This window comes from Papio anubis, chromosome 15 (genome assembly GCF_008728515.1).
Source record: "Papio anubis isolate 15944 chromosome 15, Panubis1.0, whole genome shotgun sequence".
NCBI classification, from domain to species: Eukaryota; Metazoa; Chordata; class Mammalia; order Primates; family Cercopithecidae; genus Papio; species Papio anubis.
In genome coordinates this window covers 63,344,247-63,416,335 of record NC_044990.1, presented here as the reverse complement: position 1 = coordinate 63,416,335, position 72,089 = coordinate 63,344,247, and the positions used below count along the sequence as shown (strand labels likewise).

At 34.8% G+C, this 72,089-nt stretch overlaps 2 long non-coding RNA genes across 2 annotated transcripts; both read left to right on the top strand.

Moving 5' to 3' along the window:
- The first annotated feature begins 1,629 nt into the window (after positions 1 to 1,629).
- LOC110741658 lies at positions 1,630 to 4,319 on the top strand. Its single transcript, XR_002518222.2, has 2 exons — positions 1,630 to 2,746; positions 3,829 to 4,319. It is a non-coding gene; the product is annotated as an uncharacterized LOC110741658 (long non-coding RNA).
- A 21,861-nt stretch (positions 4,320 to 26,180) lies between these two features.
- On the top strand, positions 26,181 to 41,715 carry LOC103879367. Its single transcript, XR_002518451.2, has 3 exons — positions 26,181 to 28,417; positions 38,195 to 38,330; positions 41,683 to 41,715. It is a non-coding gene; the product is annotated as an uncharacterized LOC103879367 (long non-coding RNA).
- Positions 41,716 to 72,089: the final 30,374 nt, after the last annotated feature.

Here is a 72,089-nt window from a genome sequence, read left to right as displayed (position 1 = left end):
TATTTTACTCAAGACCACGTCTATGATAGCTTTTACAATGTACATCTACTGAATTATTAGCAACCAACCCCTTTATATGGTAATTTCTCAGTTTCAAGACTTGCATCACAAGAAAAAAGAAGAAAAAAGATATGTAACTATGGGAAATAATGGATATGTTAATTCACTCGACCTATAGTAATCACTTCACTATATATGTATACCAAAAAATCTTGCAGTACAACTTAAACATATAGAGTTTTTAAAAAGACTCCATCTTCATGCATGCTTAAGGACATAAATTTTCTGGTGAACTTTTTTTCCCACATGGAATACAAGCGAAGATAGGCAAATTTCCTTTCTGTAACCTACTTTTCAATTGTGAATTTCTTGTAATTTTCATCCTCAGTTACATGTTTCCAAGTCATGAATTGGCCTAAGGCTTTATCTCCTGCCCTGCTCCCTATTCCCAGTATACACGTGTTATGTCACATGTATAAAACACAAACATCTTAGTTGTGAACATGCTCAAATTCCTCTAGGCATCCATGTCATGAAATTATATATACATTAGAAGCTTAGGCTTTTCTTTTGTTTTATTTTCAGAATTCCCATTATTCTCTTGCAAGATGACCTATATATTTTTGACTATATTAAGTTATTTTAATGCCAATTTTTTTTTCTAGCAAGAGGAATTTCAGATGAGCCACTTTGTTATATTGTTTTTTAAAAAAGCAAATCTGAACATGTATAGACTTTTGTCATTGTTCCCTAAATAATACAGTGCAACCACTGTGTATATAGCATTTACATTTTATTAGGTATTATCAGTAATCTAGAAATGATTTAAAGTATGTGGAAGGATGTGCATAGGTTATACACAAATACTACACCATTCTATATCAGGGACCTGAGCATCTGTGGATTTGGGTGTCTGTAAGAGGTCCTGAAAAACCAGTCTCCCATAAATACTGAGTGATGACTGCGCGCGCGCACACACACACACACACACACACAGATACTTCTCATTCATTTTTTTAAAATAAAAACACTAAGTAAAACTATTTTTGTTCCACATATTATAGGAAATGTTTGCCAAGATAAAATACAATTGCCCCTTGAACAGGGTAAGATACAGTTGACCCTTGAACAGGATAAGATATAGTTGTCCCTTGAACAGGGTAAAATACAGTCACTCCTTGAACAGGTAAAATACAGTTGAACCTTGAACAGGGTAAAATTCAGTTGACTCTTGAACAGGGTAAAATACAGTTGACCCTTGAACAGGATAAAATACAGTTGACCCTTGAACAGGGTAAGATACAGTTGACCCTTGAACAGGATAAAATACAGTTGACCCTTGAACAGGATAAAATACAGTTGTCCCTTGAACAAGGTAAAATGCAGTTGACCCTTGAACAGGATAAGATACAGTTGTCCCTTGAACAGAGTAAAATACAGTTGTCCCTTGAACAGAGTAAAATACAGTTGACCCTTGAACAACATGGGAGTTAGATGCACCAATTCCCTACACAGTCAAAAATTTGTTTACAACTTGAGTCCCCCGACACCTAACTACTAATAGCCTATTGTTGATGAGAAGCCTTATCAATAACATAAACAGTAGATTTACACATATTTTGTGTGTTATATGTATTATATACTATATTATTACAATAAACAAGCTAGAGAAAAGACAATGTTATTAAATAATTATAAAGAGGAGAGACTACATTTACTATTCATTACAGAGAAGTGGGTCATCATAAAGGTGTTCATCCTTGTCATTTTCACGTTGATTAGACTGAGAAGGAGAAAAAGAAAAAGTTGGTCTTGCTGTTTCAGGGATGGCAGGGGCAGAAGAAATCATGCAGTTTAAACCCGTGTTGTTCAAGGGTCAACTGTAAAGCAACTCCAAAATCACAACATAACACAACTAAGGGTTCACACTACTTGATGTACAAAGATTGGTAAGAGCCTCTTTTCATGGTAGTCAATTCAAGACCTAAGTTGATTGGACACTGTTTCAACATGTGCTTCCAAGTACATCACAGCTGGAGGAAGGAAGCGTGGTGAACTGCACATTACCAGTTAGAGCTTCTGCCTGGACACGGGACATTTCACATCTATTCACATTTCATTGACTAAAAGAAATCTCAACTACAGGCCTCTCTGAAAGAAGCCAGAAGGCCAGATTATTAGCATAGCTAGAATCACTATTACAGTCTTCTGTTCTGGAAAGGAAATATTAGTTTAATTTGCTTTTCACATAAGTTACATTATCCTGTTCCCAAGTGAGACAAAATCCCCATTTTGTCATGACATTGAGCTCAGAGTTCAGGATCTCTGGTATATGCAGACACAAGGAGGCCTTCACTCTTTCACTCTTTCGTGTGTGTGTGTGTGTGAGATGGAGTCTCGCTCTGTCGCCCATGCTGGAGTGCAGTGGTGCGATCTCGGCTCACTGCAAGCTCTGCCTCCCAGGTTCATGCCATTCTCCTGCCTCAGCCTCCCAAATAGCCAGGACTACGGGTGTCCGCCACTGCATCTGGTTAATTTTTTGTATTTTTAGTAGAGACGGACGGGTTTTCACTGTGTTAGCCAGGATGGTCTCGATCTCCTGACCTCGTGATCCGCCCACCTCAGCCTCTGAAAGTGCTGGGATTACAGGCATGAGCCACCGCACCTGGCCAAGGCCTTCGCTGTTGTCCCCGAAAGAAGCTCCAATGTACATTATTCTCCAGAATCACTGTTTCCACCTGTTGGGGTAATCTTCATTTACATTTTTTTTTTTTTTTTGGCTTTAGCAACTTGGGTGAAAAAATACGCACATTCCATTTCCTGTTAATAGATGTGGAGGGCTTAGAGGGAGCTTTACATCTTTAAAGTTCTTAGCCTCTTTATTAACTCAGGCCTATATACTCTCCTTCATTTTAATTGGCTTTTATTTTTCTTTGATTGGAGAGAGCACTATGAGAAACTAATCATGTTCATGGTAAGATTTGTATTTATATACATCTTTGCTTTCTCATCTCTATGCCTTCTTTATTGATCTATCACAGATATATTGGGTTCACAATGCTAGCATGGCACAAATGATTAGCTTCTTTTTCCTAAGGAATTTTTGTACAATGGAAAGAAAAGATTAGCTGAAAACCATATTATTCTTTAATCTGAGACTCTTATTTTACACAGAGGTTTAAATAATAAGTGTGGTTTTGTTTGAAATCGCACTCGATATTGATGAAATGTTAACGATATTTCATTAATATAAGAATGGTTAATTTTTTAGAACTCAAGGAATTTCTTTGTTTTAATATTTTAGAAATTGGGTATGGGAAGCAAATGCTTGTTTAAATTGTCATGGTTTTGGACTCCCATTTTATAACAAGCTTAAAATTAATATATCATCTTTTCCTTTTTGCATCCAGTAGTAAGCAGCACAGACTACTAATATTTTGTTTTATAACTTCTTATGCAAGAACTATAAAGTCATTATGCCCATGACCTTTCTTCCGTGTAATCAGAAGAAACCATTTTACCAGTTTCTTTTTTCGTCTATTGCCGAATCGTCATTTTTCCAGACTCCTTTTTGGAGAGAAGCCCTTGTTTCTCCTTATGTAAACTCCAAGAGTGTAAAAAGAAAAGCTCCTCTCAGATCTTAAACTACTTGTCTTTGTATTGTGTTACATGATTTTTTTGGACTAAAATAATTATTACAACAGTGGCTACTCTTGATTGTTTAAGATAAGAAAGGGTGTAGTTTAGACAGAGAAATGTCTTTGTAACAAAGTGCAGTGTAAAAGCATTACATGGCTTAATCTCATGACAGCTCTTTTTTTTTTGCAGACCAGGATTCAGTGGGGACTTTGCTCAGAGCCCAGAGATCCAGTTAAAAGATAGAGGCTAAATTTAAAACCACCTATCTAAATAAAATTGGTCTTCTTATACAATCCTGTGGTAGATACAATTTTATGTTTGATTGGGCATCTATTTGTAATCTCCCTCTCACACACCAGACTCTCTCTCTCTCTCTCTCTCTCCCCCTCTCTCTCTCTCTTCTCTATTTCTCTCTCCTCTATCTCTCTGTACTTTGAAGTGTGAATTTTGCTATCTGATTTTCACCTAACAGTTGCTACTTAAGTAAGCAAATTTAGGGCTATTCAGCTTACAACTGCCTGGAGTAATGAGACAGATGATCAAGAAATTGAAAGTCTAAACTAGGAGAAAAAGAAAAGGGTCTTGTAAATCTATAAGATTTACTTCCACCTGCATATCTAATATATCTATATATTTATTTATGTATTTAATATATCGTGTATATGTTTCACTACAAAAAATATTAAAAAGAGCTCTAATTCATTGGCTTAAAGAAAAAAAAAGAAGTGCTTAAATCAAATGCTGTATCAGAAAAATAGAGACTTTAAGTCCAAATCCATTTTCAAGTTTACCTGGCTTAAATTATTCTTCAATAAGTAAGCTGGTTGGTAAAATAAAATTAGAAATCCCTTCAGAATTGTCAGTATACATTATTGTTTAGATTTATTGGTCAAATAGTTTTAAATTTATCTCTGCTGGATATTATAAGCTGTCAAAATTTGGCATGAGGGTTATAAAGCTATAAATGCATCCCAAAAGAGAGTTATCTCTATTTGTGTAATTTTTTATAAATAAGGCACTTAATATTGTTTGTTCAATACAGCTAAATCTTGAGTTATTGATAAAAAAAATTACTTAACCTTATTACTCTTAAGTAAACACCTGAAATTCACAGGATATACAAATGGGTAACAGGAAAATTAGGTTAAATAATGACTATCACATTTTTCATAAGCAATCTAAGGTAAACTATTAAAAATAATCAGCTAAATGTAATGGAATAAATGCTTATAAATAAATTTGTCATATTATTTAAAATCTAAAATTATATTAAATTAAATAAAAGATGGTCATTAAATGTCTGGGTCATTTCCAAAGTTTTAAAAATTATAGGAAATCATTTTTTTAAAATGTGTTCTTATTTAAAGGAAAATAATTTTTGCCTAATTCAAAAGTTATTTAGAGATTATTTATGAAAGAAGGTAAAAGGAACCAGTAAATAAGAGAGATGCAAAGAAAGTTATAAATACAAAGAGGCATTTCAGCTAGTAAAGGTTAAAAGGAAAATAATTGTGTATGGGAAATTATCTTATAAGGTAAATTTTTTGTCCTAAAGTAAAATAATTGGTTATTTAGGAGACAGGGATGTTTAGGATAAAACAGAAGATCTGAGTATAATGCAAATGGTTTGTATAAGTCATGATCAGAATTGTACAAAGAGAATTTGTGAGAAGGAAAACTTTATATGATCATATTAGCTATCATGAAAAGGAAATTATTTATAAAAGTGTTTCTAAAGATTGGGCTTCAATATTAAAAATACCCTAACACACTAAAGAATTGGTTAGAACACCAAAATTTTCTTTTTTTTTTTTTTTTTTTTTTTTTTGAGACGGAGTCTCGCTCTGTCTCCCAGGCTGGAGTGCAGTGGCCGGATCTCAGCTCACTGCAAGCTCCACCTCCCGGGTTCACGCCATTCTCCTGCCTCAGCCTCCCGAGTAGCTGGGACTACAGGCGTCCGCCACATCGCCCGGCTAGTTTTTTGTATTTTTTTTTTTAGTAGAGACGGGGTTTCACCGTGTTAGCCAGGATAGTCTCGATCTCCTGACCTCGTGATCCACCCGTCTCGGCCTCCCAAAGTGCTGGGATTACAGGCTTGAGCCACCGCGCCCGGCCCAAAATTTTCTTAAACTATTTATTTGCTCTTAATAAAATTACAAGAGATTTTAATTTATTTTAACCCCAAATTTCAACTTTTATTGCATCTCATTGTTTTCAGTTTTCTCCCCCATTTGAGAAAACCTGAAATAATAACTCCTTCAATTTTTTTCCCTCCGGTTCTAACTGCTATTGTGGCCTGATGCTAAAAATGTTTTATCTTAAAGTTCTAAAGGAAATATCTTCTTTCAATATAACATTCTGTGCCTTTGGCTTTAATGAAACCAAAAAGCTTCACTTATAACCCAGGACACACTCTTCCTATGTTTGACTAATTCAAATATCATTTTTATTAGTTTTGAGTTCCAGGTTATCTAAATGAACTCCCCATAGGGAAAGAAAGGCAATCACACTGCAGGAGGTCTTTTTTTCTTTTTTCTTTTTTTTGTCTTTTTGTAACAGATCTAACAAACAGATTTTATGTTTTGTTGAAATAATTTCTATGTCATTTTTACTAAGGTTTAATTTCCCTAGGAAAACTTAAATTAAAACAAATTGTAATGTAAAAACAAATAATTAAAAACTTTAAAAAATTAAGCTTTTTATATCCATGCAACCTTCTGTATTGCTTTTAGAGTCCTGTGCTATCATATTACAGTACTTTGTCTTCTGGGTCTAAAAAGGACACCAAGTACTGCAAAATCTTAAGCACTCACAGCAGTTAAAGCCTTCATCAGAAGCGAGAGATGATGACAATCAAAGTAAACTGCCTTTGTGAGACACAGAGCTAGAAATTAAAACTATTGAACCCCTGTAGACCCAGATACTATTGCAGAAGAGGTAGTCACATGAGACTGTAAGAGCCTATTTTGAGAGATAAAAATAATTCAGAGTTTCTCTATAAATTTAACATTAATATCAAATGAACACTGATGCCTGACCAGCATATAGGCCCCTGAGTCAGATTAACAAGCCTTTCTTGGAGCATTAACCAAATCTTTAAAAAAAAAAAGTGTACAATTTTATAAAAAGATTTATGGAAATTATATCTTAGGGTCAAGATAATTAAAACTAAATAGATTTGTTTATAACATTTGAAAGACAGATTTAACTGGTCTCACACTGTTTTTATTAGGGCTTATTGCTTGGGAGATTAACTCTCCTCTCTCAAAGAAGAAAGATTTTTGCTTTTTAGAGGAAAATCTTTGAGTTTTTATTGGGTAAATGAATGACTTATTTTACAGTGACCTGTGATCCTATTCTGTGATGTCAAGTGTTTTAAACTTTTATGTTTGATGAGCTTTCTAAAATCATATGCTAAATTCAGTTCTATTGACCACATTAATTTTTTGATAGTAGGTCCTTTGAAGTCCAAAAATAAATATTTGGCTTATTTGATGTAATAAAATCATATAGGAAGCATTGTCAAATATAAAATAATGTTTAACCATCTTTGGATTATATTCATACAAATGTGTTAGCAGTATTTATTGCAAGATTATATGAGATTCCTGTGACTGTAATATGTCTTAGTATATGTTATCAATAGTAATTACAATTATTATCTAAAATAGTTGTATGACACAGAGTAATTAAATTTCCTTGTCAATTGTATCTTTAACTATAGATGTTCTAAGACATTTTACTTTAATCCTTTAATAAGGCAGTTTACAATCAGCTATAGAACTCTAAGGAGCACTGCTAAATATAGGTTTCCGATAATTTTAGAGATTGTAACATTAGAATAGACAGAAAATTTTCCAGGGCTCTCATGGAGGGCTGATGTATTCATGAGGATTTTTGATCCAATATTGAGCAGAACAGGAGTTAATTGCAGACACTGAACTAACAGAAGAGTAAAATAATGTTGAGGAAACCAGCCCCACACTACTCAGCGGGTGCCCTGAGTCTGGCGGAGACAAAGGAGTTAGAAAGAGACAGAATAAACATTTAAAAGATGGGTCCAGGAAACCAGAGCATCAGAGTCTTGCTGATGGCCCAGAGCTCTCGGGATCCCCCCAGTTTATTGGTTTACAAGCTCTTTGTTCTTAGGGCAGATAGGAGGAGGAAGGGATGAGAAAAAGGATTAATCAGTGAAGGAGAACTCATGAGTCATTCAATAAGATGTATAGCAGTGGCAGGTTCTGTGAATTTCCTTGAGCAAAGGCGTGTGTCTAATTTACTTAAGATCTTAAGCTTAGCGGTACTGAAATGGGTAGGAGTGGGTTTCAGGAGGAACCAAGATGTTTGATTATACTCCACTGCTTCAAGGGAGTGTTATCTCCCTGAGCAACCTGTGGAATGCCGCTGAGCAGTTATGCTCTCGGGGCATAAAGACATGAAGGCAATAAGGAGATTTTGCTCCTCAGAGGCCACCCATGGCTTCCCATGGGTGTCTCACACAGGGGAGACCAACTCAACTGGCACCCAAGAAACGCTCTTTCTCACATGTCCACCTTTTTTGTCTTTATTAATATTTTTTGATTCATAACCGCCATTGCTCTCATGGCTCGTTCACGGTGTCTGGCTTCTCTCCCAAGGCGCCGTCCGCATCTGTAGACTAAAAACAAACAGCATAAACAAACACAAATCGAGAATGGCGGGAACCTGGGAGGCGGAGCTTGCAGTGAGCTGAGATCCGGCCACAGCACTCCAGCCTGGGCGACACAGCGAGACTCCGTCTCAAAAAAAAAAAAAAAAAAACACAAATCAAAATAAAATTTGCAATTGTTGATCCACCTATCGTTTTAATCCACTTTAAAGGATTGGTATTAGAAAGGCCATCAGCGGCTCCAGCAAGAATATCAGCTCCAGGCAATGGGTGAGATGTCTCAAAGACTTGTTTTTTTCAGTTTTGCAATATCTAATGTTAAATTATCTTCTTTTCCTTGTAGGTAATGTCTAATCATCTCCCAATGGTGGTCCGTGGCATTATAGGAGCTAGGAGTAACACAAAAATCAGAAGTATCCAATCACCTTGCATTTGAATTCTATGCTCCAAGCTCATAATCCAATCTCCCATCCAAATTACTGTTTGACAGAGATTTTTAGATTTGCCAATTTTTGATCTATTTTGCTTTGGGAATTCCAAAGCTTAGAAGAATTTTTCTGCCAAATATCCACAAAGCCCGCAGTTTGAATAGAAGAGTGCAAAGCAACACCAGCAGCAGCAGCAGTAGCTGTAACAGCTATAAGGCCCATGATCACAGCTATGAAAGTAAATATGAATCTCTTTGATCCATTAAGTATTCTTTTTAGTACTTCAGTGATAATATGTATGGAAGGAGAGGCCTCCCAAGGTCTATTGAGGGAAATAGGTATCCAAATTCCTTCTTGGGCCTTAACCAGTAAAATGCTATTATCTTTATTAAAGGTAGAATTAATGCAGGTAAAAAGATGACAGTTGAGGCATGATATGGTTTGAGAGTCAGGTAGGATATTAATTTTTCCCACTGCCAACATAAAAGGAGGTTTAACACAACTCTGCAATGGGACCATCCAGTTAGAGGTCATGGCTACAACAGATCAAAGTTTTTTACTATGGGTCTCTGTTTTATATTCTCCTTTCCAAATCCGAATTGGGGTTTGAGCCATCATTAATTTCCACAGTTCTGGATGTTCTGGACTTATAATTGAATCAATCATTTTTGGGCTTGGAGGAGCCATACCGTTCTCCTCCCACTTAATAGGGTAATTTGTTTCAATTCTTCCATATAATTTTGGTGCATTATCTGGGTAGTCGTTTGCAAAGGGAATCTCTCTACAATCTTCACGCCATCCAGTACAATTTACTGCAAATCATCCCCTAGCGGCCCAATCAATGATGATTCCATAGGAATTATTTTGCAGTACATCAGCGCTGTTTGCAATACAATCTTCCCAGGTTAGCCCCTCTAGCTTTCCAGGCAATTTAGTGGCCTGCCTAGAGCAGGGCTTTTTATTAGGTTTAAATTTATTAATCTGGTGATGTCTCATAACATAGCTGTGCTCAAGGTATTTAATAGTGTCCACAGATTGAAATGTTCTTCCACTGATTGCATGAATAGAGGCTTTTGACCCATTACATGCAGGGACGTAAACCATCCAACTTTATTATAATTTAAACATTCTGCTGCCAGCCCCAGGCAGATGGGAGGAAAGCGATAACCAATGGAAACATTCATTAATATTCCTTCCTCCTCTGGATGAGTCGGACCTCGTTTATCTGTTGGTCCAAGCATCCAGACACTATCATTAACATAAACCTCCACCAGGGGTTCTAACCATGTAACAGGTCTAATCAGTTGTGGGAATGGAATGTAGGCCCAATAAGTGTAATTTTGATCTGCCTCATCTACAGGGAGACTCACTGCCAGGGAGATTACCGCCATCATAGCTACCATTAGATTACTGGTGGTCAGTGGCTTGTTCTTAGACTCTTGTTCAATGTGAGCTAGTCTCTTCATTTGCCCCCAGGTCAGTGAAGTTGTTTGGCAAGTTTTACAGTTTCCATCTGCTCAACAGAGATGTTCATCTGAGCCATCTGATGAACTTGGGGTACAGGGACATTCTGAGGTCTTTTCCTCATCCTTGGATTCTGGCTCATGGCATAGCTTAAGATGTCTTGTGGGTACCCAGACAAGAAGCTGATTATCTCCTGATGAGATACAAGCAAACCCTCGACCCCTTGTAATGATTTTGCCCTTTTCCCAGGTTTTGGTTCTGATGTCTTTCCACCACACATGTTTTCCCTCATGAGGATTTATTTTTTGCCCTGTCAAATGCTGCTCTGCTACCATTGTAACCTGATCCCTAGACAGATTCAAAAAATTTAAAGTGATAAGAGCCAATTGTAGCTGTATATGGGGAGTAGAGTATTCTCTGGTTCCACCTCTTTCTTTTGTTTCTGTAATTGAGATTTTAAGGTTCGATTAGCCCTTTCAACAATGGCTTGGCCTTGAGAATTATAGGGTCTTCCAGTACTATGCTCAATGTGCCATTGTTGAAGGAACACTTGTAAAGATTTACTACAGTAGCCTGTGCCATTGTCTGTTTTAATCTTTTATGTGATGCCCATGGCAGCAAAACAGGAAATTAAATGTCTTTTAATACGAACAGCTGCCTCACCTGTTTGGCAAGTTGCCCATACAAAATGAGAAAAGGTATCTATAGTAACATGGACGTATGAAAGTTTCCCGAATGAAGGTACATGGTTTATGTCCATTTCCCACAACATATTGGGGGTTAATCCCCATGGGTTTACACCAGTCTCTTCATGTGGCAGTTGTAGTACCTGGCACTGAGGGCAATGTTGCACAATGTCCTTTGCCTGTCTCCAAGTAATCTGATATTTTTATTTAAGTGCTGCTGCATTCACATGTGTTGGGGAGTGAAAATCTTGGGCATTAGTAAGCATAGTGGAAAACAGTAAATCAGCTTGATCATTATCCCTTACAAGGGGCCCAGGAAGATTAGTGTGTGCTTGAATGTGCGTAATACAGAAAGGAAAACAATGATCATGCACTGCTTTTTGTAAATAAGAAAACAGCTGATAGAGTTGTTCATCCACAAGATACTTAATGAGTGCAGTATATAGTGCAATATATAGAATATTGAATGACTTGAACAACATAAGCTGAATCAGACAATATTTACAGGTTGCTCAAAGTCTTCTAACACCACTGTAACTGCCTGTAATTCAGCACTCTGTGCCGATTGAAAGTCAATTTGAATAATACTGTTTTTAGGTCCTACATGAGCTGCTTTTCCATTGCTAGAGCCATCTGTAAACACAGTTATTGCTCCTTCCAATGGAGCACTACAGGTAATTTTTGGACGGACTCGTGTTGTTAGCTTTAAAAACTGAAAAATTTTGTTTTTTGGATAATGATTGTCAAGAACTCCAATGAATTCAGCTAAATGTATTTGCCAATTGACCGAATTAACAAAGGCTTGCAGAATCTGATTTTTATTCATTGGAACTATAATCTTATCTGGATCTGAACCACAAAGTTTAACAACTCTAAGGTGAACTTGCCCAATCAAGATTGTCATCTGATCCAAGTATACTGTGAGTGTTCTAACAATATTGTGAGACAGAAAAGACCATTCAACTAAGTCCTCACTCTGAACTATAACCCCTGTAGCAGAACTGAGAGTACGGAACACAATGAACTGTAATGGTAAACTTGAGTCTATTCTATTAACCTGGGCCTGTTGTATTTTTCCTTCAATCATTTGTAGTTCTTTGGCAGCCTCAGGAGTCAGTTCTTGTTTACTAATGAAAGCAGGGTCTCCTCTTAAAATAGAGAACAAATTAGATATAGCAAAGGTAGGGATTCCCAAAGTAAGTCAAATCCAATTGATATCCCCTAATAATTTTTGAAAATCATTTAAAGTTTTCAGAAAGTCTTTTCTAATTTGAACCTTTTGGGGTTTAATTGCCATTTCCTGAATCTACATTCCCCAATATTGGAAAGGAGTGGCCGTTTGAATTTTATCTGGTGCTATGAGCAATCCAGCACTGGCTACCACTTCCTGTAAATATGAATAACACTGGATAAGTCAGTCTCGATTTTCGGCCGCACACAATATGTCATCCATATAAGGAATGATATATGAATTGGGAAACTGATCTCTCACAGGTTGAATAGGCTTCCCCACAAAAGTTTGAGAAATAGTAAGACTATTCAACATACCCTGTGGCATGACTTTCCAATGATATCTGGCTGCTGGTTCCTTGTTGTTCATAGCACTAATAGTGAAAGCAAATTTCTCAAAATCAGACTCTGCTTGAGGAATATTCTAAAAGCAGCCCTTCACATCTATAATTATTAATGGCCAGTCTCTAAGAATCATGGCGGGGGGTGCAAGCCCCGGCTGCAGGGCCCCCATCAGCTGGATGACTGCACTGACCGCTCGTAAGTTGGTTAGCATGTGCCATCTGCCAGATTTTTTCTTTATTACAAACACTGGCTAATTCCATGGAGAAAATGTGGGCTCAGTGTTTCCTTTGTTTAATTGCTCTTTGACTAATTCCTGTAAGACCCCCAAATTTTCCTGAGAAAGCAGTCACTGCTCAACCCAAACAGGATTTTGGGTCTAACATTTTAAGGGAATAGGACTTGGAGGCTCAACAGTGACCACCCCTAAAAATGGTAACCTAATCCTTTTCAGTCATTTTTTACAGTAACATGTATGGGTTCAATAATGCCCATCTCCTGTTTTCCTAGGCCTTTTCCAGGAACATGGCCCATATTTGACATTATTTTTTGACTAGCTTGACTGTACCAGGGAGAAGGGATTGAAATTTCTGTGCCCCATTGCTGAAGCAGATCTCTCCTCCATAAGTTAATAGGAATGGGCATAATTAGAGGTTGTATTGTGTCTTCCTGTCTTCTGGACCAAGACATGGTAAGATAAAAGTACTTTGGAAAACTTCTGAAGCAGTTCCAACACCCAGGAGACCCACTGGGGCCTTTTGTTTGGGCCAGATTTTTGGCCATTGATAAAGAGCTATGATTGACACATCTCCTCTTGTGTCGACCAGACCCTCAAATTGTTTTCCTTGAATGGTGAGCATACAAATAAGTCTATTGTCAGAGACTTGATTTACCCAATAGGCAGCCTTGCCTGCTGAATTTGTGCTTTCAAATCCTCCTGTTCTTTTTTCTGAGCTTTCTCCTAACTTAACATACAATAAAAGCAACAGCTGAGCTATTCTGTCACCTGGATTAGCCCTCCAGGGAACAGTGGAGGACATAACAATTTGAATTTCTCCCTGTCAGTCAGAGTCCACTACTCCAGTATGTACTTGAATTCCCTTTAAGTTTAAGCTGGACCTTCCCAGTATAAGTCCCACAGTGCTGTTTGGCAATGGGCCATAAACTCCTATTGGTACCTTCCTAGGAGGCTCCCCAGGAAGGAGGGAAATGACTTTGGTAGAGCATAAATCTACTGCCCCGCATTTAGCTGTGGAGGAGGACAATTACTGTGCATTTGTACAGGGATAGACTCTACCAGGAACACTCCATTTGGAGTCAAGGATGTCTCGTCCTGAATTGGGAATGCCCTGTTTTGAATCGGGGCCCCAGGCTGGCCCCTCTGTCTCTTTCCCGGCAAGACCTGTCCGCTGTTATCAAACTTTGAATGACATTGATTAGCCCAGTGTTTTCCTTTTTTACATCTAGGAGAGGTACCTGGTTCTCTGCTTTTTCCTCCTGAATTTTGCTTTTTTTGGCTCTTTCTACACTCTCTTTTTATATGTCCTATCTCGCCACAATTATAGCAAGTTCCAGGGAATACTTGTGTGTTTTGTGTTACCCTTAGTCCCCCTCCTTGCCTGAGCAAGGAAGCTGGCCTTATACAAGTGCCCCCCAATGCCATCACAGGCTTTACTGAATTCACTTAATGTTTTTCCTCATTTAGATCTGCCTTTCCGTTAATAGGTCTAATTGTTGCCTGACATTCTGTATTAGCATTTTCATAAGCAAGCAGCTGAATGATCACTTTCCTGGCATGAGAATCCGAAATAGCCTTTTGAACTGCATGTTGCAAATGAGTGATAAACTCTAGATAAGGCTCCCTTGGACCCTGTCAAACTGAGTTAAAAGAAGGATAAGTAGTACCAGGATGGTGAATTTTTCCCAGGCTCTTAGGCATATAGTTCTGAGCTGATCAACAGCCTCATCATCCATTACCATCTGTTGATTTAGAGTAACCCATGCCTGTCTGATTCCAAGCAATTTATCAGATGTGATATTAATGGAAGGTTGGCTTGAGCATTTCTGCATGCCTGATTTGTTGCTTCATCCATCCACCAGGTTTTAAATTGAATAAATTGAGAGGGGGACAGGGTGGATCAGGCTAATGACTCCAATCAGTAGGTATTAAATGCTGGTTATAAGCCCTAGATTGTAACAAGGAATGAACATAAGGAGAATTTGGCCCATATAGTCTAATTGCTTGCTTTAAGTCTTTTAGTATATTAAAAGCAAATGGCTACCAGAGTGCTTGAGCATGTTCTCCGGGCTCCTCACCTGGTGAAATAATTACCGGAAACTGCCAAGCATCCATATCACCCATTTCTCATTCCTGGTGAATGGATGCCTGTATTGTCCCTGCATCATAATTTGTATTTGGGTTGGCTCACAGCATTCCTCTACCATAATTAACAGGTGGACAAGCCTGGACCATTCACTCACTGTAATTGGCTGTTGGGCAAGCCTGAAGCCTCCCTTCGTCATAGTTAATGGTGGAGCGTGGAACAATGGGAGTGGTAAGCCGCGTCTCAGGCACCTGTTCCAAAAATTCATAAGGCTGAGGAGGGGGTGGCCATTCCAGTCCTTCCCCTAAAGGCACTGTTTCTGCAGTAGGTGGAACTGTTTCTTTCATAAGTTTTTGGAGGTTAGCATATATAGGTTCCTGTCTCCCCCCCATTTTTAAACTAGACTGTGATGGTTCACTTTGCTGATCATCAAACTCCAGATTCTTAAACTTTTCTATGTCATCCTGAAACTCCTCCTCCTCCTCCTCAGTGTGGAAGGGCTCCAGTGCTGTTTTAATTGCAGACCACACAGACCAAGTGGAGAAGGGAATATCGTGGCCCTCTTGTTGTGCTCATTTTAAGTCTGTTCTGACCTTGTCCCAGTCTTTTACATTCATGATTCCATATTCTGGGAACCAAGGAGAATACTTTTCTATAAGATGGAACAAAGATGTGAGATTTTGGGTACTCACAATTACCACCCCCCGTGGTACAATAATTGCTGCACCAGCAGTTATTAGCAAACTTACTTTCAGCCTGACACATATTTTCCTGAGGTTACCCTGGAATTCCCTGAGGGCCCTACTTACCCATAGAGCATGAAGTGAAAATGTACTCGGGCATCCTTTGTCAGTTGCCCTCCACTTTCCACACTCGTGTTTCTTCACCAGAATATTTGTAGAGATTATGGGGAGCCCCATGTTGGGTGCCAGGTGTTGGGGAAACCAGCCCCACACCACCCAGCAGGTACCCTGAGTCCGGTGGAGACAAAAGAGTTAGAAAGAGACAGAATAACCGTTTAAAAGGTGGGTCCAGGGGACCGGAGAGCCGGTGACTTGCTCACAGCCCAGAGCTCTCAGGCTCTGCCCAATCTTTGGTTTACAAGCTCTTTGTTCTTAGGGCAGATGGGAGGGAGAGGAAGGGATGAGGAAAAGGATTAATCAGTGTCTTGAAGTCCACAAATAAATATTTGACTTATTTGATGTAATAAAATAATATAGGAAGCATTGTCAAATATAAAATGATGTTTAACCATCTTTGGATTATAGTTATATAAATGTGTTAATAGTATTTATTGCAACATTATATGAGATTCCTGTGACTCTAATATGTCTTAGTATATGTTATCAATAGTAATTATTATTATGTAAAATAGTTGTATGACACAGAAGTAACTAAATTTCCTTGTCAATTGTATCTTTAACTATAGGTGTTCTAAGACATTTTACTTTAATCCCTTAATAAGGCAGTTTACAGTCAGCTATAGAAGTCTAAGGAGAACTGTTAAATATAAGTTTCTGGTAATTTTAGAGATTGTAACATTGGAATGGACAGAAAATTTTCCAGGGCTCTCATGGAGAGCTGATGTATTCATGAGGATTTTTGATCCAATATCGAGCAGAACAGGAGTCAATTGCAGACACTGAACTAACAGAAGAGTAAAATAACTTTTATGACTTTTTGTTTAAAACATTTACTGATTCCTTTTGTTTTGTTTTTCAATAAAGAAAATACTTTTTTCTTTTAAACTATTTATAGCTTTATACAATTTAGTAAAGTATACTCTAGTGAGCAAAATTTAGAGCATAATTCTTTTCTCTTTACCTAATATCTCCCAAATTTGGAAACTATATGTGATTATTATTAGTTTATGGCAATATAGTTATTTGCATAAGTTCAATAAGAATCTGTTTTCTTTTATAATAGGGCATAATTGGAGTCACTCATTATTTTACCAAGGCTTTGACTAGAATTACATATTTTCAGATTACCTTGAGAAAATGAGGCTTACCTATAGGGCCAATAAAGGTCCCTTGGAAATATTGTCCCCATAGCTTGTCATTTACAGGGTCCTGACCTGTGGTAAGTAAAGAATGTCACTTTCTGATAGGGCCAGGGATTTCAAATTTTCTTGGGACTTTGAAAAGGGAAGAATACATTCAATTCATACAGGTGTCTGCAGGCACAGATAAGTGCTTAGCTGGGCTTGAGGTTTTTAAAAATGTGTATTCTTAGATTTCTTATTGGAAATGTTTCCAGCAAAGCCAATTAAAAGAGAGAAAGAGAGAGAGAAAGCCTATTAGCAAATGATTATTTTTGCCACACTTTACACAAATAATCAAGCCAAGAATAATAAGACTAAAACTTACTTTAAAAATAAATTAGCCCTATTGTGATTTTATCTTTAATAAAATTGGGGAATTTAAGATAAAAAATGTTTCTAAATGAACTATAGTGCACTCATTATTGGATTCTAGCCTCGTGCAGTGATTTTCTATTATTATTATTATTTTACATTTTGGACTGAATTCTAAAAGTTATCCTTGCCAAAATCTCCACAATAATATTTTAATTATTTCTCCTCATTTTCCATTTTTTCCATTTTCCTGATTTGAAACACTAAAGGTAGACAACTTAAACATCAGAAGAAAATAACTGTAACCTTTTTGTATACATAAGTAATTTTGATACCTATTGATGTATGAACTTCAGAGTAATATGACTTATATCAGTTTTCCAGGATTTTTCCCTTTTTTGTTGTTTGTTGTTTTCTTCTTTTTCTCTTCTGTTTATTTCTCTCTTTCTCCCTCTAATTTTTCTTTGTAGGATGTGAGACTTTACAATCTGCTAAAAACAAGCTTTCCCAACCATGTAGGACCTGTTTGTCTAGGAAAAAACTGTCCTACAAATGAGAGATGAGAAAAAACCCAAGACCAGAGACTAATTTTCTTCTAAAATGCTTTCTCTGGAAGATTTCAAAAACAAGAGGAAGGTGAAATATAAAATGAAAATAGAAATGTGGGGCCCCAATTCAAGATGCCAAAAGGAAAAAATAAGCTGAAACTGAGTCATGCAAGAAGCTGCCTTTCTTTTGGTTCCTAAGCAGATAGGTACAGATAAAAGGTTAAATATCTTCACAGGTAGCTACTCTGTGTTCACTTTATCTCATGTAAAGTGCTGACTCACTGAGCATGAGAGGAATACTTAATGTACTATTCCCCTATGTGCTCCTTTTCTCTTACAACACGTGGATTTTGTAATGTGACTACCCTCCCTCTTTCCCCTCCAGCCTGCTTTTCCTCTTTAAATATTGAAGTCCTCAAAAATTATCTTTGGAGAAAGGCACAGATGTGTTTTTTAAGCATGTCCTTAACCTTTGGAAAATACACTTCAAAATTGATAGACACCTGTCTCAGATACATTTTGTTTTACTGACTGATTCTCATTTCATCTTTGCTATGCTTCTAAAACCACTAAGATGGGGAAAAATAAAACACACGCACAGAATAAATAGTACAGTAATTCTTAATGCTACTGCACAGAAATGTCTCTTGCCACTTAAACTATGATGCCTTTGGCCAAAACAACACACAGATTCATTCTTAACTTCAGGTGGACACAGGAACATCATACTATCATTTCCTTCAATAAAAATATGGCTGGGAAATTTTTCTTATTAGTATGAATGTCTCTATCAGTGTCTGTATACAAACAACACAAGGAAAAATACAATTTATACATGTTCAATAAAGGGAAGAATGAAACTTTTCCAGCATTTGTGTATTTTTTGATAATACAAGTTATATTTTGTTGCAAATTTTTGAAATGTAGAACTATTTTTAGAATTTAGTTTTTTTGTGTATGTATTTAATCAAGAGTTGAAGATAAAAGTTATAAATTTAAGAGGTTTATTTTTGTTCAGAAGTCATAAAACTCAGAACACATCATTAGAAATTTATAAAATAATAAACAATTACAAATTTTTATTTGAGATATAGAGTTAATTCTAGTTCATTGTAGTTATTTATTTATTTACTTATTTTAGGTTACCTTGAAAATACTAATCAAGATTTTTTGAAATGATTAAAATCATTCCATTTTCACTTGCATAATTCTTAAGTTATAAAATACATCTTGTTAATAGATATAAATTTTTTTAAATGTCATGTAAGCTACTTGGGTAAGGGAGAAGTAAAAATTCAATGTATTCTTTCAGATTTTTTTTCACATCATTACCATTTCACAAAATCCTCCAGGTAGATTTTAATATGCTGTGTTTTCTTTGGCACTGCTGAGTTAATCTATTTATATTTCTTATTTAGAAGTTGAAAGTGCCATTGAGCATACCAAGATTTGTTTTCTAAATGGCGATTCGGCTGGTCTGGTGAGTGTGTGTGTGTGTGTTTGTTGTTGCTGTTTTTCTCCTCTATTAATTCAGATGCAGTAAGTGCCTGGATTGCAGGCATTTGCATTGCAGTAACAACAAGTGGCATGTTAGTGGGCACTGGCCTGGAGCCAAAGAAGCCAAGCTGCCTCAGGCTTCCTTGTGCTTTCACTACTCCTTCAATGGACCTTTGGTGTCAGCTGAAAAATGTGCAATAAATCAGCCTGTTTCATCGGTTGAAATCTTATAATTAAATTAAAGAGAATTTTCATAGTTTATGGGAATCTCAGTCATCGGTTAAAATCTAGCTGGATGTGCCATGTTCTAATGGACTGGAAATGAATTTTGTGACTGTCCACTTTAATAATTTTCTCAGCTGCCTTTCTCATTGTTAATGTTTCAGCAACTGCAGTCTGTGTCACTGGGTGGTCAGAGCAATTTCCGCTCACTGGTCAAAGCTAGTCGGTTATCTTTTTTTTGTTTTTTCAAAAATCTTTACCTGTTTTTTTTAAAGTAGTAAATTTGTGGTAAATATCTTCATCTTAAAACCTTTTCTCTCTTTTATTTTTACTTATAGCAATAATTGTAGATACTTATTAGGTACAGAGTGATATTTCAATACATATATATAATGTGTAATAATCAAATCAGAGTAATTAACAAATTCAGCACCTCAAACATTTATCATTTTGTGTGTTGGGGATAGTAAAAAATCCTATTTTCTAGCTTTTTGAACATATACATAAATGATTTTAACTGTATTTATCCTACAGTGCTATCAAACACTAAAACATGAAACCTTTTAACCCCTGCCTGACTCAAAAGTGTTTGAGTATACTTTAAAAAGTAAGAACTCAAGACAAAAATCTCTACCCTACTATTTGAAAATCCATTTAAAATGTACATAGCACATATATAAGTAGATTTCTTTTTACCAGTATTGAAGGCTAAACAAAATAAACTAAAACAATTTGTGTTGTATCTTTCTCTCACATATACACACAACTGAAAATAAACAAGTTTTTGCTATTTCCTCATTTCAAACAGGAATATGAAAAAAATGATACTTTGGAAGCCTGATTTCACTGGTACCACTAAAGTAAATTTGTTCATTCATTTACTCATCAATTTAGCAACAGTCGTTATTTATTGCCTGCTACATTTCAGAGATTCTGCTAACTTCTGTAACTACAAAACTTCCTGATGTATGAGAAAAAAACTAGAAAACAGATAATCACACATACATATAAGCATCACGTAGAGAAGTTTGGTTGTGTCAAAATCAATTTACAATAAGTGATATTGTGTTGCCCCTTTTTGAGTCGAATTTTATCTCCTACAGAAAAGATTCTTGCAGAGATTCTTATCTTTTCAAGTTGTATTTTATCTAGTGGTTAGCACTGTACATTTCAAATACATTTTCCCCCAGTCTTATTAATTTACAATTTTCTATCTTAAGCAGCACCCTTTCTGGTTCTAAACTGCTCTTATTTCCAGTAATCTCTCAGCTAGGTGTGTAATCTTATCTTGCAGCAGTAATTACTTTATATGGAAGTGTTTTTATTTACCAATGTCCATTTCTCTCATAATTTTGTGCATAGGAGAGGATTACTGTAAAGTTAGGTGAGGCCAAGTTTTTTTCTCTAATGAATGACATATGAGTGGATGTGCACATTTTACCTTCTTAGTGAGATCACTGTGAAAAACACATTTAAAATTGAAAGTCCCTTTCAATCAGCACTCCCTATGGCACTGCCTTGTCATTTTTTGCATAGTATCCATTATCTTTTATCAATCAATGCATTTTAAGCAATTTTATGCTTTTTCTTGCTCCAAAACACACACAATTGATTGTAAGAGCAACAAAGCAAAAGGAATTCTTCTTCTTTTTTTTTTTAACTAATATTCTTTCTTTCCCTTTGGATCTACAATAGTGCTTAGAATATAGAAAGTGCTATGTAAAATAGCAATTATAAGGTAGATGTAAAGAGGTTATTTCCAAAATAGGAAAAATAGGAAATATGTGTAAAATAAACATTTATATATATTATATACTAATATATTTTAAATATACAAAATACATTGATATGTATAAAATATGTAACAAATACTATAGAGAGACTATACATATATCCATATATATGTGCTTCTTTTATGCTTGAGCTTTCATGTTAGTCTTGTTTGCTTGCATGTTCGTGTTCCCATATACTTGTGTGATTAGGTTTTCTTGTTTAATTTGTTCATTTACATTATGCTAGGTTATATGGATAGTATAATTCATTAAAAGCATTAGAAGACTAAGCATATTGGGGTAACAAACTTAACAGACTGAGTTGAAAAAGTAGTAATATTAGATCAAGTAGAATATTGCAATTTAAGATTCCAGAGATTGTGTGTTTCTGGATTATGACAATATATCGATGTGGCAATGAGATATAAAGCTAAAGTGGAATGCACTTAAAATTACTGGAGTGTATGAGTTCAAGGATTTTAGACCTGGCTTGGTAGGCTGCTTGTAGCTCTTTACATCATGAAGGAAGCAGGTTCGTTAATAAGAATAACAGTGTCAATCATAAGCTCAAACTAATTTGGAGAAGTAACTATGAGTGTGGTAGAATGATCTGATTACCATTTTAGCTGCATATGATAGGCTATCAACAAATTCGTTGAAATTCTGTGAGGCGATTTTAATAATGGGTTTAGAATCGATACATTTTTAAGCTTCTTCGCATTTTTTCTTACCTGTATTTTTCAAAGAAGTGGACTCACTAAATCTCCAGCATAGACTGTTCCTCTTGGTTCTAAAATTAGTGTATGTAGACTGGAAGCAAAGTATTGCTGAAACTCTAGATTTTCTTTTCCTCCTTCACTCAACATGGAATAAAGGAATAAAGAATTCACAACCTCCTAAGATAATCCATTCACTTTTCTGACTTCTCTAATTGAGGGAACATTATTGATTTTAACCCTATTTTCCTATAATAATGACCCCCATAATATACATATGTGTGTGTGTGTGTGTGTGTGTGTGTGTGTGTGTGTGTGTGATGGCACAGATTAAATCTAAACCCTCACTAGGTAAGCTCAAATATTTACCTGCTGAAAATTATGCTACATCACAAAAAAAGTTATATTTTTTTGTTTCCTAGTTTTAGGTAACATGTATGCAATGGACCCATTCTATGATTGAAAGTTTCTGTGTTTTACTTCTATTAATAAATATGTCATCTCTTGGTATTCCATTTTGTAGGATTGAATTCTTAATTTGGTTCCTTTTTTTTTTTTTTTGGTAGTTTACTTTCCAAACTCATTTTTATACATTTTTATAGACTCATTTTCATATCCATTGTTACATATTATAGACTAATTATCTTCTCCTCTGAGGAAGCAAATTTATTATCAAACAATGTTTCATTTATTTGAAAACAAGCATTACATTTTACATTACTTTTGCCTTCCTTGGGTTAAATATCCTCATTTCATCATTTTATTTCCCATTTTGGCAGAGTTGGTGATCTTCGCTCTTTGACACATTTGACTTGATAGAAAACACTGGGCAGAGATGTATAAGTTTTATCAGTATATCCCACAGATACGAACAGCCTAAAGCTGAACCGTTATCTTCCTTCCTCTAGACATTGCATGAAGAGTCTATATATTTTTGAGAGCTGAAGCACATTGATGGCTCCATGTAACATCCATTGTGAATTTTAATTGTTTTATTCATAGAAGTATAAACTTCATTTCTCATTGTTCCAATTTAACTTATATTCTGCCTCTTAATTTAGATTTTCAAGTTCCTTTAGCTCCAAGACTCAAATAAGTAACTATTTCTTCATTGTTCCTGATCCACCCAATCTATGAAGTAGGTCAGTTCTCCTTGTTTAACTTCGGCCTAATAAACCAGAAATACATAGAATGGAATAGAAGTGTATTATAATTATCAATTCTGAGAAGCAAGAAGGAAATCCAAGCATAAATTATGAATGGGACTAAGATATTGAGAAAAATGAAACAAAATTCTGAACCAAGTGAAGTAAAATGCTGGTATAGGACTTTTTGGAAATATCCATAAAGTGTAGAATATAAACATATTCAATGAGAATCAATCTAGGTGACTTGATTGGTAAAAGCTTTATGCTGAGTGAAATGCAACATTCAAGAAAGGGCAATAGGGTGAACTTGACAGTAAGTGTAAAAAGTTGAGAGCTCTAAATTTAGTCAAAAGATGAGAAAAATGTGAGAAATTTCTGTCTTATAACATTTAAGCCTGACATAGCATCATAACAACTCTCAGCCCACCATGGTCCATCAGACACAAAATTGATATGTTTAAAATTGTATTCATTTATTATCTTTTTAAATTACAGATTGAGAGGTACATGTGCAAGTTTGTCACAGAGGTTATATATTGTATAATGCAAGAGTTTGGGCTTTTAGTGAACTCATTGCCCAAATAGGGAACATTGTACCCAATAGGTTATTTTTCAACTCTCATTTCCCTCCCACTCTCCTCCCTTTTTGAGTCCCCAGTGCCTGTTATTCCACTCTGTATTTTCATGTATATACACTGTTTAGCTCCCACTTTATAAGTGGGAGCGTCTATAATTTTGTTATGTGATTTTAACTCTTAGCATCAGTTTATAAAGGCAAAAGTTTTGAGTTCTTTTCTCGTTGATTCAGATTTGAAATGTTAGTAGAATAAGATAGTTGGCATGAAAACACTAATCATTTTAATTATTGAGTAAAACTCCAGAAATTTCAGAAAAAAAAATGCTTAAAGTTAGATGAAAATCAAGTCAAAATGATTGGAAACATGTGAAAAACAGTTGAGAATCTGATAGTAGGAGGGCCACAATTGCTGGGGAGAAATGGAAGTGTGGACCTGAAAAGGGCTAGAGGACCGAAGTGCTGAGAACAGTCTTGGGGAAAAAATAGTATCTGGATTTTCTCTTTCTGTCCTTTATGTTGCGACTGTGAGAACCTAAGATTAGAGCTATAACAAAATGATTGTGAGTTCAAAGCTGAAAATCTGTCCTAGGTTTTACTCAAACATCAGCTTCCATTTTTGAGCCAGTAGGGGTGTTCCAAATTCTCTTGATAGCGTTATGAATCAATAAAAATGATTTCATTATTATGCCTACTGGTCCAGATTATATCATTAGCCCAGATCCTATAATCCTGGGATCTTGCCAGATCCTTTCATATCAGGAGGCAACAAAACAGTAGAGCCAACAGGTAGGGTAATATTAAGGAGGTGTTAGACTGTTACTAGATTGAGTAGCCAAGAAGGTGGTGGTGGCTTGACTGCACACCTCTGAACCCTCTTTTACTCTAACCTTGGTATAGGGAATTATGTAGAGACTACCTGCACCTAAACACAAGAACAAGATATATGATGTAGAAATTTGGAGGTACCCTGCAGGTAAAATTTACATGAAATGAAGGGGCTCATTTGCAATCCTAAATATACACACCTCCCTCACTCATATGATTAACATATTTTAGAGTTAATTTAGTGTCTCTTCTTACAACTATCGGAAGGGATCATGAGCCTAGGTATGGAGAGTATCAAGTGAGTTGGAATAAATTCATATGGGAAAAAGAGTTAGAAGACATGTAAAGAGGAAATAAAAATGAAAGTGATGAAATGAACACAATAGCACACCACCGAACACCAAATGGATGAAATCAATTGAACAAGAAAGCTTAACATTTTCAAATCTAAAAAGATGGTATAAAAATTGGAAACAACAAGAACAGCAGTTTTGAAGAAAAATTAAGCCAAAGACAGGATAGAGAGAATCGAAATAAAATTGTTGGCATACTTTCAAAGAGTAGGACAAATAGACCAAAGACCTCAGATCGTGAAGGTTCATGATCCAAAGTCACTTATATAAATAAATATTATTTAGATATGTAACAGATAATTTTAGGAACAGCAAACAAAGACACAACATATATAAAGTCAGGTATATCTAAGAAAAAGTTTTGTTCCTCAATATAAGTGAATTATGGTAAATTAACATGTTTGTTAATCATAGACAGAAATTCTGACAGAATGGATGATGTCTCTGGATCAGAGAACAGGCCATGTATTATGTAGATATGCAGTGGGGTAGCACCACATGGGAGGAGGCCCTGATGGTAAGATCTGGAAAGTATGTGGCTCATCATCCCATCCTCCCTTTCAAGGAGAGAAGGTGTCACTTTAGCGACTTTATTTTCTCAAATATTTCTACGTATCATCACTTTTTTCCATCTCAGATAAGAGAGGGTGTTAAAATTATTTAGCAACTAAAACAGTTACATAAATTAATATATGAATAAATACAGATATCATATATGACTTTGTCTGTTTCTTCATTCTCCATGAAACAAAATACCAAGTTAAATAAAATAGTATGACATCATTCTAATAATTATTTTGTTGCATAGTTATATAGCACATTAACTGTCCTATAATCTGAGAAGTCCCTAATCTGCCTCTCAGTCTAAGGTAGCCCAATTTTATGTGCTTTGCTGTAGCACTTTTAAATTTTCATTCATAAACATCATTTTTATGAAAAGCTTAACAAAATTATACAGATCATTAAAGTATAGATAGTTTTGTGATTTTTAAATTTTAAAAAAGTGATTTTAAAAGTTAATGGCTAGGATCCTCACTATACTGTAAGTCTCAGGTAGGAACAAAGTTTCCTCTTCCTACAATTCTGTCCTATAACATATTCATGTGCTAGGCAATTAATACATAGTTGGTGAAAAAAAATTAGTGAAATAAAAATTACTGAAAGCTTAGGAGACAGTGGACAGTGATCTTTTTTTTTTTTTTTTTTTTGGTGACAGAGTCTCACTCTGTTGCCCATGCTGGAGTGCAGTGACGTGATCTCAGCTCACTGCAAGCTTCGCCTCCCGGGTTCATGCCATTCTCCTGCCTCAGCCTCCAGAGTAGCTGGGACTACAGGTGCCCGCCACCATGCCCAGCTAATTTTTTGTATTTTTAGTAGAGATGGGGTTTCACCATGTTAGCCAGGATGGTCTTGATCTCCTGACCTCGTGATCCACCCGCCTCGGCCTCCCAAAGTGCTGGCATTACAAGCGTGAGCCACCATGCCTGGCCAGGAGACAGTGATCATTTCTAATAGAATATATTAGAAATCACTGTGAAAAGGTCAGGAAATTTCACATGTTTGGGTGTACATGTGATTAAAAAAGAAAAATTTCAAAAATCCCAGAGTGCAAAAAGTGATTATAGTAATAATGTGGACAGTGGCACTAAATGGAGGTTTCACATCCAGTGATGGTGATTTCAATGACAGTTTGGAAAAAAAAATTGTTAAGATCAATTAAAAAAAAACCTCTAAACGTTTTAAATATAAAACTGAAATCTATCATTATACCATATTAAAATGTATACATTAAATGTAATAAGAACTGAAATATAAAAATTAGAATTATAAATCTAATAGATTATCATGTAGGGAAATATAATTGTGACCTGTGTATGAAGAAAAACTTGTTCAATAATCAAATAGAAAATAAAACATAGGGCATATAATTAAGTCATAATAAAGTATTTCAGTTCAATAAAATAGGCAAATGATAAAAGAAAACATACAAAGAGGAGCCCAAATAAGATATTCTCTAAGTCTAAAATCAACCATGCTTACCAATTTGAATATAAGAAATCAAATTGGATGAATCAGGGATTAAATAGGAAACGTATATACAGTATATTTAGATATACATTTTTTCAAATCACAAAAGATGAACTATCAAAGGCTGCAGCCACATCAGGAGATGGTCCAAAACGTTCAAAATCACTGTAATTGCAGAATGCAAATTAAATACCAAGTTTCATAACCAATTTCATCCTTCAAAATATAAATAATTATAATCATAGATTATCAAAGTATAGCTTTGAGTATAAGCAGTTCAAAAAGAGCATTGTTGGAAAGATAATAAGCTCTTAGAAAGTTAATAGTTATGCAAAAATAAGATGATTAAGCAAAAAGTTCATATGTATTTTGCACATGAATATTTAAGAACCTTTGTTAAAGATATTAAAGTGTCCATGATAGTGCTAGAGGGATGAAAGGAAAATTGATGGGAATGAAAATTGAATAAAAAAATCACAAAGGGCTTTACATGAATGTATGGATATAATATGCTATGAATTAAAGAGTAAGATTAAACTCTCTGTACCTAAAGTATAATATTTAAATTAAACTTAAAATATACTTTAAAACAATGTACTGTATTTTTTAAATAAAAAGATATTTTCTTTGGAAAAGATATCATATCAATATACAACATTGAAGATAGGGAATTATGAATCATGTATGTTGATTCTGTCTGTGCTGTGAAGAAGAGTAATTATTGATCTGGATATTATGGAACATGTCATATTATGAAATAATTCAATTTCAAGAGAGGTAGCAAGATGAGAATGCATGACTGCTACATAAGTAAGAGATTCCTCTATTGCAGAAAACATTCTTACTAAATAATGAGTATAATTGCAGATAAGATTGGCCTACTAAGTCATTTTTAAATATTTGTGAAAATTTATAGAGATTCAAAGAGAAGTGATCCCAATTTTAAAAACACATTGATCTCTCAAATTGATAATTAGTAAAAATAACAATTTTTATTCAGTAAGATTTTAGAAAATGTTGATTCTCATTTAAATACATTCTTAAAAGAGTGCATTCATTACTAAAAAGCTGCTTCAGCTCACTAAGAGTATCAGGTGCAAAAAGTTACATTTCCTATGTTGATAGGATTTTAATCCAGTAAAAATTGTAGGTACTATAGCTAAAAAATTGGAAGATACAATTAGAAAATAAATAGATCCCTAATACTAGCTTGATTTCCACTTCTAGCCATATGTAATATAAAGGAGAAGATTTAACCTCCTGCCTTAAATGTCTATAAAATGGTAAAAGGGGATTTAATGTTTGCCACATATTGAACACCCGATATCGCATGATAACAATCCATAAGAGAGGGGAAAACAAATGTAATGATCTCTGTAATTATTCAGGTTTAGCTCCAGGAAGCAGCTTTCTCCATTACCAGGAAATTCCCGACAGTGTCACTTAGTAGAAGAGATAGGCATCAGGCGGCTAAGGTGGACGGAGAGGAACGGGCTACAAAATCAGAAAGAACTTCATGGAATTCAGAAGGGCCCCGGGTGTTTGGCTGAGCACTAATCTGTACATGTGTGAAAGGAAGCCACCTGCGGCCAGGGACAAAACCAATGGAAAATAGTAAGTAAAATAATTCCTAGAGATTTCACAGAGTTGGTAAGAGACTTGTCTTTTATCAACCCAGAGAGACCTTGTAATGGCACACTGTTGAGGTGAGGTCCTCAGATGTATCTAAGTTTTAGTGGGACTAAATTACCCCTAACATTGCTCTGTATCCTCTGTAATGAAGCTTAAAAGTGTTGTGGAAGAAAAACCCATCATTCAGGTAACCTAACTGTGCATTATGAAATGTCCAATATTATTTAAGGGAACACAATGAAATTTAGCATCTGACAATATCACATTAACACCTCCTAGCATTTCATATAACATTTCCAAGCTCAAAAAATAAAAGTATGATGTAAACTATAATCAGGAAAATAAAACAACAATAACTAGAAAACAAAAAAGTGACAGTAATAATGGAACTAGAAGACAAAGATATAAAAACAGATATCATAAATATCTGTTTGATATGATCAGAAGGCATGTTCAAAAATGATCATCGACTAGGAGCAGTGGCTTACACCTGTAATCCTAGCACTTAGTGAAGCCGAGGCAGATAGATTACTTGAGCTCAGCCTGGGCAACATGGCCAAAATCCATCTCTACCACAAGTACAAAAATTAGCTGGGCATGGCGCCTCGCACCTGTAGTCCCAGCTGCTTGGGACTTGAGATCGGGAGACAGAGGTTGCGTTGAGCAAAGATCTTGCCACTGCACTCAAACCTGGGCAAACAGAGGAATACTCTGTCTGAAAACAAACAACGAAACAAAACATAATGTATGGAAAACAAGGCAAGTAGAAATTTTGGAGATGAAAACAAAAGGAAACAATAGATGAAAAGAATAACAGTAGAATTTACAGAAGAAAAAGTTAAAACTTGAAAATAAAACACGTATATAAGACTGAAAACAGGGGCCGGGCGCGGTGACTCACGCCTGTAATCCCAGCACATTGGGAGGCGGAGGCAGGCGGATCACCAGGTCAGGAGATCGAGATCATCCTGGCTAACACAGTGAAACCCGGTCTCTACCAAAAATACAAAAATAAATTAGTGGGGTGTGGTGGTGGGCGCCTGTAGTCCCAGCTATTGGGGAGGCTGAGGCAGGAGAATGGCATGAACTGGGAGATGGAGTTTGTAGTGAGCTGAAATTGTGCCACCGCACTCCAGCCTGGGCGACAGAGCGAAACTCCATCTCAAAAAAAAAAACTGAAAACAAAATGAAAAAGAACAACAGTGAGTTGTGAGACAGTATCAGCCAAAATTGACAAATGAGATCTAATTAAACTAAAGAGCTTCTGCACAGCAAAAGAAACTATCATCAGAGTGAAGAGGCAGCCTACAGAATGGGAGAAAATTTTGGCAATCTATCCATCTGACAAACGGCTAATATCCAGAATCTACAAGGAACTTAAACAAATTTATAAGAAAAAAAAAATCAAAAAGTGGGAGAAGGATATGAACAGACACTTCTCAAAAGAAAACATTTATGTGGCTGACAAACATATAAAAAAAGCTCATCACAGTGGTCATTCGAGAAATGCGAATTGAAACCACAATGAGATACCATCTCATGCCAGTTAGAATGGCGATCATTAAAAAGTCAGGAAACAACAGATGCTGGAGAGGATGTGGAGAAATAGGAATGCTTTTACACTGTTGGTGGGAGTGTAAATTAGTTCAACCATTGTGGAAGACAGATTACTCAAGGATCTAGAGCAAGAAATACCATTTGACCCAGCAATCCCATTACTGGGTATATATCCAGAGGATTATAAATCATTCTACTGTAAAGACTCATGCAGACATATGTTTATTGGAGCACTACTGACAATAGCAAAGACTTGAAACCAACCCAAATGCCCATTAATGATAGACTGGATAAAGAAAATGTGGCAAATATACACCATGGAATACTATGCAGCCATAAAAAAAGATGAGTTCATGTCCTTTGCAGGGACATGGGTGAAGCTGGAAACCATCATTCTCAGCAAACTAACACAGGACCAGAAAACCAAACACTGCATGTTCTCACTCATAAGTGAGAATTAAACAATGAGAACACATGAACACAGGGAGGGGAATATCACATATCGGAGCCTGCCTGGGGGTTGGGGGCTAGGGGAGGGAGAGCATTAGGAAGAATACCTAATGTAGATGGCAGGTTGATGGGTGCAGCAAACCATCATGGCACGTGTATACCTATGTAACAAACCTGCACGTTCTGCACATGTATCCCAGAACTTAAAGTATAATAAAAAATTTAAAAAATAAAAATAAAGATATCTGGCTTCTGCTAAACATCCCCCTTACCAAGATCAAGAACAGAAAAAGCTGACAAAGATTTTAGTCTGTCCCAGTGGGCACTAGCTCCTGCTTGTGGGTTTCAGCTTCTTGTTTTCCCCTAACTTACTTCCATTTATCTCTTTCCTTGATGTCTTATGGACTTCCAGCTCTAACATTAGACACAAAGACAGTAACACTACACCTGAGACTAACTCCTTTCCGCAATTGCATGAAGTCCAAAGCTTTTAAAATGTATAAATATGTGTGTGTACGGTCTGTGCCTAATTACATACATGCTAACATCTAACTACATTGTATGTCAGGAATAACATGTGTGGTAAGTGGTTCCTTGGTATTTTGTTGGTATTTTGCTGTATACATGTGATAAAATAAATAATAAGTGCTTTGTTTATAGAAATTACATAAACATTGACTTATTTTCTTATAAACAAAGAATAGTTATATATTTCATAAAATGAAAATAGAGGGTATGTAGAGAACATAAACATAAAAGTAAACAGCATTATTTAGCTACTGTTAAAAATTATTTGAGATAAATTTTTGTTTGGAACATATTTTAAAAGTGATTTATTTTTAAGTAAAAATCGATTTCTTGCAGCATTTAAAGAAAAAACTTTAATTTTAGAATCCACTTGTCCATTTGGGCACCTCCGGGTAACTATTATTCTGATCAATCCAATAATTATGATATAATAATTATATTTTAAATATTCAGAAGTATTCTATCAATCTTTGTTTTAATACAGATATTAAGATTTAGTTTTGATACTATGTACATATGTATGCAAGTATGAATATACCAAGTAAATATTAATTTAATTAATATTAAAAACTTAGTCATTAGGGTTATATAGATATAAATATATGGATATTAAAATGATACTAGATACATATCCATAATTAAAATAACATGTGTTCATAAAGTTATCTTAAAAATTAAATGTTGGAGTGGGAAGGGATTGTCCAGTGTCTCGCTCATACTATGAACTCCAACAGAACCAAGTGAATTACATTTCAATTCAGTGCTTAATGTAGAGTCTTCTGACATGTGAAGACATTCAGCTCTTCATCAGCAGCAGGATACCACAATCATCATCATCATGACGATTATGTTGTTGTTTATAAATGATAGTTTGTAACTGTACACAAGTTTCAGTAATATGTAAAATTCTAAAAAGTGCATGATTTCAGTTGACTATGTAAATTAGTTGCCCTTGAATGCCTATTCCTGTGATCTAATCTATAATTGCCAAATATTTTATCATAATCTTTTGTAGGTGTTCTGTTCCAAATAGACAAGTAGGTAAGCATTTTTTATATTCACATTATATTAGGAAAATATATAGGCTTAAACTTTTCACCTAAGGTAAATTTCTTGAAAAATGAATGGAAACCATTTTTAAAATGAGAGAAATTCAAGCCGTTTAAAAAAAACTAAGTGTAATGTAAAGCAAAATTATCATAGAGTACTGAATGCTTTCCTGGAGGCATTTCCAACATTTTATTACAGCCTTCATTAAAGAATATTGAGCATTTTAATGGAGCAGAAGGGAAAAGACTGTCTGGTTTGGAATTGCCAATTGCATTCAACAACCTTTGTCTTCCCCATGTTTTCGGCAATGTTGCACTCATAGAACGTTAAAATATCACAATATTTCTTGTCGACTGGTAAGATGACAGCTCTGAGGCTAGTTGTACAACCACTAAGAAACTAAGTAGGATTATTACAGAGGAGTGCATATGATAATTGACAATTAAACTTTAACTTTCTGAATAGAAGCTGGTTTTCCCTGGAGGGGACTCTACATAGATTATGGCTGAAAGAAAAACTTAATAAATTTTTTTGCATACATCAGTTACATAATTATGATTATTTGCTATAGTCATTACTATTTAAATGCTCCATGTACACCTGTAACTTTGAATATGCCTTTTGATGTAACTAGATACCGAATAACAATGTTTGCAGTTTATTAACATTCTATTGTGACTGATATTAGAATCTTCAGCTATACACTGTTGCAGTATTTGGCCACATATTTTTAAATAAACAATTCAACAGACAATGAAAGAAATACAAATATCCAAAGTATTTATTAATAACCACATCCCAGAGATTTTTGAAACATTTGAAAACAGATATTCTGAAAAACATAACCTCTATTATGTTTAAAGTTAATGATATAAACATCATCATTTTCAAAAAACATTCTAAGCCTCACTTAACCAATTTTCTTGGGAATTTAGCATTTCACATGTTATTTTTCTTTTTCATTTTTGTGTATAGACACATATGGTACTTTTAAGGAAACTATATTATTTTAGTCTCTAATTGGCAACAAAATCTAGAAGGAGTTAACAATGGTGTTCAGTCAAAATTGTATTTTGCAGGTAACAATTGTACTTGTTTAAAATTAGTAATTTTAACAATTAAAATAGTTTTGTATTTTTTCCTTAAAAAATGTAACTCAGAGGCGGTGGCTCACGCCTGTAATCCCAGCACTTTGGGAGGCCGATGTGGGCGGATCACGAGGCTAGGAGATCGGGACCATCCTGGCTAACATGGTGAAACTTGGTCTCTACTAAAAGTACAAAAAATTAGCCGGGCGTGGTGGTGGGCGCCTGTAGTCCCAGATACTTGGGAGGCTGAGGCAGGAGAATGGTGTGAACCCAGGAGGTGGAGCTTGCAGTGAGCCGAGATTGTGCCACTGCACTCCAGCCTGGGCGACAGAGCTAGACTCTTGTCTCAAAAAAAAAAAAAAAAAAAAAAAAAAAAAATGTACTTCAGAGCTCAGAGTACAGAAAAAATAAGGTGCTAAATAATAGACATATATTTTGTCAATTTGCTTATAGTATTTGAAAGTATTAAATATAAGAAGCTTCATTTGTTCCCAGTCAAATATAAAATTTAAATTTGTATTTTAGAGTGAAATAAAAATATTGGCAATCAATCTAAATTACATGTCATATACATAAATAAACATTGCTATGCTGATTAGCTATTATAAAAAACAATGCAGCAATTTTATTATTAATCACATCCCATTTTAGGGGTTGTCATAGTTCATATTTCAGATATTCAATTTTCCAAGACCGCAGTTACTGCTAAATCCAAAGCAGGATCTGGTCACTGTGACCTAAACCAACATCAGTCATTCTTGGTTTATTTAAATGGAAATGTTTTAACTTAAAATTTAACAATATGGGAACAATATGGGAATTTAACAATATGGGAATATTAATTTAAAATTATTAAAAAGATTGCATTCATGCTTATACAACTGTTATCTATATGTATTACAACAACGATAGTTTTTTTGTTTTGTTTTGTTTTGCTTTTTAGACAGAGTCTTGCTCTGTCACCAAGCTGCAGTGCAGTGGTGTGATCTTGGCTCACTGCAACCTCCACCTCCAGAGTTCAAGCGATTCTCCTGCCTCAGTCTCCTGAGTAGCTGAGACTACAGGTGCACGTGACCACACCTAGCTAATTTTTTTGTATTTTTAGCAGAGATGGGGTTTCTCCATGTTCACCAGGATGGTCTCAATTTCTTGACTTCGTGGTCTGTCTGCCTCGGCCTCCCAAAGTACTGGGATTATAGGCGTGAGCCATGGCGCCCAGCCAACAACAATAGGTTTTAAATAAATATTTGTATTTTCTCTTTAAATTGAAGAATTTTTTTAAAAATCCAATTTTGATTATAATCCATGCCAAGCATTGTGGCTTATGTCATGTCACATAACTTTTTATTTGGTTTTACATGGAAAATTTTGAAAAACAACATTGGAATGATGAATAATTAGGTTAAAATTCCATTTTTGTCTTCTTCTTAATCTGACTGACATTACAACAATGGAAAATACTGAAACACTAAGTTACACTAAAGAGTCTTGCAGTCTCAATTTATCTCTCTTTTACATCCCTGATGTTACAAGATAATGGATGTATTGGTTCAGGGTAAATGTGTTTTTTATTGCTATTGCAGGATAGTAAGCATTTTTGTTTCAATGATTTTCTGTCATTATATGAGAGTGATAGAGTCTGTGACACATAAACTGGTGCAGATAAAAGGTTTTCTTGATACATCCTGTACCATAGCAAACCCAATTTCAGTTTCTTTACACGAGAAGAATGAGGTTTAGTGGTACCTATAGAAAACTGGTCTTCTTCAAATCTGATTTCATTCCCTGAAGAACGATAACATAGGCACACTTTCTCCTGACCACATAGGATTGTTTCAATTTTCAGAAAAAATTTACACCTTCCAAAATGATCAAGTGGTTCATTTTTTATTAATACAAAGTAGAAATATTCTAGAAAAATAAGATCAAATGTTATTTAATCTATTTTAAGTATAATTTCATAACTTTAGTAATAAAGTTTCCTAATTAAATAAGCTGCTTTTTTATGTTTATTTTTAAAAGTATAACATATTTTTGGTTTTCCAAATTATTATATCAATTTATTTTTCCTCAACAAACAGTACTAAGGTTTACAAATATGAATGTTAATAATATCTTTTTTGTTGAATCAGAAATTTAGAACTTTTAGATAGAAGATGGATAGACATTGAAAACTATCAAAAGAGTTACTTATTATCAGAGATGTGAAATGGTGTACCACACATTTTCAGTCACACCTCATTTATAGACATGTTGATAGACACTGTGTTTCTGGTTGTGAGTTAAAAAGTATATTGCAATAAATAATAATATACTTGAACATATATTCTAACATACAGGTGTTTTAAAATCTGAAAGTTTTCTAAAATTGATGTTTCTGGATTTTAGTTACACACATACTAAAATTATAATAGATTAATTCAAAATTTCTTTTAAAAAGTTTTAATAATTTTCATTTCAACAAAAGTTTCACTTGTGTTTATTACCCGCATCTTTATCAGCATATCAAAAACATCATCATTTATTTGAGTTAACATTTAATATGTTAATTTTGTTTAAAATACATCTAAAGTTTACAATCGGCATCTAAAAACCTGCCAAATCAAGCAAATTCATATAAATCAAAGTAATTTAACTTAATATTACTAAATTCCCTTTCATGATTTTCATGAAAAGTTTCATTAAAACTTCATGTAGTGAACCATTTCAGATAATATTAAATAATATGTTTGTACTCTGGCAAATATATTGCCTTTAATGTACTTAAACATATTGAATATCCATGTATTTGGATGATCAGTGATACTAAGCAGAAACCCACACTTTTGAGGTGATTAGCTAGCATTTTGATGAAAAACTCTCTATTTCAGAAGGGTTTTCTAAATGTGTTTCTGTAATCTTAACCTTTGCTGAGTGACAGAGACTCTGGCAATTAACATACAAAATAAAAGAGTTTACATTTATAAAATTAGTTGCTTGATAATAACAGACATTACAAAGGGATGTTAATTGTGAAACTCATGTTATCTGTGAACATGGGTCTATACTGAGGAAACTTGAAATATCAGAGTATATATCTTAGATGTCACTTATCTGATGCATACCAAGTAAATACAACTTTGATTTACTCGTGTCATTTTAGATGATTAAGTATTTATTGTTCTATTTACCCCACTTTTTAAAAATGTTGTCTTAACAAAATAATATTTTCAAATAATTGTTACCATTAAAATGGTCTGTCTGCTGAGCATGGTGGCTTATGCCTGTAATCCCACTACTTTGTGAGGCCAAGGCTGACAGATCACGAGGTCAAGAGATCAAGACCATCCTGGCCAACATGGTGAAACCCCGTCTCTACTAAAAATACAAAAATTAGCTAGGCGTGGTGGCATGCACCTGTAGTCCCAGCTACTCGGGAGGCTGAAGCAGGAGAATTGCTCAAACCCGGGAGGCGGAGGTTTCAGGGAGCCCAGATTGCGCCAATGCACTCCAGCCTGGCCACAGAGAGAGATTCCGTCTCAAAAGTAAATAAATAAATAAAAGGTCTGTCAATTTCTACTTCTGAGTCAAGTCAGGAAAAATCAAAACATTCAGTCTAGTTACTTCAGACAGAAGGGATTCAATACAATGACTTTTTACTCGCACAAGCTGGAAAAGCAAAGAGAGGCAGGTAAAGTAACTGGGAGACGTGAGATACGACCAGAACAAACAGAATAAGGGCATGGTGGCTCGTGCCTGTAACTTCACCGCTTTGGTAGGTGAGAGGATTTTTTGCGGCCAAGGGTTCCAGTACGAACTCCAGCCTGGAAAACTGACTGAAAAAAAAAAAAAGAAAAAAAAAAAAAAAAAAAAGGTAGCTCTAGTTCTGAAAAATGAAGGGAGGAATTTGTATATAAAAGGGTTCAGGTCTTTGTGCCCATGTGTGCTCAGTGTTTGGCTCTCACTTATAATGAGAACGTGTGGTATTTTGTTTTCTGTTCCAGCGTTAATTCATTTAGGAAAAGGATGGGAAGAGGGTGAGGATCAGAAAACTACCTATTGGGCACTATGCTCATTACCAGAGTGATGAAACAGTTTGTACACCAAACCCTTGTGACACACAATTTATCCATGAAACAAACTTGCACGTGTGCCCCGTGAAACTAAAATAAAAAGTCAGAAAGAAAAAAACAAAGGAGAACAGCGGTGACCAGAGTCTCGGAGAAGGACGAACGTGGACTTACTGCTTAATGGGTACAGAGTTTCAATTTGGGATGATGAAAAGTTCTGGAAACATATGGTGGTGATAGTCGCACAACAGTGTGAATGTACTTAATGCTGCTGAACTGTACACTTAAAATACTTAAAATAATAAATTTTATGGTGTTTATATCTTACCATAATAAAATAAAAATTTTAAAGAGTGAAGAGAAAGGAAAAAAAAAAAGTGTTCAGGAACAATTTTGCGAATTTGCATGGCAGTCTGATACTACTAAAATAAGGCTGCATAGGCATGGCCGGGATCTCAGAGAAGAGACCGGTCATGGTGATTGATAGGAACACTGTGCAAGTCACTGCTGAAAGTCACTGTTGAACATGCAGAGGAGCTGCCTTGGTGCTGCACAGTAGGGGCTAGGGCAAAATTTTCTGGTACTGAGACCAAGAAAGAGGTTTCACATCGCAGGCCCTGAAGCTGATGATGATGCTGCAGCCCAGATCTGTCCTCTGCTGATGGATGGGTAAAAAAAGACGGAAAAAAGGCAGAACTGGGAATTGTTTAACTTTTCCCTTTTCTTGTCTAATCTTCTAGCATTCCCACTATCAGAACATTACCTGGATCCAGTCGGCAATGAAAGCTGGGTATTATTTTCAGGGTACCAGCCTCCCTCAATACATAGAGCACATGATTTACTATGTCCTCTATAATATACAGAGATTATAAAGTGTGTTGACAATTTAGAACTTTAGAACACATTCATTTTGAAAAAGAACACAATTAGGCTTTTTAACTTAATGATCTACTGTGCTGGAACTCGTCTTTTTTATTGATAACAAGTTAGTGTGAATTTTAAATATTTTGAAAAATGTATTGCATGTTTATTTACAGAAAGCTCATTTATGTACCATTGTTGCATGAAACAGAAGGAACTCTAGTGTGCCTTTAATATATGGCACATCATTTTCACCTTAGGCCCTCAGTCTGACTTTTGCATCAGTTGCATTGATCAAGTTGCCACCATCAAGTAAGTAGGTTGATATTAAATTCTAATGGTTGATATGCTTGTAATATGGACTTCTCAGTTCTACCTCTATGAACTAAATGAGCTTGTGGTAATTAATATTAGAATTTTAAAATATTAAAGTTTACACATAGTATTGACTACTTATATTTTGTACCCAACTTTTTAACCTTTTCAAAATAGTCTACTGGTCTATTTTCTGTAAATTTCAGCCATGTGTTGACTGAAATAATGCAACATTCAGTACACTGTGCTTGTGACCTCCCCATTCTGATTGCTAGTCATATATTGATAATTTTATATTTAATAGCGCTGAGATGTAATTCATATATAATTAACCCACTTCAAGTGCAAAATTAAATTTTTTTTAGTTAATTCACGGAATTGTACAAATATTGCCACAACTGATTTTAGAAAATTATCATCAATCCCCCACTCAAAAAATCTCATGTGCACAATAACAGTTACTTTTCATTTCTCCTTTTCTCTCCCATTCCTGATCCTAGGCACATTTGTTTCTACATTTTCTATAATTGAAATCAAATTGAAATAATTAAACAATTTAAGTCTTCGTGTTTCTTTTTTCCTCTTGATCTCTTTACCTTAAAGTTTGTTGGCGTTTTCTTTTCCTGTCTTTTTATAGAATCAACTTTTGGTTTCAAAAATTTTCCATTAATGTTTCTTTATTTCTGCCCTAATCTTTATTATTTTCTTTCCTTGCTTCCATTTATTTTCTTGTTTCTAGTTTCTTATGATGGAAAGATATGGTATTAATTTGAGAGCTTCATTCATTTTTAATATGGGCATTTACAGCTATACATTTGCTTTTAGGCACTAATTTAATTGTATTCCATGAGTTTTGGTTTGTTGTGCCTTTATTTTCATTTATTTCGAAGTATTTCTAGATTCCTTTGTGATTTTGTGACTCATTAACTATTTAGGCATGTTTTGTTTGTTTTAATTTCCACTTATTTGTAAATTTCTCAAATTTCCTTCTGTTATTGAATTATAATATTCCATTGTGATTGAAGAAAATACTTTTTAAGATTTAAATCTTTTCAGATACACTGAAGCTTACTTCGTGATTTGGCATATTGTGTATTCTGAAGCTGTTTCATGTATAGCAGATGCTTTGCATTCTATCATTGCTGGGTGAAATTTTCTAAAAATGTCTGATAAGGCTTGTGTTTTAGTGTTAATCACATTTTCTCCAGTTCATCTTCACCAATCTATTCTACCCATTATTATTGTGAAGTATTAATGTTTCCTACTATTCCTTTTGAATTACATATTTATTCTTTCACGTCTTTCATTTTTTGTTTCCTACATTTTGGACTACTTCCTTAGGTGCATATATGCACATAATTAAATTTTTGTATGATTTACCATTTTTATTGGTTTCGTATGTTTCTTTGTCTCTTTTTCTTTTGTTGTTTTTAAATTAATTGTGTCTATATTAGTATAGCTGTTTCAACCTTATTTTTGTTGCTATTTGTATAATATACTTTTTCCATTTTTTATTTTTGAATATTTGTTTTTAAAGTGTGTCTTCAATATAGAGCATTTGATATTTGTTTTGTTTGTTTCTATTCATTCTTGTTTAATTATTAATGAAAATCCTGTTTATTCATTCATCAGATTTTTTTTTTTTTTTTTTTTTTTTGAGACAGAGTCTTGCTCTGTTGCCCAGGCTGGAGTGCAGTGGTGCGATCTCAGCTCACTGCAAGCTCCACCTCCCGGGTTCACATCATTCTCCTGCCTCAGCCTCCTGAGTAGCTGGGACTACAGGCACCTGCCACCATGTCCAGCTATTTTTTTTGTATTTTTAGTAGAGATAGGATTTCACCATGTTGGCCAGGATGGTCTCGAGCTCCTGACCTAGTGATCCACCTGTCTCGGCCTCCCAAAGTGCTGGGATTACAGGCGTGAGCCACCATTCCTGGCCATTCATTCATCAGATTTTTAACCAATAATATTGAACGGTACCATTGATATAGTTGGATTTATATCTTCCAATCTACTTTCTATTTTTTTATATGTCTCATGTATTTTCTTCCTGTATCCCCCTTTTGCTGCTTTCTTTTGCATTCATTAATATTTTTTAATTTAACACCTCAATTTTGTTAATGTTTTCTATACTTTTTTGAGTTAGTTCCTTAAAACATTGTTTGTGTGTGTGTCCAGATTGCTGCTGGAAGTCACTTTGTTTTAGTTGGAAAATCTTTCTTTCATACTTCTTATAAGAAAGGTTTGCTAATAACACATTTTTTTCAATTGTTTACCTATGAATGTCTTTATTTTCTCATCTTAATTTGTAAAACTTATTTTGCTGAACTTAAGATTCTTGTTTGACAATTATTTATTTATCTATTTCCTTTTAGCCCTTTGAATATGTCATCCCACTGCCTGCAGGCCTCCATTGTTTTGATGAGAGGTCTGCTGTTAATCTTACCTGCACTCCATTTTAAGTGATGTTATATTTTTCTTGCTGCCTTCAAGACTGTCTTTGCTTTCCAGCATTTTTAATATAATTTGTATTTGTGTGGATCTTTTTGCATTTATCTGATTTGTAGCCTATTGGAGAATTACACTAATGCTATTCCTCAAATTTGGAAAGATTTTAGTGATTCATCAGATATGTTTTGTAGACCTTTTCTTCCTCTCTTTCTGCTATTACATCAGTAATATGTTGTTGTGATTAATAATGAACTGCGTTTTTCTGAGGCTGTTTGTTTTCATCAATCTTTGTCTCTGTTACTCAGATTAGTCTCTAACAATCATTTATCAAGTTAATTTAACCTCTCTTCTGCATATTCAAATGTACTTTTGACACCCCTATAGTACAGTCATTTTGTCACCCACAATGATAGAATACAAAATATATTAAGTGATGATTTTCAATCATTTTTTAAAAAGCATTTAATGACATTTTATTTTACATTGTGTTTCATTTTACAGGTTGAGTCTCCTTTTTCCAAATGGTTTTCAAGTGTTTTAGATTTCAATGTTTATTTGTATTATACATGTTGGTTGAGCATCCTTCATTCCAAAATCTGAACTCCTAAATGTTTCAGTGAGAATTTTATTTGAACATCATGTTGGTACTCAAAAAGCTTTGAATTTTGGAGCATTTTGGGTTTCAGATTTTTGGATTCAGGATTCTTAATATGCATAATATAAGAGACAAAACAAATGTCCTAGTTTAGTTAAAATTACAACACAGGCAGAAAGTGTTGATCTATGTACTCAGTATAGGGCAGAGAGTTTAAAAATAGTCATTTTTACCATGGATTAACTATGCATTATTAAAGATTTGCTCTGATATTTTCATCTTTTTTCCTGTTTTTTTTTAAAGATGGAGTCTCACTCACTCTGTTGCCCAGGTGCCCAGGATGAGGTGCAGTGGCACAACCTTGCCTCACTACAACGTCTGCCTCCCAGGTTCAAGCAATTCTGCTGCCTCAACCTCCCAAGGATCTGTGATTACAGGTGTGCACCACCATGCACAGCTAAGTTTTTTTTTTTTCCTGAAATTTTAGTAAAGATGGACTTTCACCACTTTGACCAGGCTGGTCTCGAACTCCTGACCTCAAGTGATGCACCCACCTTAGCTTCACAAAGTGCTGGGATTACAGGCATGAGCCACTGGGCCCAGACATATTTTCATCTTTATACAGTTAATAAATGCTTCCATTCATCAGTTACTGCAGCCAAACTAAATTCATGGTCATTTTATTGAGTATAATTGCTTTGAAGTAAAATCTCTAGCTATTGCAATGCAATTTCATGCTAATATAGAATGGACACAGTTAGTAGGGGAAAAAAAGGCTTTTGCTGTAAATCATTTTGAATGTGACATATAATTTTCACATAAACATTTCTGAGAGGCATGTAAATAATGCAATTGGAATAATATAAAATTGCCTAAAACTCTCTTTGGATTTCATTTTGAAAAGAGAAAAATAACTGTTTTGGTATCCTGTTTAGCAGGTGATTTATTCTTTTGCTGGGTTAGAGCTCCCCTATGTGGCTATTTTGTTGAGACACACTAAGAGCTCAATATTGATGTATTTCAACAACTAAACACAAACTAACCTCCTAGATATAGCCCAACAAACAAATTAAGATAATCATCTATAAATAATTTTAAGTTTTGTAGAAAGTCTAATTTTTCTCTCTGAATAGAACTGCCAGGAGAATTTTAATAGGATTAAAATTCAGTGAGAACATAAAGCTAAATGCTATATGGTATCAATAAAATAAGCAAATTTATAACTAAGTCAGCATGCACCAATTTCTCATAGTTGATTGACCACTAAGTTTGAAATAGTTTATTTCCAAAAAATTAGGAGGAAAGTTTATTTTCCGTTCATTTAATTGGTCTATTTTAATCAAATTAATATGTGTACATGTGAGGAGGGGAAACCATGTAAAAAGTAGTTATGTCCCTCAGCATACTGAAAATATTGTAGAGAATGTAATTTATGTAAACAGATGTCAAATAATTCTACTAAGTACAATATCAACTGTAATAATCTATTAAGTTTTCATGAGAATGAAATAATTTGAGCTCATTTTACAACATGCTTGGGATATTTTAATCCAAGTACACATTTCAGTTTGCATAAATTGCAAAAGTAAAAATAAAACTAAGGAAAATTTTAGGATATGTCTAGGGAATCAAAACCTCCCAAGTATTATCAGATCCTGGATCTGCAAAGAGAACCACTTGTGCCTTGGGAATCATATTTATATTTCATATTAACTTTTCAAAATCTCTAAAATTCAAATAAAGCATATGAAGTTAAAATGGAAATTTACCACATAGTCTTTTATTCTACATTTGTGAAGACAGTAAAAAATTCTTTTTCAATGATTTAAATTTTTAAACATGTGAGCTATTTCTGTGCTTTGCTAATAATGCAAAGGTCATTTTATATGAGCAGCTTGCAAATAATCTGAACATAAAAACTCACAAGTAATTATTAACACTATACCTCGCTAAAATATAAAAGCAAAAGAGACATCACTGAAATTAAAAAGAGGATAGTAGTCATTAAGTGTAATTGTTGCTACCAGCCACCATAGTTCTGAGTCATAATAACCTCGCAGTAAATATATAATTTTGTGATTGAATGAATGACTACACTACTTGCAAAATGTAAAATGTTCTTTATGGCAAATGCCTCTAATATAGATACCTAAACAGGTTATGCTTTTACATAATTGCCATGTCATCCCAATACAGTTAAAATCAATAATGATGTTGTCATCAATGGATATTTCAGGATGAATGACTTCACATTCCCTAGGAGAATGCTAAATATTAGTAGGGGACAGAGAAGGTGAATTTAAAGTATCCCACCCAAATCATCCAAAAATAGACCTAGAGAGAATGAGTTCATTGAGGAAATGGTTTCTTGTACACAGCATAAAGATATTCAAGCAGTATGCTGATTGTGTACTTTTGAATCAGTGCAGAATTTTTATTTGGCCATTATTTTTAAAACGTTATCTGGAAAAGTATTCAACGTATCTGAGCACTCTAGGTCAATATATGTGTCACAGGACTGCTGGTTTTTTTTAACAAGTTTTGATTTATAAAAAACTCTGTGGTATTATGTGGCCCTAAAGCCTGCACAATACCCTAAGGGTTAGTACCAAAGACATTCAAACCATTCACTGGCCATGGCTTATCTGATAGCTGAAGGGAAAAATAAATGGGCATGGAATATTTTTTAAAGAATCCCCAAATGATCTGTCATAGGAATACAATGTATTTTATATGAATGGAGATGAACAATATTAAAGCAAAAGGTAATAAATATATGTTGGGCAGGTGGAGATATTTTAAAAATAACAAATAAAAGTTTGTAAAATGTTGTAGTCACAGAAACTGTAGTGTTTATTCTTGGGGTCTTTGCTATTAACTCTCAGCCCGTAAGGCAATAGGGCATAATGCCATATGAAAGAACGTGGAAGCCATCTTACGTGAAGTAACTGTGAGTAGCTTACAAACAAGCCGAATACAGAAAGTGCAAGAAAATGTTGGTACTATACATGACTGAGATCAAAATGAGAGCAGCAGAATCACTGAAATTAAACAAGTGAGTAGCAGACACCAGTAAAGCTGAAGTTTACATAAGATGTACCAACTACCACAGAACCGATTCATGATAATCTCTCAATAATTGCATAGTTGTATGATTGGAGAATAACTGAACCTGTGGCTTATACCTGTAATCCCAAAGTTTTAGGAGGCCAAGATGGGAGGATCACTTGAGCCCGGGAGTTTGAAACCAGCCTGAGCAACATAGCAAGACCCTGTCACTACAGAAAAATAACAAATTATCAGGGCATGGTGGTGTACACACCTGCGGTTCTTGCTACTCAGGAGACTGGGGCGGGAGAATTGCTTGAGCCAGGAGGTTCGAAGCTGCAGTGAGCTATGTTCGTGTCACTGCACTCCAGCCTGGGTGACAGAGTGAGACTCTATCTCTAAAACAACAACAACAACAACAAACAGCGTTAATAAAATAGAACAAACACTGGTTAAGTATCTTCTATGTGTCAGACAATGTAAAAAGCACTTCTTTACATACAAACAATCTAATTCTGAAACAGCGCTGAGAAATAATTATATCCTAATACATAGAGGTATATAGTTTAGCCAGATTAACTTTGTTTGCTTGTTTTGTAGAGAAGTACTGAAATCAAATATCGGAAAATATTTCACATAATATTGTAATAAATAATATTGTGATATATCCCTCTCAATAGGTATCAGTAGGGGATAAAGAGAAATGCATCATATATTGATAAAAGATGACCAAGCCAATTAAACAGAAATATATAATATCTAATATATGTGAATATATATTATATTTTGATAAAAGCGATAAAAAGGTAGATGTTTTCAAGCCAATCTTTAACTAGGGACATGTATCTAACAAATTTATTTTATAATTTTAATGCAAGGAAATACAAGAAGGAAATATAGAAAAGCAAAAGATTTAGGATTTATTAATGTAAGATACTGTCAATTTAATGGCAACAATTCTGTCTTTGCCCACTATTTCTTCTTGGTCCGAGCAGTAGGAAAGGAAGGATAAAGAAGGCTATATCCAAATAACTCTAATTTAGAGATTTCATTTCTCAAAAATTTCTTTTCTCTTTTAGGTGAAGCCTTCTGCTATCTTAATAAACAAAAAATGTGTGAAATTAAAGGTACATTATTTGAGTTTTACATAATTGAGTATCTTGTATTTAATTAAATCACTTCCTTGAAAAATGAAAATTATACCAAATTATTTGTATTTTTCAAACTTTGAAAGAATTTAGGTACCAAAATTTGCATCAGAGGAAACATGCATTTCAACAGAAAGTGAATTACACTTACCACCATGGAGTTCGTCTGATTTTTTCTGCCACATTTCTTCCAGCATTACTATTTCATCAAACTCCACAGCCATTAACTTTTCCATAATCAGTTTCTCTCTGGATTCTACAAAACCCAGCAACTGGAAGCAAGATGAGAAAATGCTAACCTCTATTATTGACTACAATTGACTCATTCATTGAAAGTTATTAGATTAAATTAAAAACACATGTTTATTTTTAAAACATATATAAGATAGGAAAAAACAAAAATATGCACGTGCTCTTCAATATCACCTCATGTTTAACTGTGCTAAAATTTTATTCAAATTTCTTCTATATCAAGTTATACTCATACAAATAACAGGTTATTTTATCTATAGATCAAATATATACATACAAATATAAATTATATATATGTATAATTTTGTAGCTGTCTTTATTTCACATACAATATTTGTACTATTCCTAGATTCATGCATGCAGATAAGAGATGTGCAGGCAGAATTATCCAAATGACAGGGTGTTAGATGGGTCTGAATATTAGCACAGAGCATAAGGAGAAAAATCATTTTCCAGTAGTAGAATTTTTTAAATTTCATTTCATGCAGTTATGTTGGAGTAGAATAGTTAAGACAACATGAATAGATAGGAATAATTTTATTACCTATAACTCAAGCCAAAAGGAGACATAACAGTTCATCTGTACCTGGGAGCTCATTTTGCAGGGTGTCAGCTTTTATACATGTAATGTATTTACCCTTTATAACATTATATTTGTTAAACATGCTAGTTTCCAACTTCACTCTTGACCATAAGGAAGTCTGCCCAGGTGTGAAATTTTAAACTGTAAAAACAGTTTCACAACACAGAAATGGCCTCTAGGAGGGGATGCAGGCTGAGTATGAGTTCCTAATTACTATTTACCATATGTGCATGTAGTTTTCTCATTAGTGTCGTTAACATAAAGTGATAGTCTGAGGATCAGGATATTTGGATGCAGAGAATATAAAACACAGCTTTAATTATACACTTAAATTTTGCTATCATTAATTTTTTACTAAAAATAAAATATTTATAATTTTTGTTTGCTACCCTTTGATTTTTTTGTCTTCAAAGGACAGGCTAAAATGAAATTTCTTTTGAATTTATTGATGCAGTCAGCTGCATCAATTTTTACAATTAAAGCTAATATTATTCCTTTTATTCTATGTTCTGAGGCCTTTCTTATCAATATTTCTTCTTGGTATGTCCCTATTTTTCTCATTTTTTCATCTGCAGTTACAATTTCTTCGTAAAATTTAGTCTATTAAAAATATTCCACCTCTTTTTATTGTTTCATGTATTTTTCTATTTTATTACTTTCCTGCCAGGATATAATACCAAGAGAAAAGAAGAATAACAATGTCTTATAATTAAGTGAAAACATAGTAAACTAATAAAAATAACACTGATTTGACCCCTTTTTTTGGTAGAGACACGTCATTAAGGAGACAACTACTATAGACAGAGATAATAATTATTTTGTTATAGTAAATGTCTGACATATTTTTCTTTCATTGTACCAAGTAGTAACACATTTACAAATACCATTTCTCCAAAGTAATCATCTTATTTCTAGCTTTAAATGTTCCTTTCATTTTTAACAGCTGGGATCATCCAAACACCTGCTCTTGCTCCCACAGATTTCCCAGCTCGCATTATTATATCTAAATTTCCTGTGTGAACATTAAAGGTTTTATACGATTGGGTAAGAAGAGAAAGTACCTCAGGATTGGATACTTTTCTTTTTTTTGAGACAGAATCTTGTTCTGTCTCCCAGGCTGGAGTGCAGTGACACTATCTTGGCTCACTGCAACCTCCACCTCCCGGGTTCAAGCAATTCTCCTGCCTCAGCCTCCCGAGATGCTGGGACTGCAGGTGTGCGCCACCATGCCTGGTTAATTTTTGTATTTTTAGTAGAGACGGGGTTTCACCATATTGATCAGGCTGGTCTTGAACTCCTGACTTCGTGATCCACCTGTCTTGGCTTCCCAAAGTGCTGGGATTATAGGTGTGAGCCACCGCACCCAGCCTTTTCTGTTTTTGTTTTTATTATTCTTATTTTTTTACTTCTAAAGGTATGAGTTTGCATTGACCCAACAATAGTAGTTAAAATATTATGTAGCTTTCCTGATGTCAAATCAATATTTTCTTCTTTAGTGATCACTCTAAATTATCTTAAAATTTGACTTCAGCTATAGGCCACAAGTATATCAAAAAAATATGTATCTACACTAAATACTTTAATTTTGTATTTTGTAGATATATCTTATATTCACAGAGTAAACAAATACTGTTTTGAATGTTCACTACTTTTATTCTCTTCACTCCAAAGATAATTAAATCAAACCACAGATTTATACTACTTATTACACATAGAATGGTCTGCATCTTGCCTTGTGTGCTATTTTTTGAAACATTTTGCCCTCTCCGTATAACAATTTTTGAAATATAATGCACTTATTGTAAAATGAATGTATTTAAACTGTGCAGTCCAGTGGTTTTTATTGTACTTGTAAAGTTGTGCAACCATCACCACTATCTTATTTTATAAGACTTCTCTCTCATCCCAGAAAGAAAGCTCATACCTGTTTAGTAGTCATTCCCCATTCCTGCTTCACCAGAACTGTCGCTCACACATACTCTTCCATTTTCTGTACTTGAGCATTTGTCTATTCTGGACACTTCATATCAATGTAATCATATAATACGTTACATTTTGTGCCTGACTTCTTTCAATTACCATAAGATTTTCAAGCTTCAACCACCTAGTAACATGTATCAGTACTTCTTTACTTCTTCTGGCTGGCTGATATTTCATTGCATAGATATATAATATTTTATGTATCTCTTTCTCCAATGATGGCCATTTGAGTGGTTTCTCAACCTGGGCTATTATAAATAATGTTGCTGTGTACATTTGTATATACATGTTTTTGTATGGACACATAGTTCTAATTTTCTTTAGTAAATATCTAGGACTGAAATTACTGGATCATGTTACAATTTTATATTTATCATTTTGAAGAACTGCCAAACTGTTTTCTGCAGTGACGGCACCATTTTTCAATCCCATCAGTAATGTATGAAAGTTTCAATTTCTTATGTATATCTGTGTTTTACACTATTGTCTGTGTTTTTTATTTTACATATCTTCATAAGTATGAAACTGTTTTCTGAAGTGACTGCACCATTTTTTAATCCCATCAGTAGTGTATGAAAGTTTCAATTTCTTCGATTTCTTTTATATATTTGTGTTTTACACTGTCTGTTTTTTATTTTACGTATCTTCATAAGTATGAAACTGTTTTCTGAAGTGACTGCACCGTTTTTCAGTCCCATCAGCAACGTATGAAAGTTTCAATTTCTGGCATATATCTGTGTTTTACACTATTCTCTGTTTTTTATTTTTCGTATCTTCATAAGTTAGAGGTGATATTTTGTGAGTTTTTGATTTGCGTTTGCCTAATAACTAATAATTTTGAGCATCTTTTCACCTACTTGCTGCTATTTGGGTAAGGCTTTTTTTTTTTTTTTTTTGAGATGGAGTCTCGCTTTGTCACCCAAGCTGGAGTGCAGCAGCCGGATCTCAGCTCACTGCAAGCTCCGCCTCCCGGGTTCACGCCATTCTCCTGCCTCAGCCTCCTGAGTAGCTGGGACTACAGGTGCCCGCCACCACACCCGGCTAATTTTTTTTTTTTTTATTTTTAGTAGAGATGGGTTTTCACCATGTTAGCCATCATGTTCTCGATCTCCTGACCTCGGGATCCGCCTGCCTCGGCCTCCCAAAGTGCTGGGATTACAGGCGTGAGCCACCGCGCCCGGCCATAAAGCTTCTTTAAAGAAATGTTTATTTAAAGGAATGATTAGGTTATTTGATTTTTATTGTAAATTTCTAAGTGATTTGTATATATTTCATACGAAAATACCTTAAATTGTGTAATTTGATTTTTTTTTCTTTCTGTGCATGTATTTTAATTTTTGATGATGTCTTTTGGAAAAGAAAAGTGTTGAAATTTGATGAAATCCAATTCGTCCTTGTTTTTCTTTTGTTGCTTGTGCTTTTGGTGTCATATTAAAGAAGCCATTTTCAAACTCAACGTCTGAAATATTTACCCCATTTGAACTAAGTTCTTTATCATTTTATCTCTTGTATTTAGGCTTATAGTTTATTTTGAATTAATTTTTGTGTATTGCATGAAAATGTCAACTGCATTTATTTGTGCATGGATATTCAGTTGTCCTAGCACCATTATTGTTTCATTGAATTTTTTGCACCCTCATCAAAGTTGAATTGACCATATTTAAGCATTTATCCATGGACTTGCAAGTCTGTTCTCTTTATCTGTATGTTAATCCTAACACATTATCACCATCGTGGTTAGTGAACTTTTTATATGTTTTGAAATCAGTGAGTATATTGTTCTTCGTATTTAAGGCTGTTTTGGCTACTCTGTGACCCTTGAATTTCTGTATGAAATTTAGGATAAGGTATACAATTCGAAAAGCAAACGATTGGGATTTTAATAGATTGTGTTCAGATGGTAGATCAGTTTTCAAAGAATTGCCATCTTTAAAATATTATTTCCAAGAATTAAGTATGGGAGTTCCTGTATTAACTTAGGTTTATCATGTTTCAACAATATTTTATAATGTTCAGTGTACAAGTTTTCTATAAGTTTTGTTGATTCTTTTTCTAAATGTGTTATTCTTTTTTATTTTGTTATATATGGAATTAATTTCTTAATTTCATTTTCTGTTCGGTCATTGCTAGTGTATAGAAATATAATTGAATTTTGTACATCAATCTATAATTGTATCAAACTGATTCATTCTAAGAGTATTATTTTAGTGAATTCCTTAGGATTTTCTAGGTGCAAGATCATGACACCTATATATAAAGATAGTTTGTTTCCTTTCTTTCCAATGTTGGTCCAGTTTTTTATTATTACCCAAGTGCTTTGGCTAGAACCTCTACTTCAATAATGAATGCAAGTGTCAAGAGAAGCTATCCTTGTGTTTTTCCTGATCTTCGAAGGAAAGCATTCATTTATCACCATCAAGTATGTTTGTTGTTGATTTTTTCATAGATACCTTTTATCAGGTTGAACAAGCTCTTTTCTATTCTGAATTATCTGCGTTCTTTAATCGTGTAAGTTGGTTTATCATGCTAAATGTTTTTTTCTCTGCCCTTTGAGATCATGTATTTTTTATTCTTTATTCTATTAATGTGGTACATAAACTGATTTGTTTTCATATGTTAAACAAATCTTGGGATAAATCCCACCTAGAACTAAGGTATAAATACTTATACCTCAAAGACTTATATCTAAGACTTGAAACCATAAAAATTCTAGAATATAACTTTGGAAAAATCCTTCTAGACATTGGCTTAGGCAAATATTTCATGACCAAGAACTCAAAAGCAAATGCAACAAACACAAGGATAAATAGATGTAACTTAATCAAACTAAAAAGCTTTTGCACAGCAAAATAAATAACTAGCAGATTAAACAGACAACCCACAGAGTGGGAGAAAATCTTCACAATCTATACATCCAACAAAGGACTAATATCCAGAATGTACAAGGAACTCAAACAAATAAGGAAGGAAAAAATCAAACCCATAAGAAAGTGCGCTAAGGACATTAATAGACAATTCTCAGAAGGAGATATAAAAGCGACCAACAAACATATGAAAAATGCTTAACATCACTAATTACCAGGGAAATCAAAATCAAAACCACAATGTGATATCACCTTACCCCTGCAAGAATGGCCATATTTAGAAAATCAAAAAATAATAGATGTTGTCGTGGATGTGGTGAAAAGGGGAAAACTTTTGAACTGTTGGTAGGAATATATACTAGTACAATCATTATGGAAAACAATGTGGAGATTGCTTAAAGAAGTAAAAGTAGATCTACCATTTGATCCTACAATCCCACTCCTGGGTATCTACACAGAGGAAAAGAAGTCATATGAAAAATATACTTGCACACACATGTTGATAGCAGCACAATTTGCAATTGCAAAAAATATGGAACCAGCCCAAATGCCCATCAATCAACTAGTGGATAAAGCAAATGGAGTATCTATATACCATGGAATACTATTCAGTCATAAAAATGAATGAAATAATGGCATTTGTAGCAATATGGATGGAATTGGAGACCATTATTCTAAGGGAAGTAACTCAGCAATGAAAAAACAAACATTGTATATTCTCACTTATAAGTGGTTGCTAAGACATGAGCATGCAAAGGCGTAAGAATGATACAATGGACTTTGGGGGCCCTGGATGGGAGGGAGGTGAGGGTTAATAGACTACACATTGGGTACAGTTACACTGCTTGGGTGATGGGTGCACCAAAATCTCAGAAATCACCACAAAAGAACTTATTCATGTAACCAAACGCCACCTGTTCCCCAAAAACCTATTAAAATAAATGTGTGTGTGTGTGTGTGTGTGTGTGTGTACAAACAATTCTTTCAGCAATGTTTTGTAGAATAACTTATATTAGGTGGGTTTTGGTGCAATTTTAATTTATATCATGTTAAAATTTCCCTTTTTTAACTCATATTACCAGTATATTTAAAAATTTATTTCTGTATATTTATCTTATGTTTAATTCCCGTGCTAAATCACTAATTGGTTAATTAATAATTATCAATACTAATAAAGATAACGATAATGTCACGGGATCTTTTGGGTATTGCTTTGCTAGCCAGGAAACTCTATAGCTGGCGGCACCTTCTGTCTGAGTATTGCTAGTGCCCACTGGGCTTGTTCTGCCCACTCAGCCTGGCAGGTTGTGCTCCGCTCACTTTACCCACCAGGATCCCACATCTGCCTAGGGTGAGCCAGGCATGGAGCAGTGAGGGGTGTGTGGGTGAGGGAGTGCGGGGTCTGGCTACTAGGCACAGCCATTCACAAAGCCTGCTGTGATGGGGCGGGCAGCTCGGGGCTCTGGCATAGGTGATGGCTCCCCGTGAGACTGCCACTCCGCCAGATGTACCGCACTCAGTTCCCGTTGTGCTGCCCCGCGTCTGGACAAAGGGAACGCCGTGGTGCCCAGAAGCTTGCAGATGCCAGGAGGGACGCCTTATGGTGGCCCACAACGTGGCAAGTGGCAGGGGAGGAGGGGAGCTGAGCTTGTTGGTGCCCAAAGCTTCACAGGCAGTCAAGTGGCGGGGGTGCGCGGGGACGCGGTGGGGGGCAGGGGGTGCTTGGATGTCCCTGCATTTGCACACCCCACCGGGTCACAGCAATACCCCGGCTTGACCACAACTTTGCTACAAAATTGGGGTGGGCGCGGGGGAGTGGGAAGAAGCCAGGGAGTGGGAGCAGGCACTTCCAAGCCTAAGGGGGCAGAGGTGGCTTCCTGGGCCCTGAGAGCTCAAGGTTGCCCAGGTATAGCGCCCTAGCTGTGTGGCTGCAGCTGTGCCTGGGAGTGCGGAGCTCCTGCCCTTTTAACTCAGTAGGGCCCAGTGCTCCTGTCTGTGCCTGGCTCCAGCGGGCTCTGTGGAATATGCAGACCCAGCTGCACCTCACCTGCTGCAAACCGCGTCTTCGCAGAGGCTGCTCCAGACCGTCGCTGCCATCAATAATTCTCTGGGGATTGGGTTAATGGGGGGTTCCAAAATGGATCTGTGCTAGTAGCTTTTGAGTAGCTATTTTTCAAAACTAGTATAGCCATGAAACGGTTGGTTTCAAAGCTAGGATGGAGCAGGGAAGAGATGTATAGGAAGAGAGTAAAATGCTAGCGAACTTTCTGTTTTCACCGGGTTTCAACCATTTTTGTTACATACATGTCTTCAGGTTTTTTTCAAATATTTGGTCAATTTCTCAAGTCCTACAAGTGTTAATTTTGACAGTTTTTACCAGTGTTCTTGTTGCTTTCATGGAGGGATAGACTTTCTGTTTTTGCTCCATAACTCTGGTAGGGCTTAACTCTGGTAGTAATACTAAATTAAGCTTAGCTTTACACACAGTAATAGTTCAATCTGAAAGTCGTCATATCTCATACAACCCGATAGACGTATCACAGCACTGGCAACTTTTTTTCCAAATGGTGCTCCCTAACTTGTTATCAGAGGACTCATTGAGTAAGAAGTTTGCAAAGAGACAACAAAATAAAGACAACACACATTGCTAATAATTGCTTCATGCTTTTTATGTATATGCATGAATTGTTAACTCTTTTATAAACTAGCATTTATTATATTAGATTTTCAGAAGACTCCATCCTTGACCACACTTTAGTTAGGTCCATCTAAGCCTTCTAGACCTTGACATTGGCATCTTACCTTACCAGTTTTACATTTTCCATTTCTTTTTAAAAAATATATTTCCAACTTTTAGTATAAGTTCAGGGGTACATGTGCAGGATGCGCAGGTTTGCTACATAGTTATACGTGTGCCTTGGTGATTACCTGCACAGATCATCCCATCACCTAGGTATTAAGCCCAGCATCCATTTGCTATTCTTCCTGATGCTCTCCCTCCTCCCACCCTCCAGCCTCTGACAGGCCCCAGTGTGTGTGGTTCTCCTTCCCCTACCCCGTGTTCGCATGTTCTCATCATTCAGCTCCCACTTATAAGTGAGAACATGTGGTATTTGATTTTCTGTTCTTGCATTTGTTTGCCGAAGATAATGGCTTCCAGCTCCATCCAGGTCTCTGCAAAGGACATGATCTCATTCCGTTTTATGGCTGCATAGTGAAACATGGGGTACATTTTCCATTTCTAGTAAGAATCTTGCTGTCAGTTTAGAGAACCACCCACCTTTACTATCTGATCACCTTTGATATCTGATAGAATTCCCCCTCCCTCACCATCCTTCAGGTGAAATTTGATCACCCTGGTTGCCGTCAGGACAAATCCTGTCAAATAAATCTTTCCTTACCTTTGATGTTTCCTCTTGGCTATTTTCCATCCACAGACCTCCAGCCTGATCCTTGGCTATAAATCCCAGCTTGGCCATGCTGTCTTCTATGCTGAGGTCCCTTTTTCCCAATTGCAATATTTTCTGAAAAAAATATTTTTATGTTGTTTGAACTCATGTCCAATTCTGTTTTTTCTTAACAGTTCTTTAAAATATTTCCATTATTCCCTTTCTAAAAAATAAATTATATATATATATTTAAAAAACCAAAATATACAGATTTTATTTTCTCTTTATTGATGCATTATTATTTCGACTTTGTCATTTACCAAGATTCAAATACAGTATTCACATCTTTGGAGTAAACCATTTTCAGTAGGTTCTATTGAAAACTCATATTTACACTGATACCATCTCTTTAGCATACTTGTATAACCTAATTTATAGCATCATAATTGTCTTAATGCCCTAAAAAACATATATTTTCAAGTAAAGTGAAGTGACTTTTTTTTTTCACATGAACAAATTTCCAGTCTTTGGCCATTGATGTATTTCTATTACCCTTCTCAGCCCACACTTAAGTATTAACTATATTAAATTGCTTTCTAACAGAGCTTGTTTTAAAAACTTTCTTACTACACAATAGAGAATCGCTTACCCTACAAAGAACTCTTGTTCCAGTTCATAAAGAAGTGTAATAGAAACTCAAATCTGAGAGATAAGCCTGTAGGTGACATAATTGCAAATGCATCATGAAAAGTAAGACAATAGTGAAAAAGCCACTGATATTACTGTTACAAGAGTAAAATTTTCTGTTTTAAGGGGGAAAGAAACTATATATAGATATTTCTAATTTGTTCCTATTCTTATTAATACTATTCTATTATGTTATGCTATTATAATCGGTTTATAAAAGATATCACAGGAGAAAAATTTTAAAAAGAAGAAAAGTTATATGATCACCTTACAATTTCAGGTAAACAAAGTTTATTATATTTAAAATTCATTCATGATTGTAATTATTAGAACACTTCTAAAGCTGATAATGGATATCTAAAAAAAATCATTTCATAATATTTATATTTATTGATGAAATGTTTAAAGCTATTATTTTGCAATTCAGGAAAAACAAGTTCTTATAACTATTATCTTCAATATTTTACTGCAGAATATACCCAATGAAATAAGCCAAATAAAAATTAATACAAATTATACAGATTGGAAACATATATATGTGATATATATCTCTCCTAATCGGAGATATTTTTCTATTATATATGTATCCTATTATTTACAACTAATATAAGCATAGAAAATTAAAAATAAATACATAAAATTCTCAGATAAATATATTTTAATAATCAGTTAAAAATCAAGTACTTTTCATTTTTGCTGTTTATATCTTTATTGAATCTGGAATCAATTTTTCACATCATGTTTTTTCACAAAACAAGTTGACACGTTCTAAAAGATGGATTTCAATAATTAAGTGTACTAGCAAATATTTATAAATATTGGTGGTTAGTCTTAATTTTGATTCGAAAACCTGAAATATAAATTTTCTCTGTAAGAATATTAACAAGGGTCAAAGGAAAACAAAAAGTACAAATTTGGATAAAGAGTATAATTTCACAATATTTTAGCGAAATTGTATTTGTGTAAGCCCAATGACATGGTAATTAAAAGAAGTCTTAATTCTGAAGATCCTGTGCAAACATTGCCAGTTGTATTTGCAATTAAATTGGAAAGGAATGAATAATTATTTAAGCTGCAATAATTATTGGTTAAGTTGAAAGAAGCCATACCAAAGAGACTAGATATCATATGACTCTTTATGTAATTTCTGAAAAAGGCAAATGGGAGAAAGCAAATTAGTGGTTTCTTGAGGTAATTATGCTAATGAGCCATTATTACCTCAATTATTACCTAATGTAAGTGAACATAAGAGATTTTATTGACAATATGAAAATTCATTAAAACTGAATTTTGATTGCAGAACTTGGTAAACTTACTTTAAAAATGATTGAATTATACCCTTGAAATTGTTTAGTTATATGATATATGAATTTTGCCTTAATAAAATTGTTAAAAACTTTAATCAATATTGTCATCATTGTTCTAAGGATTATTTACTTTGCTTAAATTTAGTTAATTTAAATGTTAATTGAGCAAATAATTTCCTTGGAATCACAATCTTGAAAGTTTTCATTTGTTTTTTATTTTTAATAAGTGTAACTCTGGACATGTCATAGGTAGATCACACATGTCAGTTTTCCCGTTTCATTTAGAAATACACAATGTGAAAGTAATAGATAAAAATATGTTCCATGGGAGTTAAAATAATTTGAATGCTTTCATTTTATTTTTATTTTATGTATTTAAAGACAGAGCCTTGCTCTGTTGCCCAGGCTGGAGTACAGTGGTGCTCACCTCAACCACAAACTCCCGCGCTCAAATCATCCCACTTCACCTTCCCAAGTAGCTGGGACTACAGGCACATGCCACCACACTCAGCTATTTTAAAAAATATCTTTTGTGGAGACAAAGTCTCACTTTTTTGCTGTGGTTGGTCTCAAACTCCTGGAATCCTCCCACCTTGACCTCCGAAGTGCTGGGAGTACAGGTGTGAGTCACCATGCCTGGCTAGAAATGGAATGTTTGCATGCCTGGCTAGAAATGGAATGTTTGCGAAGTAGAAGAACTATCAGTAGATAAGAGAGAGTAAAACTTTAATGTAATTGAAACAAGACTATTTAATGACACTGCCATTTGCAGAAAAGTGTGTAAATTTCAGTAGTGCTAAACTTTCTCTAGAGCAATATACCTAAGAAATACACTACACGCATATATTTTTGAACAGGTTTTACAAGTAAGAAAAATTCTTCTATCATACTAATAATCTATTTCTAATATAGAGTTTTAGATGGGTGACAATGTGGTTCCAAGATAATATAAATGTAATATTTGACATAAGTCTAAAAATGGCTAGAAAAAAATTAAAATTACATCTTATAAAATCTAAATAATGATTGGGTAAATTTTGTGATTTATATTATAATTTTGAATGTTATACATCTATTCATGAGCTACTTTTCATTTGTTAAATTTAATTACAAAGAAAAGTATATATTAAGGATAATATGAGCATCATGCTTCTAAATCTTATTAGAACACTTTCATGTGTAAATAATGGAGTACAATATTTGTCCAAAAAAGAAAAAAACTTGGTGTGCATGTACACATTTGTCTGTGATCTTCCCTAGATCCATTTATTTCCAATTATTTTTAAGAGCTTCTTGTCCCTCTGTGATTGTTCAGGAAATACTAGACTTCAGAGGATTTGACACGTGTTATGCTTTGATCATCTTTTCATCCAGGGGAAAATAAATTGCTCTGAACTCTTTCAGTACAGACTCCTATAACTCAATCCTATAACCTGAATTCAAATTAAATGTCTCCATTTTGTGTAATGTAAGATTTCTCAAGAAAAAAGGATGAGAGGCAGACCTCTTCTAGGACTTCAAAATCATGCTTTTTAGTTGGAACATGGACATCAAAAGTGGTTCAACTGTAAACATAAAATAGAATTTATGGAGAAGACTTTCAAGCAGAGAAACAGCAGAACTTAAAAAATACCTTGAGTTCTCACTCCACACAGAGGCTTACTTACGTGCAGCTTAACTGAAGCAGATATCCATCAAAAGTTCCAGGAAGAACTTAACATCTATTGGCTGTACTTGGGAAAAGGAAGAAGAACTAATAAGCAATCATGTAACAAATAACAGAGTTTTCTGACTGTTCCAACTTCTTGAACTACTGAAACCTGGCAGGAAATGTGCCTCACCAGTCATCAGAATTACACTGATCAGTTTAGAAGCAATCTGAAGCCTTCTCCTTTTTTAATAAATTTTACAGGGAATGACACAATTACAGAACAGTTTCAAAATATTTGGTTACACATAAATGTTTTTCTTTAATTTGCTTTAAAACTGCATTTTCAGTGTACATGTACACTGAAAATTCTTTAATTTGTTTTAAAACTGCATTTTCAGTGTACAACTATTTAATAAGGAATGGGGAAAAGATTCCCTACTCAATAATAGTGCTGGAATAACTAGCTAGCCATATTCGTAAGAATGAAATTGGATTCCTACCATTAACCGTATACTAAAATTAACTCAAAATAGATTAAAGAGTTAAATATAAGACCCGAAACTATAAGAATTCTGAAAGAAAACCTAGGAAACATCATTCTAGACATCAGCCTTGGGAAAGAATTTGTGACTAAGTCCTCAGAAGCAATTGTAACAAAACCAAAAATTGACAAGTGAGACCTAATTAAACTAAAGAGCTTCTGCACAGCAAGAGAAGCAATCAAGGGAGTAAAGAGACAACCTACCAAATGAGAGAAAAAGATTCACAAACCACGCATCCAACAAAGGTCTAAGATCCAGAATCTATAAAAAACTTAATTCAACAAACAAAAACCAAATTATCCCATTAAAAAGTGGGCAAAAGGCCGGGCACAGTGGCTCATATCCGTAATCCTAGCACTTCGGGAGGCTGAGGCGGGCAGATCATGAGGTCAAGAGTGCGAGACCATCCTGGCCAACATGGTGAAACCCCATCTCTACTAAAAATACAAAAATTAGCTGGGCAAGATGGTGCATGCCTGTAGTCCCAGCTACTCAGAAGGCTGAGGCAGGAGAATTGCTTGAACCTGGGAGGTGGAGGTTGCAGGGAAGCGGACATTGAGCCACTGCACTCCAGCCTGGGCAACAGAGTGAGACTCCAGCTCAAAAAAAAAAAAAAAAAAAAAAAAAGTGGGCAAAAGACATGAGTGAACACTTCTGAAAAGAAGACATACATGCAGCCAACCAACAAATATACAAAAAATGCTCAACATCACTAATTATCAGGAAAATGCAAATCAAAATCACAAGGAGATATATTCTCACACTAGTCAGAATGGCTATTATTAAAAAAAAAAAAAGATGCTGGTGGGGCTGCAAAGAAAAGGGAATGCTTATATACTGTTGGTGGGAATGTAAATTAGTTCAGCCCTGTGGAAAGCAGTTTAGAGATTTCTCAAAGAACTTAAAACAGAGCTATCATTCAACCCAACCATTACTGGGTATATACCCAGAAGGAAATAAATCATTTTACCAACAAGACACATGTACTCGTATGTTCATCACTGCACTATTCACAATAGCAAATATATAGAATCAACCCAGGTGCCCATCAATGGTAGAGTTGATAAAGAAAATGTAGTACATACATACCATGGAATACTGCACAGCCATTAAATAGAATAAAACCATGTCCTTTGCAGCAACATAGATGCAGCTGAAAGTCCTTATCCTAAGAGAATTACATACACAGCAACAGAATACCAAATACTCCATGTTCTCAGTTATAAGTGGAAGCTAAGCATTGGGTACACATGGACATAACGATGGCAATAATAGACCTTAAGGACTACTAAACAGGGAAGGGGGGAAAATGGCCAAAAAACTATCTACTGGGTACTGTGCACAGTATCTGGTGACAGGGTTATTTGTAACCAAACCTCAGCATCATACAATATGCTCATATAACCTATACATGTACCCCTTGAATCTAAAATAAAGGCTGAAAATTTTTAAAATAATTTCAATATCTACTGCTTAAGAGTGCTATATCTACACTTAAAATATGTATTAATAAATTACTTATTAGAAGTTATTTATTACAAAGTCTTTTCTAAAGTCCAAATGATGTTAACATCATTTAGATTTAATTTCCTGCCATTTAGGCATATTGAAAAAAACATATTTTTGCTTTGTTCTGAAGTCTTCACATTGTTTCATATGGCTCGGTTACTTCATCCTGCAGCCAGAGTGATTTAATTAAGTCATAACTCAAGGCCAAACAGAAAAAGCTAAGTATCCTTTCTTAAAACCTATAATGATTTTTATTATACAATTTCAATATGTTTAAATGGAAGAAATTTTATCTTTTAAAACTATGAATACTTGCCTTGAAAGATAGACATTAATATAAAACTGGTGTGTAGGTACATAATTTTTTTTTTTTTTTCTTTTGTTGAGACGGAGTCTCGCTCTGTCGACCAGGCTGGAGTGCAGTGGCCAGATCTCAGCTCACTGCAAGCTCCGCCTCCCTGGGTTCAAGCAATTCTCCTGCCTCAGCCTCCTGAGTAGCTGGGACTACAGGCGCCCGCCAGCTCACCCGGCTAGTTTTTTGTATTTTTTTAGTAGAGAGGGGGTTTCACTGTGTTAGCCAGGATGGTCTCGATCTCCTGACCTCGTCATCCGCCCGTCTCGGCCTCCCAAAGTGCTGGGATTACAGGCTTGAGCCACCGCGCCCGGCCGTAGGTACATAATTTTGCAAAACTCTTTAAGGCATATGTGAACAAATATTGTAGACTACTATTATTAGTTGTATGTTTAGGTATAAATATCTTCAACATTACAAGATAAGGCAAAATTCTTTATACAGTGTTATTGTAATAAGTTACACTCCTGTAAATCTGGTATGTTTTACTTGAGGAACTGCCAGACTGGTTTACGCAGAGACTGCACCATTTTACATTACTACCAACAATGCATGAGGGCTCCATTTTTCAAGTATTCTTGCTAGCCAACATTTTTTATTTTCTGCATTTTTGATTATACCCCCAATTTTGTTTTCATCGCCTCAAGGAGCTGCAAAACTCAACAATAGCCTTTAACTAATTTTGATCAACAAACTGAAGGAAAAGTTTATTGACACTGAGTGAGCCTTTCTCTCTGAGCTGCATCTTCTGTCCCCTGTACTCCACGTAAAATACGGAGCAGAAATATACCTGATAATGTAAAATGCTTCCGGGTAAAAGTGACTTTATTTTTTGTTTTATATCTCCACTCACTTTTGGCCTACTGTTTTCATTTTGTCTTTTTAGATTTTTAATGCTTTGAAAATGATATATCTCATGTATATTTTGCAGTGTGGTGATTTGAATTCAACCTTGCCTTTATTTCAAATGTATAGAGAACTGTCTAGCAGAAATGAAAGCCTGAATGACAGCTGGATAATTTAAGATGCAAAAAACCTGAGCATTATTATGCTTAAGAGGGAAAGCCTGTGGAGAGAGAGTGATTGAAAACACTTGAAATCAGGTATAAATAATGAAGCATTTTGATAGGGATGACTGAAATAAAAGTGGAAGAAAATTCCAGGGTAGGAATAGTCAGGCCTTTGCATTCTTGATTAATTCACAAATGTGACTTGTAAAGACTTTTACAAGTCTTTACAGAAAGACAAGACTACAGTGGAGACTAGTTTAGCCTCTGATAGGGGTTGGATGTGCCCCCACCCAAATCTCATCTTGAATTCCCACATGTTGTGGGAGGGACCCAGTTGGTGGTAATTGAATCATGTGGGCAGCTCTTTCCCGTGATATTGTCATGATAGTGAAAAAGTCTCACGAGATATGATGATTTTATAGGGGGAGGTGTTCCCTGCACAAGCTGTCTCTCTGCCTGCTGCCATCCACCTAAGATATGATTTGCTCCTCCTTGCCTTCCGCAATGCTGTGAGGCCTCCCCAGCCACGTGGAACTGTAAGTCCATTAAACCTCTTTCTTCCGTAAATTGCTCAGTCTTGGGTATGTCTTTATCAGCAGTGTGAAAACAGACTAATAGAGCCTGCAATCTCAGATTTCTGGTGGAAGTCCTAAATACCTCTCCTCTTTGCATTGTGCACAAGATTGAGTTTGTGTGGTATGTAACCTACTAAACAATAAGAATGCATGTCTCCTATCTAGAGTAAACACACTCTGAATATCTGGGAAGGCTATAATAGCAAGATTCTCAACTTTGCAACTGAGCTCTGTTTACAGTTCTGCTGTCTTCTGACATGTATTAATGATGACGCTTTAGTAGTTCTCTTTCATTTGCAAGAGACTCAAACACACTTTTTAGTGTACTAAAAGTAGACTACAAGCAAAAACTTGGTGCTGGTAAGGAATGAAGGAAGGAACAAAGGGATGAAGAAAAATAAGAAAAAAATGAATAATGAATAATGAAATAAATGAAAGGAAATAAAATACTCTGGCTTTAGAATCAAGCAGACCTAGATGTTTAAACCTAGGTCTACATGATAGATACTGATTCTATTATTTTTTCTATTATTTGGATCCTTAATCTCCAGTAATATCTCCCGGTGGAACAGGAAATATGTATTATAGTAGCTTAACATGTAGGTGTTTCTTAAGCACACACAGTCTCATAAAGATTACCTGATTGTCTCTCTCCCAGTATCAAAATCAAGGGGCCTGTATAGGTGCCACATCACTACTTGAATAACAAAATGATCAAGCTATGGGGATAATTTTTTGTCACCCTACATTAGAATCTCAGAATTGTGCTGTGGTCTGGGATCTTCTTGATTGACAACTTTCTCAAATCAGCAGAGAATGAAAGAGGTACCAGAAGCAACAATGAAATGCCTTGCTTCCAATTAGTAATGTCTGTCTAGGAATAAAGAAACTTCAGTGCACTCACTCATTTCTATTCATCTATTTTAGGTGGTTTACATTTTGGGAAATTTTCTAGTCTTAAATTTCTAAGAGATTATATTTACCTCTTTCCAAAATTTCTAATCTAGCACATAGTATCTAAATGTAGCACTAAATTTGCAATAATATTCTGCTTCTCACTGTATATCTCAAAATATTGTGTGTGTTTTTAATTTCTAGGGAAATATGTATTTTTTGGCAACTCTTATGAAAATCAAATTGGATATATTGATTTTAGCTAAAGAGGCAAATTTTCATAGAGCAATCCTCCTCTGAGGAGGTATCCATGAACAAATAAAGCATGTAGGTATATGACAAAAATATGACAGTGTTCTCTGCAGTATTCTTCAAATAACAACCTCCCCAAACTAGAAATATTAGTGCATATATAGGAATAATTACATGCACTATTTTAAATTTAGATGTGAAATATGCACTAGAAAGGTGAGATTTTTTAATATACAAAATTCCATGCAAAGATCAATATATACTTGTTCTCACCACAGGGAATTTGTACATGTGGCATTGACTTGCTCGATACCTATTCCAATCTTCTTTTAATACACTTTACCACACAGGCTGGAGAGCAAAACCTATTTTCCCACACTTCTCTGCAGTGAGGCTCTTGGCTGTAATTTAGATTCTTTCTAGAAGATGCACTCCTGTGTGAATTTGATTCAGGACTGATTATGGTGAGCTGAGGAACTGAGAAGTTTAAAGCATGCATTTTGCCGTCACTGATTGCAGAGCTTCTGCAGCTATCTTCTGTGGCCATGGTTTGAGGATCAGGCTTCTCTTTTCCTAATCAGGGAGTATGCTGTTTCATTATGGAATCAGTAACTATGACAGCAAATTCCTGGGTCTGTGGCTTCTTCATTACTGTACTTGCTGAAGAAAAATTAGTGACCATAATCTCTGTTTTAGTTTTATAAGTCCCTTCTATTCGTTCAGTATTAAATTATGTTCTTGTTTTTTCTTTAAAAATTTGTTTATGCTTTAACTAGTAGAATGGTTTCTGTTTTCTGCAATTTGATGAAACCCGAGTAAGATGCATGCCAAAATCTTAAAGAGGAGTCCTTGGAATTAAAGCTACACAAAACTGCTTCATGTTGCTTGTTCCTTATTTTATATTTTGGTTTATTTTAGTTGTTACAATAAATATGTGTCAAATAACTGTTAACATATTAGGAAAAATGTTAAAAATTTGTACTTGTCCAAATTTTCTTCATTCTAAATTATTATTATTATTTTTATTATTTTTTTTGAGACGGAGTCTTGCTCTGTCCCCCTGGCTGGAGTGCAGTGGCGCGATCTCGGCTCACTGCAAGCTCTGCTCCTGGTTTCACACCATTCTTCTGCCTCAGCCTCCCGAGTAGCTGGGACTACAGGCATCTGCCACCACGCCTGGCTAATTTTTTTTTGTATTTTTAGTAGAGACGGGGTTTCACCGTGTTAGCCAGAAAGGTCTCGATCTCCTGACCTTGTGATCCACCTGCCTTGGCCTCCCAAAGTGCTGGGATTACAGGCATGAGATTTTAAAAATAAATTTATGCTTTTATAAAAATAATCCAACCGTATGGTTAGAAAAAAAGGTTTAAAATTAAATTAGGCTAAAATAACTAACTAAACTAATGTAAACTAAAAGTTTTAAAACTCAAATTTTTATTTCCCTGTATTGGTCATTGTGTTCTTTAGCTCCAAAATCTTAGGTTAGTTCTCCTGTATGTTTCTCTTTGTAAAATTTCTTGAGTTTGTTGTTTGTTTATTTTTGGTATTGTTTTTATGATTTTGTTAATTTTTTTTGCCCATGTTTTATTGTGGTTGACTGAGCTTATGAATAATTATTTTGAATTATTTGTCAGGCAATTTGGGGATCTCCAATTCTTTGTGTTGGTTATTGGAAGTGTATTGTTTTCCTTTTGTGGTGGTGTTCCCTGATTCTTCCTGATTCTCACAGTCTTTCATAGTTATCTGTGAATTTTAAGAAATAGTTGGCCTCCTCCAGACTTTATGGACTGGTCTTAGTAAGGAAAGACATTCACCTGCAGATGTAAGGAGACATGTTGGATCTCTGTATACCAGGACTAGTGATGCCTGTGGTCAAGTTGTGGATGTATGGTGGTTCCAGCTCTTGCAGGGGAATAGTGTCTCATCAGCTCAGGCATTTAGGGTCCACAATGATGGTAACTGCATGGCATTTGATGGCCATAGCTGTATGAGGTCCATAGTAGCTGCAGGGATTCTTGAGTCTCTGGTGGCACCTCTCATTACAGTGACTGAGGAGCAGGGAAGACAGCAATAAGATTTGGGGACAGCCATATGAATACACTCAGCTATGTAGCGCATAGCAGCATGGGTAAGCTTCGAATGCACAGCAAATGGTGGTGAAAGCCAGGGCCTGAAGCAGGGTCTTGGGTCAATTATGGGTACACAAGTAGTGGTGAGGGCAATCCATATGCACATGAAAAGCTACAGAGTCAGATATGCAAAGATAATGAAATATTAGGAATAGATTTAACTAAAGATGTGAAAAATTTGTACACTGAAAATGATAAAATATTGATAAAATAAATTGTTGAAGACAAAAAAATAGAAAGATATCCCCATTCATTGATTGGAAAAATTAATTTTTTAAAAATATTTATACTGCCCAAAGTAATCTATAGATTCAATGTAACCGCTATCGAAATTCCATTGCCATTTTTCACATAAAAAGAAAAAATAGTCCTGGTAAGGTGACTCACTCCTGTAATCCTAGCATGTTGGAAGGCTGAGGAGGGCAGATCACACGAGGTCAGGAGTGACACCAGCCTGGCCAACATGGCGGAACCCCTACTCTACTAAAAATACAAAAATTAGCAGGGCTTGGTGGCACAGGCCTGAAATCCAAGCTACTCAGGAGGATGAGATGTGGGAATCACTTCAAGCTAGGAGGCAGAGATTGTAGTGAGCCAAGATTGTGCCACTGTACTCCAGCCTAGGTGACACAGCAAGATTCTGTCTTTAAAATATAAAAAAAAGAAAGAAAAGATAATTCCAAAGTCCATATAGAATCAGAAAATACATTGAATAGATAAAGCAATATAGAGCATGAAGAACAAACCTGGAGAAATCACACTTCCTAATTTCAAGCTATATTACAAAGCTATAGTAATCCAAACAGTATAGTACTGACATTTAAACAGACACATAGACCAATGGAACAGCATAGAGAGCTTAGGAAAACAGTCACAATACATGGTCAACAATTTTTGATAAAGATACCTGGAATACACAAAGGAAAACAAGAAAACTGGATATTCAGGATAAAAAAAATAAAATTGAGACTCTCTCTAACATTATACAGAAAAAATAATTGAAAATGGCTTAAAACTTAGGCATAAGATGTGAAACTGTAAAAGTCCTTGAAGAAAACATAGGAAAAAATCTCCTTGACATTAGTGTGGGCAATACATTTTTTTTTTTTATTTTGCATGTGATCCCAAAAGCACATGCAGCAAAAGCAAAATTAAACAGTAGGACTCCATTTAACTAAAAAGTTTCTATCCAGGAAAGGAAACAATCAACAAAATGAAAAGGCAACCTATGGAAAGGGAGAAAATATTTGTAAACTGTAAATCCAATAATTAACATCCAAAATGTAAAAAGAACACGACTCAATAACAAGAAATAACTCAATAAAACAAAGCTCAAAGGACATGAACAGATATTTTTCCAAAGAAGACATATAAATAGCAAACAGATGTGAAACGTCAATACTTATCAGATAAATGCAAATCAAAATCACAATGAAATACCATCTTACACCTTTTAGGATGTCTATTATCAAAAATTAAAAGATAACAAGTGTTGGTAAGAATGTGAAGAAAAGAGAACCCTTGTAAACTGTTGGTGGGAATGTACATTGGTACGGCCATTATGGAAAATGTATAGAGGCTCCTCGAAAATTAAAAAAGGAAACTATCATGGGATTCAGCAATCTGACTTCTGAGTGTATAGTCAAAGGAAATAGAAATCACAAAATCAAAGAGATTTCTGCACTCCCATTTTTATTGCAACGTTATTTACAACACTAGGGAGGGAAAAACCCAAGTGTCCAACAACATACGAATGAGTAAAGAAAATATGCAACACACATGCATACATGCACAGAGGAATTTTATTTAGCCTTAGAAAAAAATTCCTACCATTTGCAGCAATAAACACCATGTTGACCATAATTACTAATAACCTATTGTACACATGCAATTTGCTAAGAGAATTGATATCAAGTGTTCTCACTACACACACAAAAAGGTCTCATTCCTTATGAGTTACATTGAAACACCAACATTCTGATGACTTTTGTGTGGAGCAATATAAGAAATTTAGATCTGTCTCTTCTCTCTTGAATTCCTGATCTGGCCTAAATTCACACATATATTCTTCGCATTGCTTGTTTGCAAAAACTCAAACTGTGCCATTATCCCCAATATCTTCCCCTACATGCTCCTTGTGATTTGGCCCAGCTTACCTCTCCACTCAGTATGTATTACAAAACAAATTCAACTTTTGTGCCATGACCACAGTTCACAATCAGGTTTTCTTTTTTTGAGTACTACTACCTCGAACTTACTTTACGTATCCTGAAACCTGCATTACCTGAGTGCTCTAACATTTGTCATTCTGCATGTCAGGATTTATGAGACTTGCTTGGCCTTATCTGCTATAGTTCATGGCTCTAGAACTAAATCACTGTAGAGATTGACCCAATGCTTACAGTTGAATAGACCTGTCATCTCTTCCTGGAAACACACCTCACCCTCAATAATGTATGGCCCCTGCCTGGCTAGCTTTCTCTTATTTCCATTTATTCTTTGGCATGTTAACTCTTTGATTTGAAACTTCATGAGTTACTACTGCATGGACTACGACTATGTTTTTATAAGAACACTGGGAGAAGAAAAGTGGTTGCTATACCCAAAGAATGAATCAAAATCATAAATCATAAATTAGAGAGGACACGAAAAGCATTTTCAGGAGGAATAATTTTCAGCAGCTACTTGAAGAAAATATAAAACCTGATCTTTCTTTATGTCTAGACCTCGCTGTGTTTATTATCTTGATTGTAAAGCCCAATGTATTATGAAGCTGGTTAGAAAAAAGTAGAAACTAATACATTAATAATAATAAATATGCCACGGAAACATAAATCAGAATAATATAACAATGGAACTGAACCTCTGGAGCTTTCTCTCATCCTCTCTACCTGCACTTAGGCAAAAATCCTTAATCATCTGCATATGCATTTGTCAATTTTGTTTGTAAGTGTTTGGCATTTTGGAGATCTTGTTGCTCATAAACCAAATCTCAGATGATATTTTGGTGATAGATGTATGTTTGCACAAAAGTGTTTATTATCTGGCACAAAGATAATTTTCATTCACCTTGTCCCCATTCATACATAAAACAACAGGTTTGTAATAACCTGATTATACATCTATCATATGAAACTGTATTCTTGGATATTTTTGTTACATGTGTAGAAATTTAAACTCTCTCATCTTCATGTAAATTTCAGCAGTGTTTCTCTGTCATATTTTTACCATTTTTTCCTCTGATATTTAGGAATAGAGATATAGAAATATTAGACTTAAAGAAGCATTCCTAGTAATATGATCAACAGGATGATTAATATAACAAAGAAGGGAAATGAAACAAACATAAGAAATACATGTGGGTTAAGTATATATATTTTATACACGGATAAACAGAAGACAATGAAAGAAGATGTTCATTTTTGAGCATTTGTTTAAAAATATAAATGTTATCAAATTGTTACAATTTTATATAAATTGTTTCTCATAAGATGTGTGAAGAAAAATAACCTACGTTTATTTCAAATTTCTAAATAAAACCTGGGAACTCAGATTTAAGATACATCCTACAGTTACATCTCAGAACTGTATTCAACAGCAGACACTGTTAGAAAGAGCAGCTTTGATAACAGATGGGTTCAAATCCTCAGAGGTAAAAAAAAAAAAGGCTAAACATTATTTTAAGATGAGAAAAATACACATATGTCTTTATTAGATACAAGTGCAGGCTTTCCATTCCCCTCCTAAAAAATAAAGGTAAATATAAATAAAACTGTAAAATATTACTCATAATTCCCACTACTGTTTAAAGTAATTCTTGAATATAACTTGTTTGCTAGGAAGAACAGCTTTTGCTAAGGAAAGACTATTTAAAAAGCGTATGCTCACTTCGACTAATTGCTACCAACTGCTCAGTCTATAACATGTAGGTTGTTCCATCCTTCTGGTCAAAATAACAGGTTCTCCCTGCAGGCAAATAAGGTTGAATCTTGTATTTAAATAGTCTTTCTTGTTCATCTTTTATTTCCAACTAAATTTATGATAATTCATCATCCAACACAACTGCAACAGAAATATAATATATAATAGTATTATCAGTGTTCTATTGCTGGAATACATTTGTATTATTTTTAAAATAGTAGTATGTAACAACCTTTAAATGTACAGTATGTAAATGAGTCATCAGCCTCTTTTCAACATAGTTGAGTATTTAATTTTATCTTTAAGTGAGAATCAGTTAATTGTTGTAATATGATACACACTTTCTAAACTAAAGATATGTACCTCAGAAATTATTCCCAATATGTAATAGAGAAAAACAAATTTATTCTAGATTAGTTAAATATTTTGAAAAGAAATCTGAAGTTAAAGACTGTTTTCAAGTAAAACTGAGAGATAAATTAACAATATTTCTAAATGCTGATTAAATATTTTACTGCTTTTTTTTTAACATTTCTCATTTTTTAGCCTGTGCAATAAATGTCTAAGTTGTAAGAGTTGTAAGATTGAAATCTTTGCAAGTTTATATTTCAAAAAAAGAAAATACTCTACACATGAATTTCACCTATTATATAAAACAAATACATTGATATATATGCATATATATATGAACATGGTAGATGTTATACTGAAAGTCACTTCAGTAATAATATCTAAACTAGAATCTGCTATATTTTCCCAAAATTAGACTATTTCTTATTGTCATTATAATCAAATCATTGACCCTTTATTTTTTCTGAGACAGTCTTGCTTTGTCATCCAGGTTGGAGTGCAGTGGTACGATCAATGCTCACTACAGCCTTCATTTCCCAGACTCAAGCAGTGCTTCTGCCTCAGCCTCCTGAGTAGCTGGGACTACAGGCACTGTCACGCTGGATACTTTTTAAAATTTTAGTAGAGACAAGACCTCACTGTGTTGCTCAGGCTGGTTTTGAAACCTGAGCTCAAGCAATCCTCCCACCTAAGCCTCCCCAAATGCTGGAATTATAGGCATGCGCTATCCCGCCCAGCCAAATCATGACTTTATAAAGATATAATGTATTTTTACATAGAGAGTGAAAAGAATTTTCACTATATATTGGACATTTTTATATTAACAATAACTCTCAAGTAAAAACATCATTTTTCAGGAATCCTGGTATTTCTCTTTGATTTGGCTTACAACATTTTTGGAAAGATGGATTAATAATTCAGTATATGAACAATTGAATGATACATTTCAAATATAAATATAATACTCAGGGTAGGAATATAAAATTCTGAAAATCTATGAAATATTTTATATTTGCTTTTTATTTGGAAATATTTGTGACTTTCAAAGACATTTGCTAATAGCTAGACACAGTGGCGCAAGCTTGTAATTTCAGTTACTTGGGAGGCTGAGGTAGGAGGATCCCTTGAGCCCAGGAGTTTGAGACCAGGGTGGAAAACATAGCAAGACCTTATTTTGAAAAAAAATCTGCCTATGAAATTAGACAAAATGATTGTTTAATGCAAGCTTGTTCAACCCACGGCCCATAGGCCACATGCGGCCCAGGACGGCTTTGAATGTGGGGCAACACAAGTTGGTAAACTTTCTTAAAGCATTATGAGTTATTTTGCGACTTTTTAAAGCTCATCAACTATCATTAGTGTTAGTGTATTTTATGTGTGACCCAAGATAATTCTTCTTCTTCCAATGTGGCCCAGGGAAGCCAAAAGATTGGACACCCCTAGTAATGTTTTATCTCAAAACTATTTGACTATTGCAAATCTCCATTTATTAGATCTATTTATCCCCAAGAGTTTTTATTAGAGGATTTTTACATTAACAATGAATAACAAGAAAATAGAATGGCTTTGTTATAAAGAGGACAAAAACATATTGATCATCTCCACACCAAAAGAAAATATAAAAGTAAAGGCCTAAACGTATGCAAAATCAAAATCTGAGGTTGATGATTTAAACCTACTTTACTGAAGCAAGTAAAAGTTTAAAACGAATAAAGATCAGTCATCTTTTTATTACTTTAAAATTGGATAGACTGCAAACATATGCATAAAATCAAACACTCAAACATTCCTCATTGCTGCAATTCTACACAGAAAAGGTACGGGTTAGGTAGCAGATTCCCAGTAGGACGTTTAATAATTGAATAAGCCTGACCCTTTATACTGCTCCTGAATACTCTCGGGACAATGGTAGTCCAAAGAAAAATGATATATCGATGCTAACTACACTGAGCTAGTTTTAATTATGAGTTAGTCTGTCACATTTCACTGACTTTTGTTTGTTTAAATTGGTTAATTTCCATCGAGAATTGCAGAGCTCAGCAATTTTTACAGTATGATTTTTTTTTAATGGAATGAAAATAAACCAAGTTTTCATGGTTTAAGGGAAACTCCTTGATCCACAGTGTAACATGTTAGTGTTTTAAAGCTTTAACTGTGTTTTGCTCACCTTTTCTCTTGTGAGCCTATATACATTGATATTGTGGCATATACTTCATATTGCTGTCAGCAAGAATGTATGTTTATTCCTACCCTAGAAGTAACTATT